Genomic DNA, 72,089 nt, shown 5'->3' with positions numbered 1-72,089 from the left:
TAATAAACCAGGATACAACGACCCCCCTTCCCACCTACCACCCCAATCCCAAAATGCTGACAAGCTCGCACGGGTCTAGGTCATAAGTACTAGTGCTCTGAGCGACTTTAGAGGCAATGTCACCATCTACCTTTGGTATCATGGCAAACATTGTGATCTCTCAGTTTGGCAAACAGATAATAGTAAAGTTCGACAATGAGACATACCAGGTACCCCAAACCCTATGCTGAAAACTCGTACGCGTACGGGTCTAGAGCATCAATACTACGAGCCCCTTTAGAGGCAATGTATACCTCCACATCTGGTATCATGGTTGCGTGAACAATCTCTTAGTTTGATAGTTAAATTGGACTATGTGATATTCCAGGTTCCCCCCTTTTTACTCTATGCTGACAAACTCGAACAGGTCTAGGACATGAGTGCAACAAGCTATTTAAGAAGTAATATCTACCACTACCTATGGTACCATGGCTAACTTGGAGAATCTCTGTTTGGCCAGGCGGCTATAGTTAAGTCTGACTATGAGATATAACAAGTTCGCAAGTTAACATACCAGGTACACCCCCTCACCCTTCACCCCATGCTGACAAGCTCGTATGGGTCAAGGGCATAAGTACTCAGGGCCATTTTAGAGGCAATATCTTCTTCTACATCTTGTATCATGGCCACTGTGGAGAATCTCTTATTATGCCAAGCCGGTAATAGTTAAGTCGTGTATGTGAAATGCAAGAACCCCAAACCCTATTCTGACAAACTTATACGGGTCTAGGGCGTAAGTGCTAAGAGCCATTTAGAGGCAATATCTACTTCTTCCTTTGGTACAATGGCTAACGTGGATAATCCCTTAGTTTGGCTAGCAGGCAATAGTTAAGTCACACTATGTGACATACTAGGTACAACGCCTCCCCCTGTTCACCAAATGCTGCCAAGCTCGTTTAGGTCGAGGGCATAAGTGCTAAAGGCCATTTTAGAGGCAATGCCTCTACCTTTTGTATCATGGCCAACATGTAAAATCTTTTAGTTTGGCCATCCGGCAATAGTTAAGTCGGACTATGTTACATACCAAGTTCCCCCACCCGATGCTTACAAACTCGTACGGGTCAAGGGCATAAGTGGTAAAGGACATTTTAGAGGCAATGTCTTCTACCTCTTGTATCACGGACAACGTGGAGAATTTCTTAGTTTGGCCAACAGGCAATGGGTAAGTTAGACTATGTGACATACCAGCTACATGTACCCCCCACCCTATGCTGACACACTTGTATGGGTCTAGGGCATAAGTGTTATAGACCATTTTTGAGGCAATGTCACCATCTACCTCTGGTAGTATTGATTTTAGAGAATAAATTATTGTATGGTACCATGGCCAACGTGGAGTATCTTTTAGATTGGCCATCCGCCAATAGTTAAATCGGACTATGAGATTTAACAAGTTCGCCCCATCCGATGCTGACAAACTCATACAGGTTTAGGGCATTAGTGATCAGAACCATTTTAGAGGCAATGTCTACCTATATCTCTAGTACCATAGCCAACGTGGAGAATTTCTTGTTTTGGCCAGCCGGCAATAGTTAAGTTGGTCTATGTGATATATGGCAGGTAACCCCCGCCACCCCCACCCCCCCCCCCCCTTTTCACGATATGCTTGTAAATTGTATGGTCATAGTGCTTCAGTGCTATGAGCCATTTAAGAAGCACTGTCTTCTTCTTCCTCTGATATCATGGCCAACGAAGTGAATCTCTTAGTTTGGCCACCCGGCACTAGTTTACTCGGAATATGTGACATACATGGTACCCTAATTCACCTCATCCCTCACCTTATGCTGACAGGCTCGTATGGGTTATTATTTAGGGGCATAAGTGCTAAAAGCCAATTTAGAGGCAATTTCTACTTCTACGTCTGGTTCCATTGCCAACGTGTCTTGGCCATCCCGAAATAGTTAAGTTTGACTACGTGACATACCAGTATCCCCCTCATAACCATATGCTGACAAAATCGTTCGGGTCTAGGGCATAAGTGCTATTGGCCATATTAGAGGCAATGTATGACTCTACTTCTAGTACCATGGCCAAAGTGGAGAATCTTTTATTTTTGCCAGCTGGCTCACTCTAGTTTGTTGACAAACTCATACGGGTCTAAGACATAAGTGGGAAGGGCCATTTTAGAGGCAATGTCTACCTGTACCTCTGGTACAAAGGCCAACTTGGAGAATTTCTTAGTTTGGTCGGCCTTCGATAGTCAAGATGGACTATGTGTTATATAGCAGGTACCCCCTCTTTTTTCACCAGATGCTGATAAAAGTGTTCGGGTATAGGGCATCAGTGTTATGAGCCTTTTTTGAGGCAATGTCTTCTTCTACCTCTGGTATCATTACCAACTTAGAGAATATCGTAGTTTGGCCAGCCGGTCATAGACAAGTCGGACTATGTGACATACCAGGTACCCCCAACCCTATGCTAACAAGCTTGTACGGGTCTAGAGCATAAGTGCTATAGACCATCTAAGAAGCAATGTCACCCTTTGCCTTTTGCAGTATTGAATTTTAGATAAAACAGTATTGAATGATACAATGGCCAACGTGGAGAATCTTTTAGTTTGGCCTTCTTGCAATACTTAAGTTAGACTGTGTGACATTTCTTGTACCTCCCTTTTACCTGATGCTGACAAACTCGTATATGTCTAGGGAATAAGTGCTTAAGGGCATTTAAGAGGCAATGTCTACCTATACCTCTTCCACTTCCTTTGGTATCATGGCCAACGTGGTGAATTTCTTAGTTTAGCATACTGAAAATAGTTATTTTTAACTATGTGACATATTAGGTACCCACAGCCCTATGCTGACAAACTCGTACGGGACTAGATCATACGTGCTAAAGACGATTTTAGAGGCAATATCTCGTTCTACCTTTGATACCATTGCCAACGTGGAGAATGTCTAAGTTTGGCCAGTCGCAATAGTTATTTGGAATATGTGACACACCAGGTACTCCTCACCCTATGGTGACAAATTCGTACGGGTCTAGGGCAGAAGTGCTATTGACCATTTTAGAGGCAATGCCTACCTCTATCTCTGGTACTATGGGAAATGTGGAGAATGTCTTAGATTGGCAAGCCGGCTCATTTTTTCCAGACTTGGGAACTTAGTAAAGTTTTCAGCAAATTGAAAGAGGGTACAAGTTTTGTGTAATTATCTCGTCCTACAATTTTCAAGCTAGTCTCCTGAAACTTTGCAGGACGTTTGTACATATATTGAAGCTATTATTGATTTTTTTGGGGATTTTTCTCTCATTTTTCAAGACATTGGAAATCATTCATTTTTCAGCAACATTTAGTCAAAAAGACTGTGACCTATTTTTACGGGGTAAATTTAGGGTGGTTAGGGGGTTATTTATGTCAGACATTGACCTATGTAGAAGACTTTCCGTTGGTTGTACCACCCGGGATTTTTCGGCAAGGATGCCTTTGGCCTCGTGCAGATAATGAATTGCCGTAGAGAAATAAAAGGGAAGAGGCACAATGTCAGATCCCGATATAGGACCTCATTAGGTCACTGACTTTTATTTGTACATAGTGCGAAACAAGAATTGCTATAGGGAACGATTCAAATTTAGGCCAAGTGCAGTTTGTCTGTAATGTCAGACCCCGATATTGGACATTCCTGGATTGTCCAAACTAGGCCTATGTATGGTGTAGACCTTTTCCGTGAGTTGTTTGGGCATTTTGAATCAGGAAATAAAAGTTTACTGCCTTTGATTGGAATCTAGTGCATATAAAATAATTTCAGAGGTTTTTTCCAAATTAAATTTAGGGCGAGTGACGGGGGTCAGTAATGTAAGACCCCGATATTGGGCATGTGGTGAAGACCTTCGGTGAGTTTTCTTACCTGGGCCTTTGTCCAGGAAACCTTAGGCCTCTCGTTTGCATTTATACCTTGTGGAGATCAAATAAAAGTATGGTCATAAGGATTTGTTTATGAGTTAGATTTAGGTTGGATAAGTCATACCTTGATATTGGACCTATGGTATAGACCTTCTGTGAATTGTCACCCTTGAGCCTTTTGGTCCAGGAAATATAGGGCTATTGGATTGTATTTGAACATTATAGTGCAGATAAAAGCATTGTCGTATTGATTCTTCTTTTACGAATGAAAATATGGTTGATAGGGTCAGTTATGTAATTCCGATATCCTATGTTCTATATATTATATATGGTTAAGGTTTAGACATTCCGTGAAGTATCCTATCTGGGCATCTTGATTAAATAATCAATAAACCACTGCCTTTCATTTGCATCTAAGGTGTAAAAGGTATCCCACTAGAAAATTTGATCTAGAAAACTATAGGCCACTAGCTTTTATTTGTATCTTTTGTGAATAAAAAGCCTTATAGGATCGATTTTTTTAGGGGGGGGGGGGGGTAAAAATTAGGGTAGGTATGGGGTCAGGTATTTCATACCACGGTTTGGAACCACTGCTGTAGACCTTCCTTGAGTTGTCTCGCCTGGGCCTTTTAGTCCAATAAATATTTGGCCTCTGTCTTTCATATGCGCCTAGTGCAAATAAAATTATCGACATAGGAATCTTTTCACAGATTAAATTCAGGCTGTGAAAAAAACTTATCATAGATACCATGATTAGAATTTTGTACGCCAGACCCGCGTTTCGTCTACAAAAGACTCGTTAGTGACGCTCAAAATCAAAAAGTTTAAAATGGTAAATTAAAGTACAAAGTTGAAGAGCTTTGAGGACCAAACAATTCCGAAAGGTTTTGCAAATACAGCTAATTTATAAGGTAGCCTATTCCTGAGGTAGAAAATCCTTTTTTATAAAAGTTTAAAGTTTGTTAATTTATAATTATGACCATAATTGTCAATGATAATTCATATCAACCTACAGAGGTCAGTAACGTCAGAACTCGATAATAGAAATGTGTTGTTGACCTTCCAAGAGTTGTGTCAAAATGTGCAATTTGACTCAAGAAACCGTAGGTCACTGGTTTGATTTTGTTACTAGTGTGGATAAAGGCATTGGCGTATGGAGTTAGATTTAGAGTAGCTAAGGGGTCTGTTATATCAGACCCCCATATTCAACATATAAGGTAATCCTTGCGTGAGTCCTCATACCGGGACATTTTAGTCTAGGAAACCTGAAGTCATTGCCTTTAGGTGTCAGACCTAAAATTCACTCACTCCAATCTAGAACGTAAAAGTAGCCCATTTCTTGACTAAAAATAGTGCTTTTGATGTCATTGTTTACTTAAACTGACCAAAAAATTTGCAGAAATAATACTGTTGATGAAAGAAAAATATATATTGAGCCAAAATTTACTCGTCCATAAGCTTGCATTAAAAATTGGGGATTAATGCGGTCCATAGTACACTTATTCAAGATGTCCTGAAAACCAGGGGTTATTGACAGTAGTAGTTACCTTCGGAACGTTGGTATTTTACTACAAGACTTTAAAGAGAGGCGAAAGGGACATTCAAACTCATAAGTCAAAATAAACTGACAACGCCATGGCTAAAAAAGAAAAAGACAAACAGAAGCAACAGTACACAAAACACAACATAGAAAACTAAAGACTAACCAACAAAACCCCACCAAAAACTGGGGGTGATCTCAGGAGCTCCGGAAGGCTAAGCAGATACTGCTCCATATGTGGCACCCGTCGTGTTGCTCATGTTGGTACCCAGTAATAAGTCTAATTCGGTAGATCATATTCGGGAAAAGGGAGGACGGGATTGTAGTTACGACAATCGGAACATATCCGTTATCGGTTATGATCTGTGAATCGGATATTCCATAACGGTCAACCAACACGTGATGGCGTCTGTAAAATTTACGAAGGAATGACTTCAACTTCACCACTTGGAACTCTTGGTTTAGAAGTTTCCTTATGAGCAGCAACCCTCTATCAAGGAAATCATGACAGGAAATACAAGCCCTGGAATATCGTATCAACTTTTAGATATATACGCCGTATGCAGGCGCTGCTGGATGAGTTGAACATGGGTTGAAAATTAGCATGTAGAAAGGTGATACATGTACAATTCAAGATATAACTGGTTTCCATGAAGTTAATCTTGAGGTAAAATATTGCGAAAGCTGTGAAAATGGAAAAAATTGGTTGAATAGATGGGATTTTGAATTGGCATCATGTGCGGATCAAAATATTGTCGTAAGAATCTTTTTAATTAAGTGATGGTAAGGGGTCAGTAATCTCAGACCCCGATTTGTAGCCTATGATGTGGATCTTCTGTTAGTAAACATATCTTGGCCTTATGGTCGGTAAAACCTTATAGTCTATCTTTCATATGCTATAGTCAGGATAAAAGTACTGCAGTTGGGATCTTTTTCGAATTAGATTTAGACCATAGGAAGGAGGTAAGTATTATCAGACCTCGATATTGGATCTGTGGTGAGATCTATCGAGGGTTTTTCCCCCTGGGTATTTTGTTCCAGAAAACATTAGGTCAGTATTATATAATTGACAGTGTGGCTGCACAAAAACATAGCACTGGGTTTTAAAATATAAACCCGAAACATTAACCCTTAACCATTACAAATAATAGTCTAGTTCGAAAGAACAATTGACCTGGCATGAGAATGATAAAAATGAGAAATACAATAAAGACATGGCATTAAAAAATAAAATGGAAAGTGAGGGAGATTGTATTTACACTGATGATCTAAATGAAAACGAATCATTAAGCTATAAAAAGGGAAAAAAAATACCAGAAAATGTGATATTTAATATCACAGGAATTACAGAATTGGATGTAAAAAGTTTTTTATTCTTAGGAATAGAAGAACTGAAAATTAATATAATCTGGGCTTTCACTAGACTAGAAAAAAAAAGAAAATGAATTGATGGGAACCTATGTTAAAAGTAACGGTTTACAAATACACCCTAAATCATAATAGGCTTATTTTCCCTCCTTGTTGATAAGTAACTAGTATCGGGGTAGGGTATAAACAAATTATTAAATAAACTTTGAAATGATAAAAACAATTGTTTAGAAGGATGATAAAAAGATATACAATAGCGAAATGGCATTAAAAAAAGGAGGATGTTGGATGTTGAAATAGTAAAACAGTTATTGCAAGGAATCAACTGCTTGAAAAAATTAAAAGATTAGAAAAAGCTCATATAATTAAACTGATTCAAACAAAACGGACAAAATGGAAAGGTAAGGAAAAGACATACAGGGAACTTTAAAGGTGGACCCGGAAACAGAGAATGAAGGGTGTTAGTGGAATGAAAAAGACTGCTTTGTTAAAAAGTGTTGTGGAGAAACCAGTAGAAACAAGGAACAATCGTAAGAGAAGTAGGAAACCCTAGGAAAAAACCTTGGATGGGTTATTTGCCTCAAGGATAATTAAACTCACAGTCTAGATGGATTATGTGATTTTACATTGTATGATTGAAAAGATGGTTGGTGATAAGAAGGAAGAAGAAGAAGCTTAGTAATTATGCATTGCTAGACAAAGTATTCACAAAGGCTACCAACTTTGAAGATATGTTGAAAACGATGTATAAAAACTTTGGAGAGAAATTTGCCAGTTGGACATATGATATAAATGATGAGGCACTGAAAGAGGTGATTAGTATAAAATTTGATATCGGCAAATATAGATTCATTGCCGGATCTCAATACTACGTCTTACATAATTGGCTGGCAGACAATAAAGCGATCATGGATGGGAAGAACCAGGACGAGCAATGTTTTGGCATCAATACACCACGAATGGTAGACCTTAAAAGAGGGACGAAAGATACCAGAGGGACGAAAGATACCAGAGGGACAGTCAAACTCATAGATCGAAAACAAACTGACAACGCCATGGCCAAAAATAAAACAAACAAACAGACAAATAATAGTACAGATGACACAACATAGAAAACTAAAGACTAAGCAACACGAACCCCACCAAAAACTGGGGTGATCTCGGGTGCTCCGGAAGGGTAAGCAGATCCTGCTCCACATGTGGCACCCGTCGTGTTGCTTATGTTATTACAAATCCGGTAAGTAGTCTAATTCGGTAGGTCACATTCGTGAAAAGGGAAGGGTATTGTAGTTACGACATAAGGAACATATCCGATATCATCTGTGAGACGGTTATTCCATAACGGTCAACCAACTCGTGTTGGCGTCCGTAAAATTTACGAAGGGATGATTTCAACTTCACCATTTGGAACTCTTGGTTTAATAGCTCCCTTGTGAGCAGCAATCCTCTATCAAGGAAATCATGATAGGAAATACAAGCCCGGGAATATCGTATCAATTGGGAGATATATACTCCGTATGCAGGCGCTGCTGGAATGCTGCTACATAGAAATGGAAAGTTCACAATTAGGAAGCTGAAATCATCTCTTTTGTCGTAAAGTTTTGTTTCAACCAACCCTCATTGTCAATTTCTAGATGTAAGTCAAGATATGAGGCAGACTTAACTGTATCTGTATTATCCTTTATCTCTAGTTCGATGGGATAAATTCGTTCAACAAAGTCACCACATTTTGTATTATTTAGTGAGAGAACATCATCTATATAGCGGAACGTAAAGTTAAAGGATATTGCTAACTTTTTATCTTTCTTCCTAAGAAGTTCCTGTATGAAGTCAGCCTCATAATAATAAAGAAACAAGTCGGCAAGAAGAGGGGCACAATTGGTTTCCATTGGAATTCCGACAGTCTGTTGGAAAACACGTCCTTCAAACGTAACAAATATGTTGTCAATCAAGAAATCAAGCATCTTGATAATGTCAGTTTCAGAGAATATTTTGTTTGAATCAGAGTGATTCTTTACAAAGTAGGATTTATCCCTCCCCAAGACAAGATACTTGTATCTACGTTCGCCATTCTTTTTAATGAAACTTAGTAATACCAACTCTTTCAATTTGTCTTTTAGTTTAGAATGGGGAATACTTGTGTAAAGTGTAGAAAAGTCAAACGTTTTAATACTATTGCAAGATGAGAGAGTCTTAGATTGTATGTACTCTAAACGATCTTTGGAATTTTTTAGTATCCACATCTGATTCACGCCACCTCTAGAATATGCAGTTTCACAATAACTTTGGAGCCCAGCTTTGATTGCTGATAAAATAGATGTTAATAATTTTGAAGACCCATCAATATACCGTTGTTTGTAAGGACACTTATGTAGTTTAGGTATCCAATAAAGTGATGGAAAATCCAGTTCTTCATCTTTGGTTGAAATTCCAAAGGAACATAGAACAGACCTATGATTATCCAGGAATTCCTCTTTGGTATGTGTCGTGAGGGTATATGTTGAGTTTCCAAATGAATTGTCAATACCTAATTCATTTATCAAGCAGTTTATGTAATGATATTTACACACAAAAACGATGTTGTTTGGGGCTTTATCTGCGGGGACAACAACATATTTGTCATGGAGGTAGGACATGTGTTTTGCAAGATTTGGGTCTTTAAAAATTGACGTAGCGTGGGTATTGATAGACCCATTTAGTTTCTTAATTCGGATTTGTTTCAACGACCTCACAGCCTTAATCTATTCGGAAAGAGTATCTACGTCTTCTTTCTCGCGTTTAGCCCATTGCCTGGCATAATCCTCGACTGAATCCATCAGTATTTTGAAGTTGTATTTCCAATTGATGGATTTAGGCTCACGATATTACGGGCCTTTGGATAACAAATTTCGCAGGGAAGTGTTATTGACAATGTTGAGGTCTCCGGTAATAACGTGGCCAGCAGGATTATATGTGAATTGGGAACTAGCACAGGTGCAATCAGGAGGTTTAGACTTGGAGTCACGGCCGGGCGAACAAGTACCAGCGATGGGAGATGAGTTAACGTTGAAAGGATTGATTTCCCAGTGAATCTCAAGAACATTACCAAGTTTGAGAAAAACAATCCAAATATATTCATCAACTTGAAGTGTTTAGAAAAGAAAAGGATCTACCCACTGATGATATCGGACACTGCGAAAAGAGAACTGAATGTGGACTTGTTGACGATTTAGAAAGACGGATTGACACATTGCTTTGTGTACTTGTTTTTTATTCGTCGTGCTTTGTTTTTTGCCATGGCATTGACAGTTTGTTTTCGACTTGTGAGTTTAAATGTCTCTTTGGTATCTTTCGCCTCTCTTTTAATCACTTCCAAAGTGACCCTATCCCAGCAAAAAGAGTAAGATAATAACAAGATAACTGTGAATGTAAAGATGCCGGATCAAAGGGCTTAAGAAGATTTTAAAAACCACATAAGAACAATGAAGGTTCCATTATTTCGTAGTGTACACAGAATTTGACTGCTTTCCTGAGTGTCAATAGCGCAAACTACGTTCCTCTTTTATTGTACTTTCGTTTGTCGACGTCGGTACGTCAATGATGTCGGCTTGGGCAGAAGTCGAAATAAGATGTTATCAAATGGTAAACTTGAACGACTGTATATTTTTCATGGCTCCTACCGCCACTGCATTTTGGTGCCGTGACTGTTGGAAATAATGGATTCGAAGTTGAAAGCAGTACGGGCAGGACACAGAGGACAAGTGACACGGTAACTAAAGAAATTCGAGGACATTGAAAGAATTCGGACTTAGACAAAATAAGTCGAAATAAGATGTTATCAAATGGTAAACTTGAACGACTGTATATTTCACATGTCTCCTACCGCCACTGCATTTTGGTGCCGTGACTGTTGGAAATAATGGATTCGAAGTTGAAAGCAGTACGGGCAGGACACAGAGGACAAGTGACACGGTAACTAAAGAAATTCGAGGACATTGAAAGAATTCGGACTTAGACAAAATTCGAAAAAAACTGTCACACACTGATTCCCTGTCTCAAAATGTAAGAGTCGCATCAACGTCTTTAGATCCAAATGCAAACAGTTTTACGCCAACTTACCCGACGAATTCATCGCTTATCAATGACAATGTCATACACAGCAATGGAAATGGAATAAATGTACAACAAACACATTTTGATGATTTCCGCTCCATGCTAAATACCCATCATGACTTGCAGTCTACAAGTAATTTGTACAACCAAGGCTTTTCTTCGGTATCAAATAGCAGTCAAAACCACAGATTATCGAAACTAGATTTACCGCACTTTGATGGGGACATTTTACAATGGCAAACCTTTTAGGATTCGTATTAATCAACTATCCATTTAAACAGTAATTTGACCGAGATACAGAAATTTAGTTACCAGAAGGCCCGACTCCATGGTCACGTCGCCCAAACAATTGAAGGTTTCGCACTGACAAATGCAAATTACACCACAGCAATCAATTTACTCAAAGAGAGTTTTGGACAGCCCCATAAGATAATTCATACCTACATGATAGCGTTAATGGAAATGCCGATTCCTAACAACAGTTCACAATGCCTGACAAATTATGGAGACAATCTTGAAGCGTATGTTCGGGGGCTAGAATCAAAAGGCCAGGAACAAGAGATGTACGGAGCCCTGTACATGGAAAACTTCCACCTGAAATTCGCAAAAATATCGCACGAGAACATGGCAGCGACAATATTTCTTTGATTGAATTCCGCAAATCGATTGTAAAAAAAATCAGCATTCTAGAAGTAGGCCAGACTACAGATTACAGAGTTAATAGCATGACAGCTACTTGTTTTTCTGGAGCGAAGTCGAGACAACAATCTCATTATGACCATAAACAGGCAAAAATGACAAAAGAGACACATGTTTGCGTATTTTGTGACGGAACACACCATTCTAATGATTCTAATGATTGTATAAAGGTAAAAGACCCCAGCGCCAGAGTTGCCGTAGTAAAACGTAAGAAGCTATGTTTTTATTGCCTTGGATCGCTTCTCGCCAAAGAATGTAATTCACAGAATAAATGCCGAAAATGCAACAAGAAGCATACAATCCTGTGTGAAGGTCGATTTGTAACTGGACAGAAGTCACAGTCAGTAAAGACGGAAGGTCAAAACGGAGAGAAAGCCGTATCAGTTGTAATGCACACGTCATCTAAAGTTAAACTACACTCGAATGTTTTGTTGAAAACCGCAATAGCACCAGTACATTTTGAACACATTTACGCAGAAACAAACATTTTATTTCACGAGGGTGCTCATCGTTCCTTCATAACTGAGAGTTTAGCCAGGAAAGTGAATGTTAACGCCACAGGAAAAGAAACAGTTCAACTTGCTGTATTTGGAGATGTGAGTAACAATGTACGTCAACTTGAATCTGCAACCATTGATATACAGACCGATTCTGGAGAGAATATACCAATTCACGCACTGATTGTTCCAACCATATACGTTCCTATGCAGACCAACATGACACGTAACGTGAGAAATCTGCCGTATTTGAGAAGTCTTAAATTTGCGTATCCACTGACTTCACATGAACAGTTTGAAATTTCGTTGCTGATAGGAGCAGACTTTTACTGTAAGATAGTATAGATTAAGGTGATAAGAGGTGATTGACTCACAGCAATTAGCTCCAAAATTGGTTTTTTATTGTAAGGACCAGTTAGCGATAACAGGACTTCATCAATTTTTCCCGTCCTTTTGAACATCATCAAGTCATCATATGGAGGAGAAAAGAATTGAAAACAGTCTTAAATGATTTGAAAACGAACAGTACCAGGCCAAATTGCCATGGAAACATGAACACCTTGACTTTCCATCAAACTTTTATATCGTTAAATCGGGAACAGAGAGCCCAATCAGAAGACTTTGTCGGGAACTAGAGTTACTACACAGATATGGGGATATTATTAAAGAGCAGGAGAAAAGAGGATTCATCGAAAAGGTAAATTAAGACACAATTCCAGTCAAAACTCATCACATTCCACACCATGCTGTAAGAAAGGAATCAGCTACCACACCCATTAGAATAGTATACGATTGAAGCTGCAAACAATCGCAAAACCATGCCAGCTTAAACGACTTACTTAATGATCTAACAAAAGACTCAACAAAATTGGAGTGAGCACAGATATTGAGAACGCCTTTCTACATGTTGGCCTAGACAACAGTGACAGAGATGTAACACGCTTCATATGGATCTGAATAATCAAACTAGCCAGCTGACTACTTACAGGTTTAAATCTGTATTATATGGCACCAAATGCTCTCCATTTATCTTAAATGCAGCATTACTGAAGCACTTAGATGAATACAAAACGGAAACTGTGTTTACCATGAAGAAGGATTTGTTTGTTGATAACATTTTGTCAAGCCTTAAAAATGAGATGAAAGCTCTTAAATACTTCCGTGAAGCAAGATCGTTAATGTCAGAAGCTGGGTTTAATCTTCGCTCATGGACATCAAGTAGTAACCATCTCCCGAAAACTTGCACAAGCTGAAAATGTACTGGACAAAGACACCAAAACGAAAATACTTGGACTACGTTGGGATACAACAACAGACAAACTAGTCCGGAAGTAAAATTGAACCAGGAAATAGGGAATATCACAAAGCGGGAGATTCTTAGCCAGTCTTCAGGGATTTACGATCCGTTAAGTCCTATTACTGTGTGAGCCAAACTACTAATGCAAGATTTATGGAGACAAACCTCTACCGTGGGAACTACAACATCTATGGATAAAACTTGCTAAATATTTAAAGATCACAACAACTGCAGAACTGAGACACTATTTCACAAGCTCGTCAGTCAACATGGACCACAATGAACTACATGTTTTCGTCGATGCAAGTATGGGCGCATATTGAGCAGTAGTATATATTCGTGATGAAAGTAATTTAGCAGTAGTAATGGCGAAGAATCGCGTAGCACCACTAAAAAAGTTGACTCTTCCGCAACTAGAACTAATGGAAGCACTTATCGGCGCTCGCCTCGCTAGCCACATCAGGACTACCCTACCTAGCAACAAAGTGGTATTTTGGTCGACAGCCAAATTGTTCTACACTGGTTGAATACGTCGAGACAGTTAAAACGATTCGTTCAGAAAAGAATTGATGAGATAAAAAATTTGACTGCACAGGATGAATGGAGATATTGTCCAACTAAAGAGAATCCAGCAGACTTACTGACTCAAGGACTGACTGCGGAACAGTTTTTATAGAACACACTCTTGTTTAACGGACCCGAATGGCTAACAGATGAGAAAAAATGGCCGACATGGAACTCACAAGTAGTACCGTATAATCATCCTTCGTAGAACACGACAACAAGGACAACACACCAACAGAAGAAAGGAACAGTCTAAAGGAAACAGGAATTGATATTATTATGAACATTACTCGGTATAGCACCTTATACAAAACGATCCGAGTGACCGCCTTTATTCTGAGATTTGTAGACAACTGTAAAATTCCAAAATCACAGAGAAAAACCGACCAGCTGCTTGATACTAGTGAATTACAACAAATTGAAGTCACAGACCAGCAAAAGATTGTCACTCGTGAAACAGTTAAGACTATTTTTTGATTTAAATGGAACTATTCGTTGCGGTGGGAGGATTCACAACGAACCACTGACAGGGACTGCTAGATTCCCTTATTTATTACCTATAGATCCCCCACTTACTCCATTGGTTGTACTGGATGTACATGAAACATTGAAACATTCTGGAGTACTAGCTACAGTAACTCAGATAAGACAAACATATTGGGATCCATTTATTCGCCAGTACGCGAAGAAGGTTCTACACAAACGTATAACTTCCCGAAAAGTTAGCGGGAAACCACACAGAGAAACTGACCAGCCACCATTGCCGAAAATCAGATTGACAGAAGCATCAGTACGAGCGAATGAAAGAATTTACAAGTGGATACACGGACAATAATTTGTTAAATTCAGTGAAATCTAGTATTGACTGTTTAAAGTTAATTTCACTTTCTGCCGTAACCATGGACATGTTTTGAGAATTATTTGATTTAAAGTCATTAATTGGTAACTGGAAACATTTTTTTTTTTAAATAATTTATTTCTTTGCGTGCCCGGATAATGTCGCGAAAATAGCGCGAACTACGTTCCTCTTTTATTGTACTTTCGTTTGTCGACGTCGGTACGTCGTCTTGGGCGGAAGTCAAAATAAGATGTTATTAAATGGGTCACTTGAACGGCTGTATATTTTATATGTCTTCATCGCCACTACACTGAAGACGTCAAGTCAAAAAATTGTGAGGGATCGAAGAGAAATCAAGCCAAAGACTGTAAAATAGATCAATGAACAGAAAGAGATCTCAGCCGCAGAAATCATGAGTCACTGGTGCCGAATGAATGACTGCAAACCAGACATCAAACCCTTCCAGAAGCACACACCGCCCGGAATTTGCTATATCATTAAGTGCTATGACGACAGGGTGTTAACTAGAGAACCACTTTGTTATACACATTGTACAATGCAGTGGCCAAGATCTTTGTGAATAAACTTGAATAAGATTTTTGAGCGCTGTACCAGTAAGATAAATATCAAAAATCCAATGATAGATCGAAGGAGAATAAACAACGGGTCTAGAGTATAAGTGCTAAAGTTCATTTAGAGGTAATGTCTCCCTCTACCTCTGGTACTATGGCCAACAAGGAGAATATCTAAGTTTGGACAATCGGCAATAGTTATTGGACTACTAGTATGTGACACACCAGGTACCCCTCACACTAATGTGACAAGTTCGTACGGGTGTAGGTATAAGTGCTATTGGCCATTTTAGAGGCAATATCTACCTTTATCTCTGGTACAATGGGCAACGTGGAGAATATCTTAGATTGGCCAGCCGGCTCGTTAAAGATTCCAAGAACTTTCTTATTGACCTTAGTCTAAACTTTAGATTTATGGTCAGTCGGTTAATTGGAGATCTCGTACCACTGAGCACATGTTTATATATGTATTTGTAAATGTCTGTGGTCTGAATGTTGCAAACGAGACTTAGTATTGTGTGATAAGCAGATCATGGCTCGCGTTTCGTATTTGTTTTTTAGGTAGTCTTATTCATAATCAGTCATAAGTGTTTTTAGCAGGTCCAAAATCTCCAGACGTAGGGAGATTGGTTTGTCAAATACCAGCTTGGTTCGTGTCCTGTGGATTACAGGCAATAAATCATTAAATATAGTCCGTTTCTTGAATTTGGGGATGATTGCTAGTTTTAAAGCTTTTGTGTTGTTACGGATACCAACACGGCTCCGGATATTTTCAATGCTTTTGCAAACACTTTGAATTCATCATCCTATTGAATTCTTTTTTAAATTTTGTCATATGTTCGGCTTGGAGTTTCGTTTTCTTGTCAATGTAAGGTTTCAACCGTGGGCTTTGGTTAAACATGATAACTTTATGTAGATTCTTAAGTTTCAACCCCGTGGCCAGATATCTCTTTAAGTGCCATGATGCACCACATATGTTGTCTTGTTCTGAAGATTAGCTACTGGTTCTTGATTTGACTCCGTTCATTTACAAAGCTTGTGGAGCCAGTGGACAATCATTAGGTAACCCTTCTTTTGCTATCATATCTCCATCGATTTCCTTAACAGGAAACGTGATGTCACAATCAATTACTTTTTACTTTCTGGGAACACCATTGATTAATCAAGGCAGTCTGTTGCGTGATATATATTCTTTGCGAAAAAATTAATCCATCGAACACAAAAGATTGTACGTTTATCCAAACCTCAGCCGAGGTATGTAGTTTTCGACAAATTAAAGGCCAGTAAAATTTGGTGACCATTCTTTGTGTAAATCTCATACATGTGGTCTTAGTAAATTAAAGTGTGTGTCTAATTTTTCCAGCTTATACTTTGCAATCCGAGTTTTACCGCAGTCTAGTATCATAAGAAAAACCCTTCTACTGCAAGTAACGCAATACACATTTATCATTGAGGCTGGCTAGGTAGTCACGTATTCATGTTTACTGGGTAGTCGTGTCTACTGTAATTCGTTTGATATAGCAAGCCCTAAGTTGGAATTCATCCGGATCAAGGGAAAATTTCTCTGAACACTTTCTGTACACTATGATTGGTACTTTCATTTATCTCATATGTTTTTTAAAATCTTGGTAGGTTCCTTGATCCGGCACCGTTACATTCGCAGTAATCTTTTTTTATTACAGTATTCTCTTTGCTAGGTTAGGGTCTGCTCAATTTGTGATTAACAGAGGCGAAAGATGCCAAAAAGGATATTTTTAAAGGGTAAGCAAATCCTGCTGCACATGTGACACCCGTCGTGTTACTCCTATAAAATATGTTCATTAACTATATATCAAAATGAAAAAATGATTTATGAGCTTGCTGAAAGCATGTTCTCTATGGGCAAAAAAAAACCAAATACCTCGACAGGGTGATTGTTCAGTTGAAACATACGACTGAATCTGAGCGATCACGTAAAACCGACGATGACAAAAAAGTGGTTAACCTCATCAAAGTCCTTTTTCCCATACTAGGTACATACGAAAGTTGGGGAACTAAGGTTTGCTTGAGAAAGAATATCCAGGGTGTAGTATCTTTTTTTTTAATAGGTTCAAAGTTGGGGTCCGACCCCCTACCCCACCCTAACTTTAAAAGTTAATAAAAAATTTCCTACGGCAATACTTTTTTCCACACTAGGTGCAAATGAAAGTTGGGACCCTTAGGCATGCTTGACTAAAAAATCCAGGTGGGGTATAGCACGGATTTTTTTTTAAATTGGTCCAAAGTTGGGGTCCGACCCCCTACCCCACCCTAACTTTAAAAGTTAATAAAAAATTTCCTACGGCAATACTTTTTTCCACACTAGGTGCAAATGAAAGTTGGGACCCTTAGGCATGCTTGACTAAAAAATCCAGGTGGGGTATAGCACGGATTTTTTTTAAAATTGGTCCAAAGTTGGGGTCCGACCCCCTACCCCACCCTAACTTTAAAAGTTAATAAAAAATTTCCTACGGCAATACGTTTTTCCACACTAGGTGCAAATGAAAGTTGGGACCCTTAGGCATGCTTGACTAAAAAATCCAGGTGGGGTATAGCACGGATTTTTTTTAAAATTGGTCCAAAGTTGGGGTCCGACCCCCTACCCCACCCTAACTTTAAAAGTTAATAAAAAATTTCCTACGGCAATACTTTTTTCCACACTAGGTGCAAATGAAAGTTGGGACCCTTAGGCATGCTTGACTAAAAAATCCAGGTGGGGTATAGCACGGATTTTTTTTAATATTGGTAAATTAGCTAATTAGTACTATCCCTGCACACCATACTTTGATTACTAAAAATAAACCCTGCGTGCCATCAAAACTGCGCGAAACCCATTGCTATAGTAAGAGAATGATTCGCTAAAACAGATTGGGCTAACATGAAAGTATTAAAGTACGAACGCAACTATGAATTCTTGTAGCGTAGAAATATTGTTACTTTTTATGAACTATTTTACAGGATGCCGAGAATATGGAAAGCTATTTCACACAATATCGAACAAAAATTTTCTGATGGAAAAGTAAGAAAATTTGGCCAATATTTAAATAATTTCATTTTGTCAGTGTTGACAGTTGAAGTCTTAAAGCGTGCAGCACGATGTTGAAAGCACATAATACTGTTTTTAAAATATTGAACAGGAAATGAAATTTCAAAATTCATTGAATTATGTTTTCGACTGCTAAATTCAAGTTAAAACATGTATTGTTGTGGTTATATAAAACAAAAACGTTTTAGTAAGTTTGAATCTTATGCAACTTTTGGGTTTATAGACATATCTGAAAACTGGCTGCTAGCGGAGTGGCTGCTAGCGAGTGGCTGCTAGCTTGAGTCTAGCCATTTTTACCTACATTGTATTAGATCTATTTGTTTTGCTTACACAATGTTGTCAATATGATGAAATTCTATGCGACTGTCATACAAGTGAGAGGTTTAGCTAGCTATAAAACCAGGTTTCATCCACCATTTTCTACATAAGGAAATGCATGCACCAAGTCAGGAATATGACAATTGTTTTCCATTCGTTTGATGGGTTTGAGTTTTTGATTTCGCCATTTGATAAAGGACTTTCCGTTTTAAATTTTCTTGGAGTTCGGTATTTTTGTTATTTAATTTTTCAATAGGATCATTGTTTAAAGGGACTTGTGACGTGATAACATTGAAAAATCGAAATTATTTGAACGCTCACAACTAACGTTTATAAGACGAAACGTATGGAGAATATATTAAAAAGTATATTGATAAAAATGAAACCCCTTTTGCATGGTAGTTTAGGCTCCAATTATGCGGGAAATGTTTATTTTTCTTACATTTTCTTTAAAGATTTTAACTGTTATTTCGTTTTATGGAATAGAAAATATATGATGCACTAATCAATCCATGACGCAAAGTCCCAACAAGCGCTAGGAAAAAAACAAAGAAAGGGAACGGCGCGCTACAAATGCATGCATTACTGTTTTTCATCTGAAATTCACAACAAGGCCATTAACACGGAGTAAAACCTCAAACCTCACTTTAAGACCACCCCTACCAACGATATCAGAGGAATTATAAATATGATAAATGTCGATGAAACTTAGTTTGTTCATTGAAGAGATTACATATATGTGACTGTGTATTTAAAATCCCGCATAGACGCACCTGCAGTTCAGATCTTACTGCAAAACAGCATAAAAAAGTAGTTTTATTTTAAACCATTCTACGATTTTATTGACTGCTTTTAAACATCATTGTTCATAGATGATAGAGATGATGATATGTTGATTGTTATTTGCTTTACGTCCAGTGGAAAATATGTCATGCAATTTCAGGACGAGACCCTATTAACAATTGGTATGGACAGAAATTTAGCATGGCTACAGCCCACCTACGGACCCCTCAAATAAATGTTTCAAGGGTTCATTAGGTGCAACGTGATAATATTTCTAGAAGAGGCATCGAATTGAACGTTTTCTGACCGGATGTGGCTGTGAATTTGTAAATCCCGTACAGTACAAGATGACGCCACTCTTTGGCAAGACGTTCACAGCCGGTCGACAGAACACGAAGGGATGACCGTATTTCTATACCCCAGTCAACCCTAGGGGTCGGCGTGATGTGTCGTGATTAAAATCCACAAATTGTTCGTTTTACATAAATATAGAGTGAATCATTACAGCAATCTATCCGTTGAAACATTTTGTTTTTATAGCATAGCCCATCTGTTATGTTTTACTACATAAATACATGTGTACGTATGTATAAGTTTATGCAACATGTAATTATTTTTTTGAAGTTTGAAATAATTTTTGTATCCTGAAAAGGGTCAATATCTTTTGGAAATTTGTAACGCTTTATTTTTGGAATTAAAGATTGCACACATTAAATTACACAAGTTGGAGAGCATCAGATATCTGAAAAGAATTTAATGGTCGAAAATGAATGAAAATTATGTTATTTTTTTTTGTAATCAGATGTTTATCAAAAATAAATATCAGTCGGTGTTTATTTTTCATTTTAAAAGAAAATAAACGAATTTGCACATTTTGTACATTTACATTACTTTATATATATGTGTACAGGTTCACAAAAGCACTCATAGGATTAGATACTTTCATTCTTATATAGTAAATAGTCTTCTACGTTATTTGGTGTCTGGTGGAAAGTTGTCTCATTGGTAATCACATTACATAATCATTCTTTATTTTAGTCTTGTCAAATCATTTTGTCAAACGCAAGGACTTAATCTTCTATAAAAAATAATCCTTGTAGAATACAGTATTAAAACAAAAATTAGATTCACTACAGCCAAGCATAATGCATGTTTATATATATATAAAAGTCTAAATTGAAAACAACGTTCAAACCTATGATTGCGTTGGATAAAAACCGCAATTTTTATACGTGTGCATGCAAAACAAATTTCTTGTTAGAGGGGTCTAAATACAGCACAAACAACATTTTCCAAAAGACCAAAAAAGTGAAAAAGTATATTTTAACAAAACGCATTTGACTAACAGGTCGAATAACAAATGTTCTTAAACCCTGCTGACTGCCATTGGCGATTGCCAAATAAACGGATCACCGATGTAATAAATGGATCTTAAATATAAATTTAATACTAAACAGAAAACAATAAACTTGCGGAAAAGATGTTATACCGCAAACAAAAGGTGCAAAGGTTTTTGTACACCATATCCGGATTTCGACAATTAATGTCTCTTCAGTGATGTTAGGAATCGAAACGGTATTTGGAAAGCCATACAATTTACCTCAATTTTGGATAGACTTCTGAATTTTGAGGAGTCAAAATAGGATGAACGGATCATATAAACCCGAAGGCACATATAATACAAGCCCAAACGAAAAAATATAAACAAGTCTAAATTGAAAACAACGTTCAAACCTATGATTGAGTTGGATAAAAACTGCAATTTTTATACGTGTGCATGCAAAACAAATTTCTTGTTAGAGGGGTCTAAATACAGCACAAACAACATTTTCCAAAAGACCAAAAAAGTGAAAAAGTATATTTTAACAAAACGCATTTGACTAACAGGTCGAATAACAAATGTTCTTAAACCCTGCTGACTGCCATTGGCGATTGCCAAATAAACGGATCACCGATGTAATAAATGGATCTTAAATATAAATTTAATACTAAACAGAAAACAATAAACTTGCGGAAAAGATGTTATACCGCAAACAAAAGGTGCAAAGGTTTTTGTACACCATATCCGGATTTCGACAATTAATGTCTCTTCAGTGATGTTAGGAATCGAAACGGTATTTGGAAAGCCATACAATTTACCTCAATTTAGGATAGACTCCTGAATTTTGAGGAGTCAAAATAGGATGAACGGATCATATAAACCCGAAGGCACATATAATACAAGCCCAAACGAAAAAATATAAACAAGTCTAAATTGAAAACAACGTTCAAACCTATGATTGAGTTGGATAAAAACTGCAATTTTTATACGTGTGCATGCAAAACAAATTTCTTGTTAGAGGGGTCTAAATACAGCACAAACAACATTTTCCAAAAGACCAAAAAAGTGAAAAAGTATATTTTAACAAAACGCATTTGACTAACAGGTCGAATAACAAATGTTCTTAAACCCTGCTGACTGCCATTGGCGATTGCCAAATAAACGGATCACCGATGTAATAAATGGATCTTAAATATAAATTTAATACTAAACAGAAAACAATAAACTTGCGGAAAAGATGTTATACCGCAAACAAAAGGTGCAAAGGTTTTTGTACACCATATCCGGATTTCGACAATTAATGTCTCTTCAGTGATGTTAGGAATCGAAACGGTATTTGGAAAGCCATACAATTTACCTCAATTTAGGATAGACTCCTGAATTTTGAGGAGTCAAAATAGGATGAACGGATCATATAAACCCGAAGGCACATATATATATATATATATATATATATATATATATATACTCACAAAAGGCACATTGGCTGTACGGTGGTACAAACGTAGATAAAGTGGACTTTTTAAAATCTCAATTTTTTTATTGTGTAGACTAGATAGGCAATCCATATTAAGTATTTTTCAGTATATTTATTCTAAGAACTGAATAGAAAATTTTATTTTTTAAATAATTTATTTTTGGGAGAGATAGGTTTCTGAATCCTTATTTGGTATTGTCAAAAAGCCACCTTAACTTTGACCTAAATTTAGAAAGCCACTTTACTAGAATTCATTCTTGAACCTACAATTGGGATATAAGGTGGATTGTTGTCACGTGATCAGAGAGGTACAATAGTAGATAAGGTGTACAGAGATATACAGATTATGTGACGTCATTGAAATATATTGGTAGATAAAGTGGACATCGTGGTTACAACGGGAGTTAAAGTGGCTGATATTCGAAAATATATATATAATCGTGGAAATTCCAATACGTCACAAAGCAATATGGCGATTGTTTACATCAATGAGATGACATGTTAAAACATGAAAAGGAACATTTTTAATAACATTCTAATGTGAATAAACTGCATGTAAACGTAAGTGAAACTATATATCAAATATGTTACTTACATATGTAGCATAGAATGATAAGTATTCTAAGAGGCTTACCTATCCTTTACAAAAAAGTCTTTGAAATTGAAATGGAATAAACTTAAATTCGGCAATTTATCAAATAGTTTGAGGGACAGTATACCAAAGCTAATGTATTTTAACGTACAATGAAAAAGAATATTAATTGTGGTAAATGTAACTAATATGTGTTGCATGAATATAAATATTTGAAACTTTAATATTTTCACAACCGTAAAAAATGTTGTGATTTTTCTTTTAAATATTTGGAATTGTATTTTAGAACCAGAATTTGCGTAATAATATTCGTATTCTTGAACAGGTAAAAGAAATCACAAAAAAAATCGTACAGTACAAAGGACAAAAAAATCCAACATCAACACCCAACTCCTCAAAATTTTTCAGGACAATTTTAACTTCATTAAGTATCACAATAAGCAGGTTTGCCACTACTGTATTTGGTTATAATACTGTAATATATATACCGACAAAAGATGTAGTTCTGATTCCTGCCTTCGCTACCTTCTCAATATTGTGATGCCTACCCTAACAAATGTTATAAGCCTTTTTAGTCAAATACTGTTTAAGTCCATATATTTTTGGTGAAGCAGTGTAAAACTCAAAACTTGTTACTTCATAAATAAAAATTTAAATAATAAAGTAGTATAATGTATTTGTGCTGTATTAATTAAAAACTCTTCAATTTGTTAAACGATTTTTTACTAGATAGAATTGTGTATTAGCATTGAAAATTGTGCATTAATATTTCCCTTTTAAAAAAATGTAAAGGTCACAACAAAAAGACTTAAGGGTGTTCAGATTGAACCGTAGGAACTACAGAAAGGTCCTGGGGAATTGCACACCTCAATGTTTGGATTGTTATAAGGTTAGAACAACTTGTAAAACAATGGGTGCTTTTTTGCTGGAATCATTATTTTATATGATTACAATGTGTGTACTCAGTGTAAATAAAAGAAAACAAAACAAGTCTTAGAAATAAAAATTATAACAAAATGAACACATCTTCCTATACCTATAGGAACTTTACATAATTCTGCATTTTCAACCCTTTTTTTAATTCTCCCAATAAAGCCTTATATTATGGTAGTATAATATCTGTACATTTGTATCGACATAGAAATTCAAAGTATCAGGTCCATTGGCACTCATAACACGTTCGAATGCTACACATTTGCAATCCACACAATCGCGCCCTATTTTTGCAAATATAGGTTACATTGTTAGATGCTTTTAAGATGTATTTATCAAAATATTTCTATTATCATAAAAAAAAAATGTTTAAATGATTTTTTTTTTTATAATTAGATAATTAATAATTTAATGTTTATTATTTTAGATAATTAATAATTATATGTTTATTATTTATGATCACTGTTAATTGGTCATGTTGGTATTTGCAAAACTAATTTTGTATATGTGTTATGTGTTTGAAAAACATGATTCAAGTTATAACTCACTTTGGTTTACATATCTTAAAAATTCTAGAGATCTTTTTGATTTGGAAAGGACCGTGCATGATTTTAATGATTATGACAATTTGTATCATCATGACACTATTCATTATTCATTTCGTAAAAATAATAATAATAAAAAAACACTTAACTACTCTAAACTGGGACTATTACACATAATGTACAAATACTAGTTTTAACACAGTAAAAAAAAAACATTATCTTTATTATTTAGCAATACAATAACAAAAACATGATTAAAAAAATTATTCAATACAAAACCTTTAAAAAGGATGCAAAAGTGAAAGAGGTCGAACATGAATGGGAGCAAACGTGATTTTTGGTGAAAAGATCCGGTTTCGAAATTCAAACATATTGTTGCGCTGCCAAAAGCAAAGTGATGGAAGCTGACAGAGGAAAAGTTTTATTTGTAACAAACTGCTATAGCTGACTATGCTGTATGGGCTTTGCTCATTGTTGAAGGCCATACGGTGACCTATAGTAATCAATTTCTGTGTCATTTGGTCTCTTGTGAAGAGTTGTCTCATTGGCAGTCATACCACATCTTCTTTTTTATATGCAACGATTTATCAAGATTTTCCTGCCTTAATACCTTCAATGTATAGCCATACTTTATGAACATTAAAAGAATAAAATAAGAAAAATAATTGCGATAAAAATTTATTAACTTTATTAAAAGACACAGTATATGGAACAGACAAATAAAAAACTACCTTGGATCCATGAACTACTATACCAGTACAAAAAATAAAAACAAATTAAATATAAAATCATAAAAAAATATATAAATTTGTCAAAAAAAATGGTTTAGGCATGAAATTATCCTCTTTGCCATGTCATTATCAATTTGTTTTTGACTTATGAATTTGAATATCCCATTGATGTCTTTCGCCTAAATTAGCCTAAAATTGTTATCGTCATTTGCAAAATTTTATTCTTGACCTACAATTAGCTTAAACCGTATGTCAATCGTCAACTAATTGCAACATAAATCAAACTATTATTCTTCAAATTATTTACCGTAGACTTTAAATCTTTAAAATGTATATCGTTGTAATTCACCTTATTCATGTAGTTTCTGAATTCCTGTACGAACTGTGACGCCCGTATATGACACGGAAACCAGACGTAAAAATCATACTTTATCCGGGCGTCATTGCAGTGTTTAAGGAATGCATGTCCAGGCGTCAACCAGGCGTAAACCAGGCGGAAACCAAGCGTAACTGAGGCGGAAACCAGGCGTAAAATTAGGCGTAATATTTAAATGAGTACGCCTGGTCCAGAGAAAACCAGGCGTAATATGCAAATGAGTACGCCTGGTCAATAAATAAACCAGGCGTAATATCCTTACATAATACTACACTTATTTCAAATCAGTGTATTACCCTAGCTGTGTTCTTTTGTGTATTCAATACAAACTTCTGTACTGTTGCTTTAATTTCTCATTGTTTGACATAAAACTGGAAATATTAACCATTGAAGAAGCTAATATAGAAATAAATACATTTTAGACAGACACTGCCACTGGCTCAAATAAGTTTAAAGTTTAAATAAGAATTATGACAATTAATTTTTCTTGAAATAAAACTTAAGCATTTTAATTAACTAAGTTTTTTATAAATTAATATCCTTTAAAATATAATGATAATACTGCAATTTAACTTCATGTAAAAGATTTTAATGTTATTATCCAAGGTTAAAGGTTTTGGGATTTCAAAATTACTGTTAGAACTTAAAACTTAATAACTTAGGTTATACTCACATAATTATTATTTACCATGTTTTACTTTCCATTTTTTCACAATTTTTATTAATCAATTTGATTCCATATTTCCAATTTCAAATTCTTTCAAAAAGCACAAAACAAGCTAATTATCCCTGAACATATGAAGCTGCCATAAGTCCAACTCTTGCAAACTAAAACCAAAGAGCCAAATTTTGAAAAAAATTCCCATGATCCTTTAAACAAAGCATTATGGGTATTATGACTTACGCCATACTAACAGTTTTACGCCCGTAAGAAAATTTACGCCTTGCTTATTTCAATTTACGCCAGGTTTACCACTTTTTTCTACGCCCGTAAGGACTAGAAATTTACGTTTCCTGCTCCCTTACGCCTGGATCTAGACACGTAAGTACCACTTACGCCTGGTTTACGCCTTATTTCCAGGCGTAATACGCCTTATAATTTCATACGGGTTCAATTAATCACAATATTTCTTGTTTTTTTTTTATTGGGGGACTAACATATTTGATATCCTAGTTAAGCGGGGAATTTTTCTGGATCGGTCATTTATTTTCATATGTTGCTATGCATGGTTATATTTTTGTGCGGCTGTGCTGCATGAAAATTTACTTCACTTTTGTACACATTTGATTCCAGCTTTACTAAATCCTAACATATGCACTATAAATTTATAGTTTAAGACAGATATATTCTATTTTTGGTTAACTCCTCTACAGCTGATATCATACTGACTTAATTTACTCCCTTTCTTTTTGTTTTTGTTTTAATTAACTTTATTTATATCTTTTAATTTTTTATATATTTTAATTTTTTTAACTTTTTAAACATATGATATAAACATCCCTCTGTCTCAAAGAAACTCAAATGTTATTTTTAATCCTAAATCCTAACCTAGGTAGATCTATAAATGATGCAAACAAATCATAATTTTAAATACTTTTTTTAAATCCACAGTTATCACATGTATATAAAACTTTTAAACTTAAACACCCCACCACACTATGTAAATATCTTTGTAAATATCTATTAAGTGTTAAACCTATATCCTAAGTGAGGGTGCTCCGATATATAACGGAGGAAAATACCTGCACAGAACAGTTGAGAGCTGGTACCTTTCAACCTAAAGACTCGAATGCGTAGTTGAATTTGCCCAGTCTGGTTACCAGATCTATTTTCTGGTTTCTGGTTCTAGTACATGTCTGCGTCGCGAGGCAATCCAGGCTAGTTCCTTCACTTGAACGGGACCAGCTTATTTCATAAACGACAAACAAAGTAAATGCAATATATTATATGTAAGTATTGTAGAAAATCCAGACAATTTTCAATCAGCCAGAGCACATCAGCATGTACTTGCATTTGGGTGTTTGTGCTACGAAAAAAACAACAAAAGTATTGTGAGTTCGCAAAATCACTGATGTCAAAACACCAAATATAAAAATTGGCAACTACAATGTCAATGTATACTGTACTTACTGGATGGCTTTAATACTGTGTGATATAACACAAGAACATAAAACACCTCAAATTCTTTTTCCCAAACTAGCATGTAGACCCTGTAGTCCTTATGTAGTACAAAGGTACACATGTAGGAATCGAGGATGCTTCAAATATCAAGAACAATTTGTTCTAAATCAGACCCCATTCATAGTCCAAATTACTGCAACAGGAAGGTGTCAAAGCAAAAAATTGAAAAAGCTTTTCAAGACGTCATAATTTGGGTTGCCCGATATTCCGACACCCCACTATTCCGATGCCCCATTGGTCCGACACCCCATTAGTCCGACACCCCATTGGTCCGACACTTCATTAGTCCGACACCCCATTGGTTTGACACCCAATTAGTCCGACACCCCAATAGTCCAACAATGGAAGGTACATTACTGCCTTAATAGAAAAATTATTTCATAGAATCGTTTTTGGCGTGGTATTTGAACTACTCTTTCTTATAAGTATGTCAAAGAAACAGAAACAGATAATACCATATCTCCAATCTGGTATTTAAGAAATACCATTACAATATGCATATAAAGCAATCGAGAACCTTGCAAGTTTTGGTTAACAGTGTGATCTATGGGAAAAACACTCCACTAAAAAGAAAATGTAAAGAACAGTCCTCAGTAGAGTGCAGTCTCTCATCCTTCACATAATTTAGTCTCGGAAACTGTCAATACCGAAAAAGTATCATTTGACCATGGGAAGCGAATATTGTTTTCAAGGAAAATGATTTCTGTTCATCTACACTGTCATGACTGTACACTAACTTATAGATCGAAAACTTTTAAAACTGAAAGTTGTCCAGTTGTTAATTGATAATACATGTAATATAATCGAAAATAAGTGAGTTTAAAAGTTTGTTCGAAACATCGATAGTAAAATTGTTCAATCACTATATATGAAGACTGTATTGAGGTTGAAACTTCGATAAAACGGATGAAATTTGCTGTCAGAATGAAATTGTATTATAAATACATGAAACATTTGCCACTGGACATTAAAACAAAGAATCATGTACAAATAGCCATGGGAATGTACATTTAATATCAGCAATTAGATTTATAATCGCATATTCATAAAACAAACTCTTTTTATGTACATTGTTATTTCCATTCCAGTTTAATTTTTCCTCTTTAAAAACTAATGGGTTGTCTTTTCTTTCCACTTTACAAATGATCGATCACCGGTCAAAATTTAAATCGATTGCACAGCAAAAGCAAACACGTTGCGTGAAAATAACTCGAGCAACCCACAAAACTTCTCTGACATTGAGACAGGAATGCAATGAGAGTTAGGATGCAAGAACCCCTCAAGAATAACAACTTTTAATAAAAAACAAGACTTTACATGTTCCAATCTATTATGTATCTTTTTATAAAAAGGAGGGAAAACATGAAACCACCTTGCCCTTCTATACGACAAGATTATTATGTCTCCATGCTTTGCTTTATCACAAAGTAAAATCTAAAAACACTTTGACCAGAGTATAAGGAAAATTTTGTTTAATTTCTTGACAAAAAGATTGTGTCTCTGTCAGAGCTGTATGGGTCAATTCCTATACAAATCACTTCAAATTATATTCTTGATATTGTTTTATATATATGTTTTTAAAACAGGCCTGTTAATTAAATTTATTTTTCATTTTTTTTTCTCCAAAAATGTCTATTAACAGTTATTATCCATATTATCATTTAGTTGATATAGGTGTTTTTCTGAATTTGAAGCTGACTTAATTTCTTACCGATTCTCTCCAAATAATCACAGTTTTTTTTAGGATTGATATTCAGTTAACAAACTATTTTCCTGTTTGAATTGTTTTACACTGGTCATTTTGGAGCCCTTTATACATGTAGCTTGCTGTTAGGTGTGAGCCAAGGCTCTGTGTTGAAGGCCTTACTTTGACCTATAATTGTTAACTTTTTATACATTGATTGTGACTTGGATGGAGAGTTGTCTCATTTGCACTCATACTGCATCTTCTTATTTATATAAAAGAAAATATGAGATTTTTTAGTGGCGGTTTAACGTCAAACATCAAATATTTCACTAATATTCAGGGCAACAACATATTGACACGAAGACACCAATTTGAGATTGGCCTGACCTGGGACATGATATAGTATACTATTCTAAGGTCTGACGGCCCAACAAATCCTTAAAAGGCCGTCAGATGTCAGAACAATATGGAACTGGAACATATATCCTGCGTTATACAGACCGACATGCTAAGTGGGATATTAAGGTGCATTTTCTTTGCTTCGTATCGTTTTTATACGAACGCCAAAATATTTTTGTGGGCGTATATTGGTATGACGTTGGCGTCGTCGTCGTCTTTCGAAGACACATTAGTTTTCGCACTCTAACTTTAGTTTAAGTGAATGGATCTCTATGAAATTTTACCATAAGGTTCAATACCACAAAAGGAAAGTGGGGATTGATTTTGGGGGTTATGGTACCAACAGTTAAGGAATTAGGGGCCAAAAATAAGCATTTTTGTAACTTCCAGACATAACTTGTGTGTAAGTGTATAGATCTCTCTGACATTGTACCATAAGGTTCCATATCACAAAGGGAATGCTGGGATTGATTTTGGGGGTAATTGCCTCCAAATTTTAGGAATTAGGGGCCAAAAAGGGGCAAAAAAAAGCATTTTTCTAGTTTCATGACAATAACTTGTGTGTAAGTGTATGGATCTCTCTGACATTGTATCACAAGGATCCATATCACAAAGGGAATGCTGGGATTGATTTTGGGGGTAATTGCTTCCAAATTTTCGGAATTAGGGGCAAAAAAGGGGCAAAAAACAAGCATTTTTCTAGTTTCATGACAATAACTTGTGTGTAAGTGTATGGATCTTTATGAAATTGTACTACAAGGTTCCATATCACAACGGGAAAGCTGGAATTGAGTTTGGGGGTAATTGCCCTAAAAGTATAGGAAAAAGGGGCCAAAAATAAGCATTTTTCTAGTTTCTAGACAATTACTTGTGTTCAGGTGTATGGATCTCTCTGAAATTGTACTGCAAGGTACCATACCACGAAGGGAAGGCTGGGATTGATTTTGGGGGTAATTCCCTCAAAATTTTCGGAATTAGGGGCCATAAAAGGGCCAAAAAACAAGCATTTTTCTAGTTTCAGGACAATAACTTGTGTGTAAGTGTATGGATCTTTATGAAATTGTACTGCAAGGTTCCATATCACAAAGGGAAAGCTGGGTTTGAGTTTGGGGGTAATTGCCCTAAACGTTTAGGAATTTGGGGCCAAAAAACAAGCATTTTTCTAGTTTCCAGACAATAACTTGTGTTCAAGTGTATGGATCTCTCTGAAATTGTACTGCAAAGTACCATACCACAAAGGGAAGGCTGGGATTGAGTTTGGGGGTGATGAATCATAAGGGGGTTCAAAAAATTTGGGGGGGATTTTTTTTTCATTTTTTTTCTTTAAAATTTTCCATTTTAAATTGGTTATTTCTGATTTATATATAAAAGCAAATAATAATGATATGGTTTGAATAGGTAAATTAAAAAATTTTAAGTTTTTAGACCACTTTCATTCTGTGTGAGAAACCTATGCTGTGTCAAATATTTAATTACAATCCAAATTCAGTGCTGTATCAAGCTTGAATGTTGTGTCCATACTTGCCCCAACTGTTCAGGGTTAGACGTCTGCGGTCGTATCAAGCTGCGCCCCAGAGGAGCATTTTATTTTTTTTTGAGCCTGCGACTTTTGTCGCAAAAGCCAGACATAGCGAATCTACATTGCGTCGGCGGTGTCCACAAATATTCACTCTGTCATGTCTGTGGTTAAAGTTTTTGAAATTTTAATAACTTTCTTAAACTATCCTGGATTTCTACCAAACTTAAACAGAAACTTGTTTATGATCAAAAGATAGTATCCAGAAGTAAATTTTGTAAAAAAATAAATCCTGTTCATCCGTATTTTACTTATAAATGGACTTAGTTTTTCTGCCAGTTAACATTACATACACTCTGTGGTTTAAGTTTTTAAAATTATAATAACTTTCTTAAAATATCCAGGATTTCTACCAAACTTGGACAGAAGCTTGTTTATGATCGTAAGATAGTATCCAGAAGTAAATTTTGTAAAAAAAAGATCCTGTTTATCTGTATTTTACTTATAAATTGACTTAGTTTTTCTGCCAGTTAACATTACATTCACTCTGTAGTTAAAGTTTTAAAATTTTTAATTACTTTCTTAAAATATCCTGGATTTGTACCAAACTTGGACAGAAGCTTGTTTATGATAAAAAGCTAGTGTCTAGAAGGAAATTTTTTAAAAATTTATTTCCTGTTTTTCCGTATATTCACTGATATTACTTATAAATGGACTTAGTTTTTCTTCCAGTTAACATTACATACAGTCTGCAGTTAAAATTTTTAAAACATTTATTAGATTCATAAACCATCCCTGATTTATACCAAACTTGGACAGAAGCTTCTTACAATCAAAAGATAGTATCTAGAGGAAAATTTTTAATAATTTTTTCCCCATTTTTGTTGAGCCTGTGACTTTTGTCACAAAAGCTAGACATAGCGATCCTACATTCCGTCGTCATCTGAATTAAGGGATAAATCATCAAGCAATGTAAAAATTATCTTCTTTATCATTTGTTCATTCAATAAAGTTATGTTTCAACTCTTTTATAAATCTATAGATTTGATTGTATACTGTATTCATTTTTTACAAGCATAACTTTTTTCATACATTTCAAACGTTTTATTTCATTAACTGTAAATCTATTATGTGCATTCCCCTATCACACTGAAAACATGGACAACAGCAAAAGTAGGCGAGACACTGGGTTCCGCGAAACCCTTACAAATTATTTTATAATAAGAATAGAATAATACAGTTATTTACATTTTGTACTTGTCTCAACTTGGCAGGAAATAATGTATGATTGATTGATTACGTCACTATGTACATGGTTTATATTCGTGATATTCGGGAGTATCAGGACGGCAACAGAATATGTCAATTATGATTATGCAAAATAGGTCTTCAAATATAAATAGCCTATTTAAACAGAGGACCGTGACAAAGATAGGGCAAAAAAGGTGGGAGAGTGAAGTAGTGCTAGTACATGTAATACAGGAAGTGTAACAGGTTGTTATGACATAGCTAAAAATACTAAATAAAATTGAGAATGGAAATGGGGAATGTGTCAAAGAGACAACAACCCGACCATAGATCAGACAACAGCCGAAGGCCACCAATGGGTCTTCAATGCAGCTAGAAACTCCCGCACCCGGGGGCGTCCTTCAGCTGGCCCCTAAACAAATATGTATACAAGTTCAGTGATAATGGACGCCATACTAAACTCCAAATTATACACAAGAAACTAAAATTAAAAATGATACAAGACTAACAAAGGCCAAAGTATACATCTCGTGCATGAGACAGTCAGGGGTACTACTTGTACAAGTAATTTTTATTTACTTGAAGAAGTAAATATTAATATACTTATATAAGTAAATTTGTAGGATACTTATACAAGTGTATTTTATTTACTTGTATAGGTAAATTATTTTTTAGCTTAGTTATGTCCCTTAGACATTCAGATTTTTTTACTTATACAAGTAAAAAATTCATCCTATCTTCTTTTATTGAATTCTTAGGACTTCTTTGCTCTAATAGAATTTTAAATTGTCTGTCCTTTGCAGATGTCTTAACTTATCATTTAAGTGTAATTTCATGGACAATGAAAATCTCATTTGTCTGTTATCTTCGGAACACTGCTCATTTACAAGCCCCCAAGGAGCAATTTTTTAAGGCCTTGCGCAAAAACTTAAGATCTTTGCGCAATCAGTTTCTTTGTTGAATTAATGAGATGACACATTGAACTCTAATAAAAAATTATGAGCTCACCTGGGAAAAATAAATGGCATGTTTTTACATCTCAAAACTTGAGAATGTTTGTGGGATTGTAAAAAAATTTTACTTATACAAGTGAATTTTTTATAAAATTAAGGGGAGATTATTCAAACATTATAATTAACTTATACAAGTATATTTTTTTTACTTCTTCAAGTAAATAAAGATTACTTGTACAAGTAGTACCCCTGAATGTGAGAAAACAGTTTATGGACTCCATATTCTTGACATAGCACTCGCGACAAAATTTGTTAATATCATTAAAATAATATATTTATGTGGCATAGAAGTATAAAAGGGGATAGATAATATGTATGGACCTTGTAAATGCAGGCTAAACAAAATCTGGTAGAAATTTGTTGTTACATGTATGAGTAAGCATGGTGAGAGCAAGCTTAAGGACAGGTTTGATACAAATCAGAATAATGTATATTACCTAGTGCTCCATATATATGATGTCTTTTAGTGAGATTTTACATGTACCTTGTGAGCTTGCAAGTTGCAGAAGGTAGAACTGCTTTTAATTGTGTAGAATCAAGTATTGTTTACTTGTGGCTGCTAAAATGGCTTAGATAAAAATCTGGCACATCATATCAGTCTTGTTCTATACAAGCATTGTATAGTATCACTATGGGTAGTACCAGGACAACTACTTAATATTCTGGTTGATAATTTTGGCATGATTATCTATTTTCATCAAGTTGTATGAACAATAATTTACGTTATCTTTTTTTATAACACATATTAATTTTATTGCACCTTTAATCAGTTAATATAAAAATAAGGAGATGTGGTATGATTGCCAATGAAACAACTATCCGTCAAAGTATAAACATGTTAAATGAAGTGAATGTAAGCATTAACAAGTTTGAGCTTTTTAAAAAGCTGTGGACTGCTTCGCTTTACCCTAATTTATGGTAATATGTGTGCATGTGGTTGTTGAATTAGTATTCTGGAGGTGTGCCTATATTGGCAGAAGTTATAAAATACAGATAATGCATTTTTATACGACCGCAAAAAATTTTGGGGTCGTATATTGGTATGACGTTGGCGTCGTCGTCGTCGTCGTCGTCGTCCGAAGACACATTAGTTTTCGCACTCTAACTTTAGTTTAAGTGAATGGATCTTAATGAAATTTTACCATAAGGTTCAATACCACAAAAGGAAGGTGGGGATTGATTTTGGGGGTTATGGTACTAACAGTTAAGGAATTAGGGGCCAAAAATAAGCATTTTTGTAACTTCCAGACATAACTTGTGTGTAAGTGTATGGATCTCTCTGACATTGTACCACAAGGTTCCATATCACAAAGGGAATGCTGGGATTGATTTTGGGGGTAATTGCCTCCAAATTTTAGGAATTAGGGGCCAAAAAGGGGCAAAAAACAAGCATTTTTCTAGTTTCATGACAATAACTTGTTTGTAAGTGTATGGATCTTTATGAAATTGTACTACAAGGTTCCATATCACAAAGGGAAAGCTGGAATTGATTTTTGGGGTAATTTCCTCCAAATTTTAGGAATTAGGGGCCAAAAAGGGGCAAAAAACAAGCATTTTTCTAGTTTCATGACAATAACTTGTTTGTAAGTGTATGGATCTTTATGAAATTGTACTACAAGGTTCCATATCACAAAGGGAAGGCTGGGATTGATTTTGGGGGTTTTCCCTCAAAATTTTAGTAAGTAGGGGCCATAAAAGGGCAAAAAAAACATGTATTTTTCTAGTTTCAGGACAATAACTTGTGTGTAAGTGTATGGATCTTTATGAAATTGTACTGCAAGGTTCCATATCACAAAGGGAAAGCTGGAATTGAGTTTGGGGGTAATTGCCCTAAACGTTTAGGAATTTGGGGCCAAAAAGGGCCCAAAAAACAAGCATTTTTCTAGTTTCCAGACAATAACTTGTGTTCAAGTGTATGAATCTCTCTGAAATTGTACTGCAAGGTACCATACCATAAAGGGAAAGCTGGGATTGAGTTTGGGGGTGATGAATCATAAGGGGGTTCAAAAAATTGGGGGGGGGGATTTTTTTTTTCCTTTTTTTTCTTTAACATTTTCCATTTTAAATTGGTTATTTCTGATTTATATATAAAAGCAAATAATAATGATATGGTTTGAATAGGCATACATGTGAACCTCCCGATGGGAGTACAATAATCCCGTTTTCAGGGGTCTCCTCCCGACCTCCCGTTGAAGAGGAAAAAATCCCGTGTATGAAATTTTTCATGAATGAAAAATTTCTGCCCAACATATCATCTCAGGCATCTGGTGTAACTGACATTACCTGAAGTTATATTTTACCTGTAAATCAATTAACAGGCATAATTATATGGCTTCACTTGTCAGCTTGGGTGTCAAACATACTGGTAATCAACGATTTTTACCTCAGGCTAACTGCCGTTGTGTAACAAAAACTGTGTATTTATTGGGTTACTTCCCTTGATTTATCCTGTTTTAAGTTACTTTCCTTTTAATAATGAAAATTTTTAAAAGAATATAAATAAAATATAAATTGAACAAATAATCATAAAAGGATGGTTATTAAATGATTTTAAATGTCTTAGGACAAATAAAAAAATAATAATTTGAAAATTATTTGAGGATTCTATACTTCCTTTCAAGGCTTAAATTGAAATTCATATAATAACTATGACCCTAATTTTACAGATTGAATGATTTTCTGAGTTTGCAAATAAAAACTATTTGCAAGAGAAAAAAAAAAAATAAAAACTATTTGCAGATAGCTAAACAAATGTTCTGGTTGCAATGATTGTTTTATAGAATATGAAGTAAAAAATTTAAAGAACATACTGGAAAAAAACAATGTTAGATTGAACATGTAGAATATAAAGATGGAGAAACTTTATAAGTACAAGGGTACTATAAACATAATAAATTGGATGGAAAGTTGAAGAAAACACACTTTAAAAGACCATTTTTACAGCACACGGTTACATTTACAACAAAATTAATGTCGATTAAAAACCTCCTGATCTGAGTCCTAATCTCCTGACCAAAATTTCCCAATCTCCTGATCTGAGTTTCACAGTCCATCACATGTATGAATAGGTAAATTGAAAATTTTTAAGTTCTTAGACCACTTTCATTCTGTGTCAGAAACCTATGCTGTGTCAAATATTTAATTACAATCCAAATTCAGTGCTGTATCAAGCTTGAATGTTGTGTCCATACTTGCCCCAACTGTTCAGGGTTCGACCTCTGCGGTCGTATCAAGCTGCGCCCCAGCGGAGCATTTTATTGTAAACATTGTATAGGAACATTGTTTAGCTAAACAAATCGTGCATATTGCAGATTAACAAAGCAAATAAACACGTATTAATAATTGATATTTCAATATTGAATTTCAGTGTGCAATATATGCATAATAAAACGAACATGAACTAATGACAGTTGATCGGAATACACAGTTAATTTTCCGGCATTTGGTGTCTTATCCTGAGACAAGAAAAGTCTGTAATTCTTTATCTCATTTAAGCCAATAGCTGTTGCTGTATCTCAGCCGCATCATAAAGCAACCAATCAGAATTTATATGTGATTAGTAATTATTTCAAGATGGCTTGTTTATCGACTGAAACTAATAGCTCCGCACTGTGCGAAGCAATTATAGGCACTTGTATGGCCTTCAACAACAGAAAAACACATACTGTATAGTATTGTCTATAAAAGCATGTTTACTGTTAACAATTTACCTATTCTATTTATATAGCTTCAATTAAGTATGCATATACATATGAGTTTTTGAATATTTCGGGAAACTATTCAATAAGGTAGACAAATTTAGATACATTGATCAATGTTGATATTGTAAATTCAGAAATTATTGAGAGGTTTTTATTGTGATTAATGCGACTACGTGAGAAATATAGAATAAAGGACTTTTTGTTTTTGATACTGACTTTATCATGGTAAAATATATTTTACAGTGTTAAAGTCAGTATCTTAAACATGTTAAACAAAAAGTCCTTTATTTTTTTTATCTGTAATTATGAAAAAATGAAAAATACTATAATAAAAAAAGAAAAGAACAAACAATCTACAGTACTTTATTGTGTTGAATCACAGCGAATCACACTTGACGTCACAGGTTGCATTACACCATTTGAAGTTTGTCATAGTCATGACAGTGCATAAAACATGTTGTTCTCTTTCACAAAGTATTGAAAATGAATAATTAATGCATGCGTTCCATTGTTTCTGCTTTAAACATGCCTTAAACAATGCAGAATGTCATGAATGTATTGCAAACATACCGATAAGTCAAATTTCTTTTATCTGTATGATGCAGTAAAGGGCCAAGTGAGCTTTTCTCATCACTTGGCGTCCATCGTCCGTAGTTATCCGTTAACTTTTACAAAAATCTTCTTCTCTGAAACTGCTGGGCCAAATACAACCAAACTTGGCCTAAATCATCCTGAGGGTATCTAGTTAAATGTATCCGATGACCCTGGCCATCAACCAAGATGGCCGCCATGGCTAAAAATAGAACATGGGGGTAAAATGCAGTTTTTATATGACAGCAAAAAATTTATTTGGATAGTATAATGGTATGAAGTCGTAATCGTCGTCTGCGTCGTCATCCGAAGACACATTGGTTTCCAGATAATAATTTTAGTTCAAGTGAATGGATCTCTATGAAATTTTTTAAGAAGGTTCAATACCACAAAAGGAAGGTTGGGATTGATTTTGGGGATGATGGTCTCAACTGTTTAGGAATTAGGGGCCCAAAAATAGTCCAAAACAAGAATTTTTCTAGTTTCAGGATAATAACTTGTGTATAAGTATTTCGATTGCTCTGAAATTGTACCACAATGTTTAATTGAGTTTGGGGTTAATTGCCCAAAACATGTAGGAATTAGGGGCCAAAAAGGGTCAAAAACAAGCATTTTTCTAGTTTCCAGACAATAACTTTTTAAGTGTATGGATCTCTATAAAATTGTACTACAAGGTTCCATACTACAAAGGAAAGGCTGAGATTGAGTAATGGGGTTATTGCTCCAAGTAGGTTTCAAAAAGTTGGGGGGGGATTTTTTTTCCAATTTTTTTAAGGGATTCATATTTTTTTTTCAAAATTTTTCATATTTCGAATTTTTGAAAATTTTCAAGAAGAAATCTTTCATTGCACAGTATTGCGCAATAAATTTGAAAGATATTTGACCACATTTATTTTGTGTCAGAAACCTATATTATGTCAAAAATTTGATCACAATCCAAATTCAGACAGTATCAAGCTTGAATATTGTGTCCAAATTTGCCCCAACTGTTCAGGGTTCGACCTCTGCGGTCATATCAGGCTGCGCTCAGCGAAGCATTTTATTGGCTTATATCTCTGAAACTAAAGCATTTAGAGCAAATCTGATGTGGGTAAAATGTTCATAAGGTCAAGATCTATCTGCCCTGACATTTTCAGACTCATCAGACAACCCGTTGTTGGGTTGCTGCCTATGAATTGGTAATTTTAAGGAAATTTTGCAGTTTTTGGTTATTATCCTGAATATTATAATAGATAGAGATAAACTGTAAACAGCAAAATTGTTCAGCAAAGTAAGATTTACAAATAAGTCAAACATGTCAAAAATTGTCAATTGACCCCATAAAGAGTAATCGCCCTTTAAAGTCAATTTTTTTCACAATTTTTTCTTAATTTTTGTAATCTTTTACAAAGATCTTCTCCTCTGAAACTACTTGGCCAAATCAGACCATAGTTGGCCTAAATCATCCTTAGGGTATTTAGGTTAAAAAGTGTATCCGATGACCCCACCCATCAAGCAAGATAGCCGCCTTGGCTAAAAATAGAACATGGTGGTAAAATGCAGTTTTTGGCTTATATCTCTGAAACTAAAGCATTAAGCATGTTAAGAGCAAATTTGACATGCAGTAAAAATGTTCATCAGGTCAAGATCTATCTGCACTGAAATTATCAGACGCATCAGACAACCCCTTGTTGGGTTGCTGCCCCTGAATTGATAATTTTAAGGAAATTTTGCAGTTTTTGGTTATTATCTTGAATATTATAATAGATAGAGATAAAATGTAAACAGCAAAATTGCTCAGTAAAGTTAGATCTACAAACAAGTCACCATCACCTAAACAGAGAATTTTGTCATGAATTCTTTTCTTGTCTTTAATGTTGTAGAGTGTCCTTTGTTTAATATGCACTGCAGCACATAGACCAAGGTGAATGACACAGGCTCTTTAGAGCCTCTAGTTTTACATACATGTAGCAAAGAAGTTCAGGTAAAATCTGTTATTTACTTGTAAATTATCAGATGGATAATTTCCTTTAAAATCACATCTTATCCTTATACGCTTGGCGTTCAGCCAGAAGACGATCACACTCATTCATGATTTTAGGAAAGCACTCTGAAAGCAGACAATTATTTTTTCAGGTGTGGGCAGCATGTTTGTAGATTATCTGAAAGCTCATGTCTTGTTAACCTCATAATTATTTCAAATATTTCAATGAATGTAACTCGGGCTCAACTTTGGTCTATTATTTAGTTTTCATGTTTTTTTTTCAAGTCATGTCATTTATTTTTCAACCTGGACCGTTGAAATATTGAAGGCCCTACCGTAACCTGTAATTTGTTCACTTATTTGTTTTTCGGTCTATGAATCATCATAAATAACTGTCGATACATTGGCAATAAAATCACATCTCCTTGTCCCATAAAAAAAAGATAAAAAAATGTGTATATTTTATTTTTTTGATTTTAGGGTCCATCCTGTGATTGCGGTACCTTTTTGGTCACCATTTATGTGTTGCGTCTAAATATGAATTGTAACACTTTATAGTGACTGAACAGGTTGAAAAAATCCTCCTCAAGAAACAGAAAAAGAAGACACATTGGAACAGCACCATACTATTTAACATTCAAGCTAAGCTGCTTATAGATAGATCTATAGGGATAGTAAGGTAAGCTATCAATAGATTAAATAATAATGGGGATATATGAGTCATTCCACGGTAGTGGCTAAAAATAGACTTCTCATTTAAAACAAGTAAAAACTAAGTCTTTGGTCTATATTTAAGGTCATTTCGTAATGTCATGCTTTAAATAGCATATCAAAGAAATAAAAGAAGATATAATTTCGGTTGTTAATGTTTTTTTAAATATATTTTGAAACCAGTTTATGATGAAGTAGGGTAAAATAATCGGCCATTTTCTGGGACATCCTTGGTACGGTGTTTTCAATTATACACAAATACGTTATATTTGTATATTTATGTTTTATTGAGTAATCTATGGTGAAGTAGATGGTTTAAACCGTTATTATACGCGATTTTGTTGGAGAAAAATAAACAAAAAAGGTAAAAATATTGTTTTGAAATTAATGTAAACGATCGCTACTGTCGTGTCCACTGTATAACCCAAAACTAATGGTCTCAGGATTTTTAATTGTAGGTGCCATGCATGAGCGATTATGTTTAAATGCACCAATTATGTCTTCTCTGTGTAAAATGTGAAAACAATAACATAAAGACGTTCCGTTGACACGTGATCGTAATTGAAATGCACCGGCTGACATTCGCGTCCAGTTTGTAACGATCATTCATTCACCTATATTTTCTTACTGCGCATCAGCAAAACCTCAATTTTTGTGTTAGTGACATAGCATGTGCACATGAATCATTGACGTGTACAAGCGGGGAACACAAATGGAATATGGCGGAGAATGGGTAGGTAACGTTTTTGTGTCCTGAAATTTAACGATCGACACAAGTAACGATCATTCTCAGTTCTTTATTTATAGTTGAAGTATTGTATAATAATGCAAATATTTACCAGTCCTATGAAGAAGAAATGTATAAAGTCTATCGATATCCACGAACTTTATATTTCCCTTGGTTACAATAAAAAAATGTTTTTATATTATCATGCAAAAAGACACCGTTTTAAGAAACGATTGTTACATACGGACACTTAGATCTTGTGTCTCGGTAACAATCAAGCAAAATTGTGGAAAACACATAATTTTTAAAGCAAATATTAATGGTTAAATATACCACGGACTTTAATGTCACAAGTTTTCATTTGCATACATGCAAATACACTGCAACTATTGTAATGCCTACTAATGACAATACAGTCCCTATTTCTGTGATGATTGTAACATTGAGACACCAAATTATGTAGCGATTGTTACAAATTAGACACAAGAATTCAAAGTGATTGTAACATAGGGACACCAAAATTATGCGTCTCTGTAACAATCATGTTGAATTGCAGAAAAACATGTTTATTTTAGAAAATATTTATGTGCAGTAATGCCATCTTCATTTTAATGGACTTTAATGTCAATTTTTTTCATTTACATACTTGCAAAATGCTCTGTAAATATTGAAGTGACAATATAGTCACTATTTTTGTGATGATTGTAACATGGAGACACCAGAATAAAACACAATTGTTACATTGAGACTCCAAAATTTTAAGTGATAGTTACACAGGGACACTAAAATCTTGAATTGCAGAAATAAACATGTTTATGTTAGACTTAATAAATATTATAATGCCATCTGCATTTCAAATGTCAAAAGTTTATTTTTGCATACTCCCAATGCACTGCCACTATTGTAATGATTATACTGGCATTTCTGTGATGATTGTAACATTGAGACACTAGTACACCTAAAGATTGTTACACATGGACACGAAGATTTTATATTTAAACAAAGATCTTGTTGCATTAAAGAAAATATTATATTTCAGGAAAAATTTATTGAAATAAACTTTGCGCAATAATATCGGATAAGACTAAAATGTAGTGTGATTGCCTGATACCGAAGAAACCACTTTAAATCCGGTATATTATATACGTTTCATATACTATACTTCCACTCTAAGAGTGGGGGCTATATTGCAATCACCTTGTATAAAAATCCGTCTGTTTGTCCATTTGCCTGTTAAATATTTTTGTCAAACACTACTTCAAATTAATGAGCGGAATGACCCATACTTGGCCACCAGCTTAACAGTGATGAGTTGTAATGTGTGAATATAAAAAAGAAGATGTGGTATGATTGCCAATGACACAACTCACCACAAGAGACCAAAATAACTCGAAAATTAACAATTATAGGTAACCGTACGATCTTTAACAATGCGCAAAGCCCATACCGCGTAGTCAGCTTTAAAAGGCCCTGAAATGACAAATGTAAAACAATTCAATCGAAAAAACTAAAGGCCTTATTTATATAAAAAAACCAATATGTAACACATAAACAAACGACAACCACTGAATTACAGGCTCCTGAATTGGGACAATCACATACATACATAATGTGGTGGGGTTAAACATGTTAGCAGGATCCCAACCCTCCCCCTAACCTGGGACAGTGGTATAACAGTACAACATAAGACCGAACTATTAAAATCAGTATATGGATGCCTCATGTTACGAAGTTTCCGTCAGTCACATGTCTAATGTCCTTGACCTCATTTTCATGGTTCAGTGACTACTTGAAAAAAAAGTTAAGATTTTTTGTAATGTTAAATTCTCTTTTATTATAAGTAATAGGATAACTATATTTGGTATGTGCGTACCTTGCAAGGTCCTCATGCCCGTCAGACAGTTTTCACTTTACCTCGACCTCATTTCATGGATCAGTGAACAAGGTTAAGTTTTGGTGGTCAAGTCCATATCTCAGATACTATAAGCAATAGGTCTAGTATATTCGGTGTATGGAAGGACTATAAGGTGTACATGTCCAACTGGCAGGTGTCATCTGACCTTGACCTCATTTTCATGGTTTAGTGGTTATAGTTAAGTTTTTGTGTTTTGGTCTGTTTTTCTTATACTGTATGCAATAGGTCTACTATATTTGGTGTATGGAATGATTGTAAGGTGTACATGTCTAGCTGGCAGGTGTCATCTGACCTTGACCTCATTTTCATGGTTCAGTGGTCAAAGTTAAGTTTTTGAGTTTTGGTCTTTTTTTCTAATACTATATGCAATAGTTCAACTATATTTGGTGTATGGAAATATTTTATGATCTATTTGTCAGTCACGCAGGTTTTTTGGAAAATGACGCTATCAGCGGCATGTTTCCGATACCATTGACCAGAACTAACGGAAGTTGATTATGCCTCCGCCTACCGCACTCGGTTTCATATTTACTATTTTACATACTAACTGGAATCTGCTTGTATTACACTACACTCGAACAAAGTCTTTGTTAAAGTGTTGTAGTCGGACGGGAACCAGTTTACATACGTTATTTTATTTACCAAAAAGATATCTTGACCTGTCTATATGTTTTTTGTTATTAAATGGTATTTGGAGCTATCCCTTTGTTATATTTTTCATATTTATTCGAGCTTTCACTTTTATGCACATGTCTTACAATCGTAAACAATCGGTATGTATACATGATAAATAGATCCGTTTTGTTATGGTGTTGGACTTTTTACCCTCCAATGATCAGCAATCGCTAGACAAAATAGTTCTCCTTAATAATGTCAGCCTTTCATGCCATTTCAACTTTACAATTATTAAAAAAGTAATAATCGGAATCATTTTGATATCCATTGGATAGAAACTGGTCTTTATCAAGATTTACGAAGATTTTAATAATCGGAAATTAGTAATACGGTTATACCCACGCGGTGCGTATGAATCTTTGTTCACAAAGTTATAACAGCAGAGTCTGTAACTGTATCATTATTAATTAACTACACTGTTATTGTACTTAAAATGATGAAAACTGCATATGCAATATAAGATGTCAACTCGGCCAATACAGATTTTTTTTCCGTATTGGCCGAGTTCTGATCCGGCCAAAACAGGATTTCGGAACGTCTCTAGTTTTTAGATCGTAAGTCACGATAAACTCAAACTGAAAGTAAACAGTTGTTTGTACGACGCAGTTTTTATTTACTCACCATAAACAAGCTGAAACGTTCAGTATGGCATATATTTTAGGTTAAAGACGGTCCCATTCATTTGAAAAGCATTTTGAAAGTAGACGATGGAAATATTTCAGGTTCAGGGAACGAGTAAATTATCACAAAGTTCATTTCTTGACGACCTCATAATTTCATCATGTCGATTTTTACTGTTCACTTTCGCTTCTCATGTTTTGTAAACGGTCTTTTATTTTTAAACCCGAACCAGGCATATGCATTCTGTAATTGCGCAAATCTTCGTTCTTTGGTCAATTGGCTTATGGAAAGTTGTATCAATTTCAACTCTTACATTATTTTTTTTTTAAATATATTTGCATTACACATGCAATGGCAGTACCTTTCCAATTACTATTTATGTGTTGTGTCTAAATGAAAGTTGTAACACTTTATAGTGACTGGAAAGGGTAGAAAAATTCATCAGATGAGAAAAGGCTGAAGATGCATGGAAACGGCACCAAATCATTAGATATTGCATCTTATAAAAAGAAACTGAGATTTGGATAGTTCCACTTCAAGGTAAAAATGGTTATCTCTTGTGAAATGAAATAAAAAAATATTGTAACACTGTAGTTAATTAATAAAGATACTATTACATGTATTTCTGTATTGGCCTTATTGTTGGTCCTCGGCCAGCAGTATTGGCCTTCGGCTTCGCCTCAGACCAATACACCAAGACATGGACCAATAACAAGGACAATACAGAAATACTTACGCAATAATAGTATAGAATGACAGTATGGTTCAATAGCGGGAATCAGCCCCTCAACTACTTTTTACATAAATATTAACTTCTGGCTTCAACTCCTTGTTCGTCTTGTCTGGAGATCTTGTTGTAGTTCCAGTTAGGCAAGCATTTTAGAGACGTATCCCGTCCATCCTCTCTTGACTTGTAATTTCTGGTGATAGATTTTGCCGCTTGACGACGTATCTTTTCAAGCTTGTTTTTTTTTTGTGTTACCGTGTAGGGGTCCCATACTATGGCTCCATATTAAATTGTAAGATCCATTCCTAAAGGTCTAGATCATTGTTCTAATCTGACACAAATTTCAATAACTGGAATGCTACCCGAGTTGAATATATGGTGACCTACTAGAACAGCATTATCACTATTGGAATTGTGTTTAATACCATGATTGTTCAATGTCATTAACTTAAATGGAGACAGACATTTGACCTGAAAGGTGGTGTGGGAGTGCAAAATCAAAAACTAACTGACTATGATATATGGTTAAAGAATGAATATCAATTACATGGGTCAACATGGTCAAGGGCAGAGTTGTTATGAAATAACAATATGGCAGAGAAGTGGTTTCAAGTTTCATATAAAGCGACCTGACTGACATGAAATAAAAAATCAAAGGAGTATCCCTATTTGTCTAATCTTCAAGGTGAAATAAAACTAGTAAAACAATATTATACTATTGTCTAAATCTACAGAAATATAATTTGCTTCAAGTAACAGAAATAACTAGGTCACTAGTAACTTATTTAATGAGTATGTGGGGTATAAGAGCTTGATAACAACAGGCTCTTCATAATCATTTGGTTTGAAAAGGATACTAGTAGTCTATATTCTTGATTTAGAAAAATGTAATTGCAAGACAAAAATCACATTACTTAGAATACTTTAGATCATTCAGGTAGTCTTTATTTATATGTACAAAAGAACAGCCAGTAGTCATTGGATATTGTAGATCATTCAAATAGTCTTGACCTATTTATTAGTACAAAAGAACAGCCAGTAGTCATTGGATATTGTAGATCATTGTGGTAGTCTTGACCTATTTATTTATAGAAAAAAACAGCCAGTTGTCATTGGATACTGTAGATCATTCAGGTAGTCTTGACCTATACATTTGTACTAAAAAAACAGCCAGTTGTCATCTTCACATAACACACACATATACGAATATCAATTATATGCTTATGAGACATGTTGGAATGTTAAACTAATTACGGTATGTGAAAATCAAGACTTGCATAAAAAATATCACAATATTAGAGACAGTGGCGTCATTTTTCCTCAGAGCTTTCAGCTCTTTGATTTTTACCTTGACCTCATTTTCAAGGTTCATTGCTCAGTGTTAAGTTTTTATACGACTGCAAACAAATTTTTGTGGTTGTATATTGGTATGACGTTGGCGTCGTCGTCGTCGTCGTCCGAAGACACATTAGTTTTCGCACTCTTACTTTAGTTTAAGTGAATGGATCTCAATGAAATTTTACCATAAGGTTCAATACCACAAAAGGAAGGTTGGGATTGATTTTGGGGGTTATGGTACCAACAGTTAAGGAATTAGGGGCCAAAAAGGGGCCAAAAATAAGCATTTTTGTAATTTCCAGACATAACTTGTGTGTAAGTGTATGGATCTCTCTGACATTGTACCACAAGGTTCATATCACAAAGGGAATGCTGGGATTTATTTTGGGGGTAATTGCCGCCAAATTTTAGGAATTAGGGGCCAAAAAGGGGCAAAAAACAAGCATTTTTCTAGTTTCATGACAATAACTTGTGTGTAAGTCTATGGATCTCTCTGAAATTGTATCACAAGGTTCCATATCACAAAGGGAATGCTGGGATTGATTTTGGGGGTAATTGCCTCCAAATTTTAGAAATTAGGGACCAAAAAGGGGCAAAAAACAAGCATTTTTCTAGTTTCATGACAATAACTTGTGTGTAAGTGTATGGATCTTTATGAAATTGTACTACAAGGTTCCATATCACACAGGGAAAGCTGGAATTGAGTTTCGGGGTAATTGCCCAAAAAGTTTAGGAATTAGGGGCCAAAAATAAGCATTTTTCTAGTTTTCAGACAAAAACTTGTGTTCAAGTGTATGGATCTCTCTGAAATTGTACTGCAAGGTACCATACCACAAAGGGAAGGCTGGGATTGATTTTGGGGGTAATTCCCTCAAAATTTTAGTAATTTGGGGCCATAAAAAGGCAAAAAAACAAGCATTTTTCTAGTTTCAGGACAATTACTTGTGTGTAAGTGTATGGATCTTTATGAAATTGTACTGCAAGGTTCCATATCACAAAGAGAAAGCTGGGTTTGAGTTTGGGGGTAATTGCCCTAAACGTTTAGGAAAAAGGGGCCAAAAAACAAGCATTTTTCTAGTTTCCAGACAATAACTTGTGTTCAAGTGTATGGATCTTTCTGAAATTGTACTGCAAGGTACCATACCACAAAGGGAAGGCTGGGATTTATTTTGGGGGTAATTCTCTCAAAATTTTAGTAATTAAGGGCCATAAAAGGGCAAAAAAAACAAGCATTTTTCTAGTTTCAGGACAATAACTTGTGTGTAAGTGTATGGATCTTTAGGAAATTGTACTGCAAGGTTCCATACCACAAAAGGAAAGCTGGGATTGAGTTTATGGGTGATGAATCATAAGGGGGTTCAAAAAATTTGGGGGGGGGATTTTTTTTCCCTTTTTTTTCTTTAAAATTTACCATTTTAAATTGGTTATTTCTGATTTATATATAAAAAGCAAATAATAATGATATGGTTTGAATAGGTAAATTAAAATTTTTTAAGTTATTAGACCACTTTCATTCTGTGTCAGAAACCTATGCTGTGTCAAATATTTAATTACAATCCAAATTCAGTGCTGCATCAAGCTTGAATGTTGTGTCCATACTTGCCCCAACTGTTCAGGGTTCGACCTCTGCGGTTGTATCAAGCTGCGCCCCAGCGGAGCATTTTATTGTGTTTTGGTCTGTTTTTCTTAAACTATAAGCAATAGGTCAACTAAATTGGTTTTATGGAAGAAATGTTAGCTGTACATGCCTGCCTAGCATGGTTCATCTGACCTTGACCTCATTTTCATGGTTCATTGGTTAACTTAATGTTTAGTTTACTTGGTTAATGTTAAGTTTATGTGACAGTTGTAATAAAGCTTTATATTTAGGACTATCAACATAATATCAATGATTAGTAAAGAAGGCGAGACATTTCAGCGTGTGCACTCTTGTTTATCAGCTCATAGACATAATTTTGTCATGTGATCGTGACGTCATCAACGTTTTTTCATGATTTACTCCGGTTTGAAATGGAATTAAGAATTAAATTATAAGAAATGACTGTAATATTTTTTCTGCCTATTCAAAATAAGATATAAAATGTGGTGCACACTTTAAATAACCCGCTACGCGGGTTATTCAGTGTGCACCACATTTTTTATGTTATTTCTTCATAGACAGAAAAAATATTACAGTCATTCCTTAAATATATTATCCTATGACATGGAATTATTCAATAAATTTTCATCTAATAGGTGTAATACCACCAAATCATAGTACGTCACATCCGGTTGCATACGAAAATAGGTCGAAAAAAAATATTCCCTTGAATTTGACAGTTGTAAGTTATTGATCCTACATTTCATTGCAGTAAAACATTTCTGGGTCATAAATATATATCTTGGGTATTTCAAAGCACCATTATTTTTTTATTTGGGGTTTCTATAGAATATTTTGTTAACTTGAGGTTACATGGTTACTAAAGCTTGTACACAGGTTAAAAAAGGGGGAAAATTTGATTGGTTAACTTCCAGTGATGGTTATTGTCTTATATGCAATGAAATGTTATGTGAATTTTTTTCTATAGTACTGGACAGGATAAAACTTTACTCATGCCAAGTATTTCTTTATTTGAAACAAAGATAAATTCTGCACATTTTTTTGAAAAGTGCAAATTTAACATAGACTAATAGGGGAAAATCAATGGTGGTATAACACCTAATAGCAAGTACATGTAAGGGCGAATAACCCTCAAAATTGACACTTAGCGGTAAATAACCTTTTCAGCCATTTGTTTTTGCACAATTATCTCCCCCATAAAGATTATTTGACATCACATTTTCAGTCATGGTTCATTGACTTTGAAAATTTTTCAATAGTTTTCATGTTTAAATGTTGCTGTTTTAATTTAAACAATTGCATTAAACTATCAAAATTGCATATAGGCGAGACATATCCCTTTGTCAACAGTTTATTACATTATCACATTTCTAAGTATAGTGAACCATAAAAATGAGATCAAAACCTTTATTTAACATACAATTTAGAAAGATCATACTATAAGGAACATGCACATACCAAGTTTGAAGTTGATACGACTTCAACATCATAATAAACAACTTTTACCAAAAACATCTGGGACAGACCAGAAAGCATAATGCCACTGTATTATTTCTTTCAGGTCGTTTTTACGCTTAAAGTTGAGGTCGCAAATGCGGCCACAGATCAGCAATGATGTCCAAACAAATACCATACATTTATCAGAATCTGCATCACAAAAAAAAACTGCTGCACAAAGGTCAAAGAATTACAGGGACAAAATAAAACAAGACCCTGAAAAATATATTGCATACTTAGAAAGAGAAAAAGAACGAAATAGAAAATGGAGGGAAAATTGGTCTTCTGAACAAAAAATCAATCAGAGGGAAAAAACGAGGTTACGAGTACGTAAATGGGGAGAAGAAAGAAAACCAGAGGAAATTGTTAAATTAAAAAAAAAACCTAAACCAAAAACACGTGCACAAGTAAGTTCAGAAAGAGAATACTGGCAGAGAAAAAAAGAAGAACAACGAGCAAAGTACTCAAGCCAAAAGAGAAGAAGAATTAATGAAAAAAGGCGGTTGCAATACAAATTGAATAAATCCAAGAGCACAACTGAAAACCTAATGCCAGCTGAATCAACAGAAACTCACCAAGGGTATTCAACAAAGGAAGCAGAAAGAAAGGCTGTGTACAGAGCCTCGTTGCATCTACCTTCATCACCTGAAAAGTTTGCATCTGTAGTTGGGGGGTTGACTGCTAAGGCAACTCCAAGAAAAAGAGAAGCATTGACCAAACATGGCCTTTTACTGACACCAACAAAAAAAAGACATCTTAGGATAAGCCAAGAAATAATCTGCAAGATGAAAGATGATTTGCATAAAACCAGAAAACATCGCACTAAGGAGGTTTTAAAGAAAAGAAGACTTTTAACTAGCTTCATACTTAAAGATGCTGAAAAGAGAAAGGCTGGCATTTCTTGGAAATTTGCAGTTAAATGTTCAAAACTTAAAGATGTATGGGAAGAAGATTCTGAAACACCAAAAAGAAGTGATGCTTTGACAGAAGATACAATTGACAAGATAGAAAAATTCTACAAAGATTTTGACACTGTATGTCTGCCGGATAAAAAACAGGCATCATTGAAATCTGAAGAACCAAAAAGAATCTTGCAGAGCAGTTTAAGGGACAACTACAATGAATTCCTTAAAGAAAACCAAGAATGTACATTAAATTTTTCCAAGTTCACTGCACTAAGACCCAAGACTGTACAGACTATGAGTAAATCTATTTTTAACAATTGTCTTTGTGAGTATTGTACAAATATTCAATATAAAGTAAAGGCACTAAATATTAAAGGAATTAACACCAGATATGACTTGTTAGCAAGAACTGTATGCCAAAAACCAGAAGGATCTAGATATTACAAAATTGAATGTTTTAAAAGGTTATGCAAATTATGTGGGGTAGATAAGTTTATTTCCCAGTTAGACTTGAACAAAAGGCATATTATACAATGGTATAAATGGGAAACGCAGACGTATATGCATGCAAATGAAAAAAAATCAAAGAAGGTTCTAAGTTTAAAGAAAGAGAGTGAACTTCACTTGAATTCAGACATGTGACACATGATTGGACTGTTTTCTGTAGTGATTTTGCAGAAAATTACACATGTATATACCAGGATGAAGCACAAAGTGCACATTGGTCTCATGACACAGTTACTCTTTTCAGCATTGTTGCCTACATCAGATGCAAATTCTGTAAGTTAGTCGTAACTCAAAGCATGATCTATGTGTCAGAAGACAAAAAACATGACTTTCATTATGTTCAACATTGTATTTCATTGGCAAACGAGTATATACAAAGAGTTTATGAGATTAAATCTAAGAGGCAGATTCACTTCAGTGATGGAGCAGCATCATAGTTCAAGTCGAAAACCCCATTTGCAGATGCTCTTCACAGCAAATCAGACTTTGGTTTTCCTGTTGAGAAACACTTCTTTGGAAGCAGGCATGGTAAAGGACCATGTGATGGTGAATTCGGGGTTATTAAAAGAATTGTAACAAATGCTGTAAAAAACAGAAAAGCCATGGTGAAAAATGCAAGTGAATTCTTTGATTTTGCAGAGGCAAATTTAAGACGGCCAACACTAGACTCGCAGAATGAATGTTGTCATTTTAGAAGAAATTTCTTCATAGTAAAGGAAGGTGATGTCAACAGAAAACGCCAAGAGAGGACCAATGTGAAGGCTGTTCCTGAAACCAGACAACTTCATTCTGTGAGGGCTTCCAATGATTCGGCTTCTCTAGAAAAGCGCACACTTAGCTGTTTTAGCTCAACATGCATACAAGGATCTGGTTCCTGTCATAATGTAGACATGGTAGAAGGTTGGATAAAAGAGACACAAAGAAGACAGTTGAACAAGAAAGACACCTCTAAAAAAAGTAAGAAAGTTGACAAGAAAAATGTCAAAGGTTTGTTTAAGGAAACTCCAAGAAAACAGTTGAGCAAGAAAAACCAAAGAGCAACTCGTTCAAATAGCCACAAAAAAGCAGACTCACAAGAAAGAACACAGGATTTACCAAAACAAAAAGAATTTAACAGACAAGACACAACAGTTGAAGAATTGCACTCTCTTGAAAATACCTCACCACAAATCAATGAACTATCAGTCAATATTGCAAGAGTGCAAGATAATAAGGACACTCTTTTTGAAGTTATATTACAAACTTTGAAGAGCTCTACTACAGTAGATGACATGATGATTAAAGGAACTGAACTCGCAAGTGTAATACCACATCTTAGGTGCAACAAAGATGAAGACATTTCTATTTCTGGAAGTGGGTTACATATTGACAAGGTCGGGATGGAACTGTTGCCGGATGATGTCAAGGAAGAAGGATATTTCCCTGCAAGTGTACTTGGTGATGGAAATTGCTTGCCTAGGTCTGCTAGTGTGATAATGTATGGAACAGAAAACAATCATACGGAACTACGTGCCAGAATTGCATTAGAACTGGCATGCTATTTGCCGCTGTATGTGGACCATACATATTTAAGGAGAGGTGAACAACTATCTGATAAAGAAGCGCTTGTTCTCCCAAAGTCTTACGTTATGTATTCAGAGCTGTATACACCTGGAGATATAATTACTTCATCTTTGATAGAAAGAACACTATTTGAAGAGATTAGGAAAGTATGCAGTGCAAATGAATTCATGGGAATTTGGCAGATTTTTGCACTTGCATCAGTTTTGGGAAGGCCTCTGCAATCAGTTTATCCAAATCGTGGAAATCCAAATGTGAGAAAAGATCTCAATCGATCAATCTTGCCAAGGGAAATGGAAAGCAACACACCTGCATATATCCTCTGGTCATCAAACAGAAATGATGAAATGACATATGCTCATTGGATTCCAAACCATTTCTGTCCAGTTTTGAAGATGTCCATAAATGATGATGTCCTTGAATACAGTACTGACACTCTTGGAGATATAGACCTGGAAAACATCAGCGGGTTGTCTGAGCAGCTGGCTTCATGGGTCATGGATTTACTTGATGACAGTGATTCAGACGTCAGCAATAACCAATATAATATGGTAAATATTTCTATAATGTTAGATGTGTTCATGATCATACAGTAATGGACAATGATGGAGCAACTTTTTTTTAATAAGTTGTTTACTTTATTTAGCCTTTTTAACTTTATTGGATTCCAGCGTCACTGATGAGTCTTTTGTAGACGAAACGCGTGTCTGGCTAGATACAAAATTAATCCTTGTATCTATGATGAGATTTTTAAACAGTTAATGTATTGCTTTCACTTGGTACGTGGATTTGTTTTCACTTGATTATCACAGTGTGTAAGAATTATATGAATTATATGCTATTACATGCATTACAATTTCATGCTGTTTTTCAGGATGAGACCACAGCTGATCAACACTCCTCATTGGATAAACTGACAGATAACCAGTCCTCGATGACAGTTAAACCCATGGATGTCCAAACTTTTGCTTCAGTTCAACCGGAAGAGGCTCTGATGTCCAACTTGCAGGACAACAGTGAACAGAGCAACAATAGTATTGTTGTGTCTAAGGTATCTATATTTGTTATGTAAATTGCAGACCCAGACTTTGGGCATGATCATACAGTTATAATGGACAATGATGGAGCCACCCATTAAAAAAAATTTTAAATAAGCTGTTTTAGACCCATTAATGTATTGCTTTCATTTGGTACGTGGATCTTTTTTGTCTTGATGATGAAAGGTGTGCAAGAATTTTATGCCATTACATGCATTACAATTTCATGCTGTTTTTCAGGATGAGACCACAGCTGATCAACACTCCTTATTGGATAAACTGACAGATAACCAGTCCTCGATGACAGTTAAACCCATGGATGTCCAACCTTTTGCTTCAGTTCAACCGGAAGAGGCTCTGATGTCCAACTTGCAGGATAACAGTGAACAGAGCAACAATAGTATTGTTGTGTCTAAGGTATCTATATTTATTATGTAAATTGCAGACCCAGACTTTGGGCATGATCATACAGTTATAATGGACAATGATGGAGCCACCCATTAAAAAAAATTAAATAAGCTGTTTTAGACCCATTAATGTATTGCTTTCATTTGGTACGTGGAACTTTTTTGTCTTGATGATGAAAGGTGTGCAAGAATTTTATGCCATTTCATGCATTACAATTTCATGCTGTTTTTCAGGATGAGACCACAGCTGATCAACACTCCTTATTGGATAAACTGACAGATAACCAGTCCTCGATGACAGTTAAACCCATGGATGTCCAACCTTTTGCTTCAGTTCAACCGGAAGAGGCTCTGATGTCCAACTTGCAGGATAACAGTGAACAGAGCAACAATAGTATTGTTGTGTCTAAGGTATCTATATTTATTATGTAAATTGCAGACCCAGACTTTGGGCATGATCATACAGTTATAATGGACAATGATGGAGCCACCCATTAAAAAAAAATTAAATAAGCTGTTTTAGACCCATTAATGTATTGCTTTCATTTGGTACGTGGAACTTTTTTGTCTTGATGATGAAAGGTGTGCAAGAATTTTATGCCATTACATGCATTACAATTTCATGCTGTTTTTCAGGATGAGACCACCACTGATCAACACTCCTTATTGGATAAACTGACAGATAACCAGTCCTTGATGACAGTTAAACCCATGGATGTCCAACCTTTTGCTTCAGTTCAACCGGAAGAGGCTCTGATGTCCAACTTGCAGGATAACAGTGAACAGAGGGACAATAGTATTGTACTGTTCCAAGAGAAGCCCTTATATGACCAGCTCTTAGTCTCTGAGCACTACACTAAAAGATGTAATGAGCAACAGAGGTAAGGAAAATATTAGTGATGAATAGACTTATTGTTTTAATGTACATAAGACAATAACATTCAAAATCAAGGAGTAAACAACAGACATTTACAAACAGTTAAAGTAAGTAAGTAACAACACGAACTCCACTTAAAACTGGCAGTGAAATCAGGTGCTCTGGAAGGGTAGGCATTTCCTGCACCGTATAAGGCACCTGTTGTGTTATTTCTTTGTCCAGTCCTTTAATGATGGAAGGCTACTTGTGACTGAGGAAGAATACTAGATACAATTTCTGACACACTTTTGTCATAATGGCAGATCAGCTCATGATGGCTATGATAAAATTTCATGAGTGCTGACTGTAATTCCTGTCCAAGTAATGTTTCTACATATGTCTGATAACCATGTATGCAACTGTTCATAAATTATTGAAGTTGACTTCAGATATCAGTGTAATTATTTGTTCATAATTCAGCTTCCAAATTTACTCAACTTTATATTTACATTGTATTAGTTATATGAGTGGCAATATTTGCTTATTGCCCAAGGGACAGAAACATACCCTGCTGTTGTAAGTATTGCAGTTTTGTTCAGTTTAAGTTAAAGTTTTATTATGTTTTACTGTTATATTTTCTAGGATTGTTTTGCAGAAACTTCTAAATGTCTAATTAACCACTATTTTGTATCATACTTTTGTAAAAATTTTGAATTTCCAGAATTTTAATAAAGGGTTCTTGTATTCTAGATTGATCTTTAGTTCAAATAATTAGATATTATACATGTAGTAGGTTTTATAATTTCTATATAATTACATAAATTTCTAAAATGTAACTTTAAATTACACAATTTTAGAGGGATAAATAGTTAGTTTACACATATCATAATTATTTGTGATTGGGGTTTGCAACAACATCAGCCTACAGTTGTAATAAGCAGTTTCTTTAACTTTTTGCTGATCTGATGAAATTGAACTGTATGGTATCGATATATAAGTGGTTGTTATTTTTTATACCTTTTTGAACAATAAAAAAATCAATACTGTGTTGTTTTAGGTTGATGTGTGGCCCTATGTTTACTTCTATACCCACAAGAAGGAGGACTTGTGGATAAGTGCATCGATACGCCATTCCATAATATCATCAGAGGTGGTCAAACCAATAGACCCGCCAGATGTCTGTTTGATTGGAACTAGACGATTTATGTACAAATTCAAAGGTAGATATGAGATTATTTATTAAACATAGTTTACATTATCCAAAGATATAGATATAAAAAAAATACAGTGTTTAAACTCAGATCACCCTTTTACAAAGTAATTCAAGTCCGATGTTTGTGAGTGATAGGCCAAGTCCACACATACAAATAGAATAAGTCATAAATTATAATTCCAAAAAATGTTCAGTGATGATTCTGAATTATACCCTAAACTAAATTCAAGATGATCTATAACACATACATTGACATATATATTGAATGTGTAAATTTGTGTCCTGGCTGATACCAATTGAAACAAATACCTCAATTGAATGTAAATTTTTCGAGCCATTTGTTCACCAAGTATGTGGAAATTCATGTACATAATACATGTACATGTAGATAAAGTTATAAATCTTTCCAAGAACAACCAAGAAATATATACATTGTTTGTACTGTACAATGAAGGAATACATGTACCTTAACAGTTCAGATGTTCACACACACAGAGCAATGTTATTTTATTCATATAAATTTATTAATTTGGTTAAAATAGATATTTTGCCACACATGTATCATAGCAAAATGTAATATATATATATATGAATACTATAATGAAAAGTTCAGTTAATATCAAAAGTTAATGCTGTACCATTTTCCTCTTTTTCAGATCTTTGAACTTCAGGAATCTGTGCCAGAGAGTGTTCCAAGTTTTATGTCAAATAAAATATTTGGTTAACGTTTTTATGCTTGAGTTTTACTACTGAAAATTTATTCTTGATTCCCTGTGTTTACATCTCTTCATGGCTTTACTTAGTACTTATAATGTACATGTGTTCTGGGTAGCCCTTTAAAAATCAATTTTAAAACTGTATTAAAGATTCCATTTCACCGAAACTCCCTCCCAGCGGTTCCATGTTATTGACCAATGCGGAACAAGCAAATCACTGCCCACCTTAAATATATATGTTATTAACAATTAAGAAATTATGAACTGACATTTCATAAGAATCTAGACAACCAAAGCATGAGTAAAAAAGGGCAATCAATGGACAAAAGACATAACCAGGTGCAGGTCTGTGGTTTTCTCTGGGCACTCCGGCTTCCTCCAATAAAGACTGGCAGCAACAAAAAAGCCTAAATGCAGTGGTTAAAAGTGGTGTTAAAACACAAAAAAACAATCAATCAATATAGCAAAAGAGATATTCTAGATAGATCTAGACATTAAAAAACTCAACACAGAAAAAAACAGACCCCCAATAGTGTATTGATCACTAAATTTACCCCTATGGTGTTTCAATGTATTAATTACTAAATTTATTCTTATGGTGTTTCAATGTGTAACAGACATTTGGTTCGCTCAAAATTTGTCCACATAACCTAGATTTAGACCGAAAAGAAAGATTTTTTGATGAGTTCTACACATTTATAGGTCAGTGGATGCTTTCTACAAAACTCAAATGACTATTTGAACATACAACAGGTTCTATAATTGTACGGGGGCTGTTACATTCTGTGACGATTGTTACATGGAATATTTAGACTTGTATTGAATTTCAACATCCTCTTGTTTAGTAGATGTTATATCTATTCTTTGTATAACTATTTTGATGGAGTTTCTATAAAATTCATTATCAAAATATAAGAAAACTTGACGCTTATTTTTTTTATTAGGATATTAGTTTTTGACACAATTTTTGGTGTCCATTGTAATGATCGTTACATTTTTTACAAATTTTCTTATTTTTCTATTCCATACTCATAAAAAAATAACTTTTCGTATATTTTTCACTAAAACTATCTCTTTAAATTGTTTTCAAAAGGCAGTTTATATTGTGTTGTCTCTGTGTTAATTTATAATAGGTTAAACATGAATAAGGATGTTTCGTGAGGCTTGGTCAAAACTGTAGAGAGTCAAACATCCAGAAAAAATAGTATTGAGACACTTAACAGAGAAAATGTGCATTAGGTTCAATGGAATGAACTGAAAATGCAAAAACTTAATAGTCACTATTACAAAATATGTGTATTTAAATCATTTTACTGGACACCAATGTAACCTACGTCACTTTCCCACAGTCATTTTTCAGAAGCACATTTTGACATTTTATCTGCTTAATTTTATCTTTTTATTATCAATATCATGTAGTTAAACGTTTAAACTCTCTGTTATATCCAGTTATGGCATGATACTATCACTTTAAAAAAAAAAAACACTGTCCCACTTTTTGAAACCACTATTGTGGAATGACTCTAATAACGAACTTTTTCAGTTCAAATTTTTAACGCAATTTAGACAAAACTGTTCAAATAAGCTAAACAAACTTTATTTAAGTCAATATATGAACAGCGTTGTAGGGTGACCAGAGGTAACCAACGTCAATATATGTGTTTTGTGACCAGAAGTAACGAAAGTGAATGATTGTGTTATCTGAGCATTATTGTAAGGTGACCAGAGGTCAACATAGTGAATATATGAACAAGGTGGCCAGAGGTAACCAAATTAAATGAGCGTGTAATGTGACCAGAGCATCATTGTACGTGGACCAGAGGTAAACATAGTCAATATGTGTCTAAGGTGACCAGAGGTAACCTAAGTCAATATATGAACAGCAGTGTAAGGTGACCAGAGGTAACCATAGTCAATATATATGTTTGGTGACCAGAAGTAACCAAAGTGAATGATTGTGTTATGTGAGCATTATTGTAAGGTGACCAGAGGTAACCAACATCAATATATGTGTTTGGTGACTAGAAGTAACCAAAGTGAATAATTGTGTTATGTGAGCATTATTGTAAGGTGACCAGAGGTCAACATAGTGAATATATGTACAAGGTGACCACAGGTAACCAAATTAAATGAGTGTTTAATGTGACCAGAGCATAATTGTAACTGGAACAGAGGTAAACATAGTCAATGTGTGTCCAAGGTGAACAGAGGTAACCTAAGTTAATTTATGAACAGCGGTGTAAGGTGACCAGAGGTAACCAACGTTAATATACATGTTTGGTGACCAGAAGTAACCAAAGTGAATGATTGTGTTATGTGACCAGAGGTCAATATACTGAATATATGTGTTTGGTGACCAGAAGTAACCGAAGTGAATGATTGTGTTATGTGAGCATTATTGTAAGGTGACCAGAGATCAACATAGTGAATATATGTACAAAGTGACCAGAGGTAACCAAATTAAATGAGTGTGTAATGTGACCAGAGCATCATTGTAACTGGACCAGAGGTTTGCATAGTCAATATGTGTCCAAGGTGATCAGAGGTAACCTAAGTAAATATATGAACAGCGGTGTAAGATGACCAGAGGTTACCATAGTAAATATATGTGTTTGGTGACCAGAGGTAACCATATTAAATGAGTGTGTAATGTGACCAGAGCATCATTGTACGTGGACCAGAGGTACACATAGTCAATATGTGTCCAGGGTGACCAGCGGTAACCAACGTAAATATATGAACAGCGGTGTAAGGTGACCTGAGGTTACCAACATCAATATATGTGTTTAATGACCAGAAGTAACCAAAGTGAATGATGTGTTATGTGAGTATTATTGTAAGATGACCAGAGGTCAACATAGTGAATATATGTAGAAGTTGACCAGAGGTAACTTAATTAAATGATTTTGTACTGTGACCAGAGCATCATTGTAACTGGTCCAGATGTTAACATAGTCAATATGTGTCCAAGGTGACCAGAGGTAACCCAAGTCAATATATGAACAGCAGTGTAGGGTGACCAGAAGTAACCATAGTCAATATTGGTCCTGGAACAGAGTTATCGTCCCTTCAATTCGGTGTCTACGAATATAGTCCCTAGTGTGAACAGTGTGTTTCTTGCTATTTTTTTTTATACCCTTTCCACATTTATTTCTTCATGTTTCATGCCTCACATAGCAATTAGGGGAATGAAACTACACTGTAAAAAAATTAGGTCATGGATTTTAGAGTAAAGAAGTGATTTGGTCCAAGTAAAAATGGTTAAAAGTTAGTATCTCGGAAGCTGTCAAAAGAATTCAAGACCCCTTTAACATAAAATTGTCCATATTTTGAGTTTTCTATAATTTTGCTATAATTTGTCCCAAAAGTAGTACACCATACTGTAAAAATATTATTGAGAAAGCGCAGGTGGGATTTTTTTAATTTCCATTTATTGTCTAAAAGAAATGCACTTCGAAATAACTGTGTTCTCCGGCCTTTAGTTGAAATGACCCGAGGTAACCAACGTCAATATATGTGTTTGATGACCAGAAGTAACCAAAGTGAATGATTGTGTTATGTGAGCATTATTGTAAGGTGACCAGAGGTCAAAATAGTGTATATTTGTACAAGGTGACCACAGGTAACCAAATTATATGAGTGTGTAATGTGACCAGAACATCATTGTAACTAGACCAGAGGTAAACATAGTCAATATGTGTCCAAGGTGACCAGAAGTAACCTAAGTTAATAAATGCACAGCGGTGTAGGGTGACCAGAGGTAACTAACGTCAATATATGTGTTCGGTGACCAGAAGTAACCAAAGTGAATGATTGTGTTATGTGAGCATTATTGTAAGGTGACCAGAGGTTACAAACGTCAATATATGTGTTTGGTGATCAGACGTAACTAAAGTGAATGATTGTGTTATGTGAGCATTATTGTAAGGTGACCACAGGTCAACATAGTCAATATGTAACTAAGGTGACCAGAGGTAACCTAAGTCAATATATATGTTTGGTGACCAGAAGTAACCAAAGTGAATGATTGTGTTATGTGAGCATTATTGTAAGTTGACCAGAGGTTACCCAACGTCAATATATGTGTTTGGTGACCAGAAGTAACCAAAGTGAATGATGTGTTATGTGAGTATTATTGTAAGATGACCAGAGGTCAACATAGTGAATATATGTAGAAGTTGACCAGAGGTAACTTAATTAAATGAATTTGTACTGTGACCAGAGCATCATTGTAACTGGACCAGATGTTAACATAGTCAATATGTGTCCAAGGTGACCAGAGGTAACCTAAGTCAATATATGAACAGCAGTGTAGGGTGACCAGAAGTAACCATAGTCAATATTGGTCCTGGAACAGAGTTATCGTCCCTTCAATTCGGTGTCTACGAATATAGTCCCTAGTGTGAACAGTGTGTTTCTTGCTATTTTTTTTATACCCTTTCCACATTTATTTCTTCATGTTTCATGCCTCACATAGCAATTAGGGGAATGAAACTACACTGTAAAAAAATTAGGTCATGGATTTTAGAGTAAAGAAGTGATTTGGTCCAAGTAAAAATGGTTAAAAATTAGTATCTCGGAAGCTGTCAAAAGAATTCAAGACCCCTTTAACATAAAATTGTCCATATTTTGAGTTTTCTAAAATTTTGCTATAATTTGTCCCAAAAGTAGTACACCATACTGTAAGAATATTATTGAGAAAGCGCAGGTGGGATTTTTTTAATTTCCATTTATTGTCTAAAAGAAATGCACTTCGAAATAACTGTGTTCTCCGGCCTTTAGTTGAAATGACCCGAGGTAACCAACGTCAATATATGTGTTTGATGACCAGAAGTAACCAAAGTGAATGATTGTGTTATGTGAGCATTATTGTAAGGTGACCAGAGGTCAAAATAGTGTATATTTGTACAAGGTGACCACAGGTAACCAAATTATATGAGTGTGTAATGTGACCAGAACATCATTGTAACTAGACCAGAGGTAAACATAGTCAATATGTGTCCAAGGTGACCAGAAGTAACCTAAGTTAATATATGAACAGCGGTGTAGGGTGACCAGAGGTAACTAACGTCAATATATGTGTTCGGTGACCAGAAGTAACCAAAGTGAATGATTGTGTTATGTGAGCATTATTGTAAGGTGACCAGAGGTTACAAACGTCAATATATGTGTTTGGTGATCAGAAGTAACTAAAGTGAATGATTGTGTTATGTGAGCATTATTGTAAGGTGACCACAGGTCAACATAGTGAATATATGTCCAAGGTGACCAGAGGTAACCTAAGTCAATATATATGTTTGGTGACCAGAAGTAACCAAAGTGAATGATTGTGTTATGTGAGCATTATTGTAAGTTGACCAGAGGTTACCCAACGTCAATATATGTGTTTGGTGACCAGAAGTAACCAAAGTGAATGATTGTGTTATGTAAGCATATTGTAAGGAAGCATTATTGTAAGGTGTAATTAAATGAGTGTGTAATGTTATTTACACTGCTGAATGTACAGCGCTTAGAGTAATTTTAATTTTTTATATAGGGCGCTATATAAATTTTCATTATTATTATTAGTATTATTAATGTGACCAGAGCATCATTGTTACTTGACCAGAGGTAAACATAGTCAATATGTGTCCAAGGTGACCAGAGGTAACCTAAATAAATATATACGAACAGCGGTATAAGGTGACCATAGGTAACCAACGTCAATATATATGTTTGGTGATTAGAAGTAACCAAAGTGAATGATTGTGTTATGTGAGCATTATTGTAAGGTGACCAGAGGTCAACATAGTGAATATGTGTACAAGGTTACCAGAGGTAACCAAATTAAATGAGTGTGTAAGGTGACCAGAGCATCATTGTAACTGGGCCAGATGTTAACATAGTCAATATGTGTCCAAGGTGAACATAGGTAACCTAAGTCAATATATGAACAGCGGTGTAAGATGACCAGAGGAAATCATAGTAAATATATGTGTTTGGTGACCAGAGGTAACCAAAGTGAATGATTGTGTTATGTGAGCATTATTGTAAGGTGACCAGAGGTCAACATAGTGAAGATATGAACAAGGTGGCCAGAAGTGACCAAATTAAATGAGTGTGTAATGTGACCAGAGCATCATTGTACGTGGACCAGAGGTAAACATAGTCAAAATGTGTCCAGGGTGACCAAAGGTAACCAACGTCAATATATGAACAGCGGCGTAAGGCTACCAGAGGTAACCAACGTCAATATATGTGTTTAATGACCAGAAGTAACCGAAGTGAATGATTGTGTTATGTGACCATTATTGTAAGGTGACCAGAGGTCAACATAGTGAATATATGTACAAGGTGACCAGTGGTAACCAAATTAAATGAGTGTGTAATATGACCAGAGCATCATTGTAACTGAACCAGAGGTTAACATAGTCAATATGTATCCAAGGTGACCAGAGGTAACCTAAGTCGATATATGAACAGCGGTGTGAGGTGACCAGAGGTGACCATTGTCAATATATGTGTTTGGTGACCAGAAGTAACCAAACTGAATGATTGTGTTATGTAAGCATTATTGTAAGGTGACCAGAGGTCAACACAGTGAATATATGTACAAGGTGACCAGAGGTCACCAAATTAAATGAGTCTGTAATGTGACCAGAAGATCATTCAAACTGGACCAGCGGTAAACATAGTCAATATGTGTCAAAGGTGACCAGAGGTAACCTAAGTTGATATATGAACAGCTGTGTTAGGTGACCAGAGGAAACCAACGTCAATATATATGTTTGGTGACCAGAATAACCAAAGTGAATGATTGTGTTATGTGAGCATTATTGTAAGGTGACCAGAGGTCACTATAGCGAATATATGTGTTTGGTGACCAGAAGTAACCCACGTGAATGATTGTGTTATGTGAGCATTATTCTAAGGTGACCAGAGGTCAACATAGTGAATATATGTTCAAGGTGACCAGAGGTAACCAAATTAATCGAGTGTGTACTGTGACCAGAGCATCATTGTAACTGGACTAGAGGTTTACATAGTCAATATGTATCCAAGGTGAACCAGAGGTAACCTAAGTCAATATATGATCAGCGGTGTAAGATGACCAGAGGTAACCATAGTAAATATATGTGTTTGGTGACCAGAAGTAACCAAAGTGAATGATTTTGTTATGTGAGCATTATTGTAAGGTGACCAGAGGTCAACATAGTGAATATATGTGTTTGGTGACAAGAGGTAACCAAATGAAATGAGTGTCTTATATGACCAGAGCGTCATTGTAACTCGACCAGAGGTAAACATGGTCAATATGTATCCAGAGGTAACCTTAGTCAATATATGACCAGTGGTGTTAGGTAACCAGAGGTAACCAGCGTCAATATATGTGTTTGGTGACCAGAAGTAACCAAAGTGAATGACTGTGTTATGTCAGCATTATTGTAAGGTGACCAGAGGTCAACATAGTGAATATATGTACAAGGTGACCAGAGGTAACCAAATTAAATGAGTGTGTAATGTGACCAGAGCATCACTGTAACTGGATCAGAGGTAAACATAGTCAATATGTGTCCAAAGTGACCAGAGGTAACCTAAGTCAATATATGAACAGCAGTGTAAGGTGACCAGAGGTAACCAACTTCAATATACATGTATGTGTTTGGCGACCAGAAGTATTCAAAGTGAAATTATGTTATGTGAGCATTATTGTAAGGTGACCAGAGGTCAACATAGTGAACATATGTACAAGGTGACCAGAGGAAATCACATCAAATCAGTGTGTAATATGACCAGAGCATCATTGTAACTGGAACAGAGGTAAACATAGTCAATATGTGTCCAAGGTGATCAGAGGTAACCTTAGTCAATATATGAACAGCGGTTTAAGGGGATTAGAGGTAACCATTGTCAATATATGTGTTTGGTGACCAGAAGTAACCAAAGTGAATGATTGTGTTATTTGAGCATTATTGTAAGGTGACCAAAGGTCAACATAGTGAATATATGTACAAGGTGACCAGAGGTAACCAAATTAAATGAGTGTGTAATGTGACCAGATCATCATTGTAACCGGACCTGAGGTAAACATAGTCAACATGTGTCTAAGGTGACCAGAGGTAACCTAAGTCAATAAATGAACAGCGGTGTTAGTTGACCAGAGGTAACCAACTTAAATATATGTGTTTGGCGACCAGAAGTAACTAAAGTGAAATTATGTTATGTGAGCATTATTGTAAGGTGACCAGAGGTCAATATTGTGAATATATGTACAAGGTGACCAGAGGTAACCAAATGAAATGAGTGTGAAATGTGACCAGAGCGTCATTGTAACTGGACCAGAGCTAAACATCGTCAATATGTTTACAGGGTGACTAGAGGTAACCTAAGTCAATATACGAACAGCGGTGTTAGGTGAATAGAGGTAACCAACTTCAATATATGTGTATGGCGACCAGAAGTAATGAAAGGGAAATTATGTTATGTGAGCATTATTGTAAGGTGACCAGAGGTCAACATAGTAAACATACGTACAAGGTGACCAGAGGAAACCACATCAAATGAGTGTGTATTGTGACTAGAGCATCATTGTAACTGGACCAGAGGTAAACATCGTCAATATGTTTTCAGGGTGATCAGAGGTAACCTTGGTCAATATATGAACAGCGGTTTAAGGGGATTAGAGGTAAACAACGTCAATATATGTGTTTTGTAACCATAAGTAACCAAAGTGAATGATTGTGTTATTTGTGCATTATTGTAAGGTGACCAAAGGTCAACATAGTGAATATATGTACAAGGTGACCAGAGGTTACCAAATTAAATGAGTGTGTAATGTGACCAGATCATCATTGTAACCGGACCAGAGGTAACCTAAGTCAATATATGAACAGCGGTGTTAGTTGACCAGAGGTAACCAACGTAAATATATGTGTTTGGCGACCAGAAGTAACCAAAGTGAAATTATGTTATGTGAGCATTGTTGTAAGGTGACCAGAGGTCAACATAGTGAATATATGTACAAGGTGACCAGAGGTAACCAAATTAGTCGAGTGTGTAATGTGACCAGAGAATCATTGTAACTGGACCAGAGGTAAACATAGTCAATATGTAACCAAGGTGGCCAGAGGTAACCTAGGTCAATATATGAACAGCGGTGTAAGGTAACAAGAGGTAACCAACGTCAATATAAGTGTTTGGTGACCAGAAGTAACCAAAGTGAATGACTGTGTTATGTGAGCATTATTGTAAGGTCACCAGAGGTAAAGATAGCGAATATTTGGACATGGTGACCAAAGGTAACCAAATCAAATGAGTGTGTAATGTGACCAGAGCGTTATTGTTACAGGATCAGAGGTAAACATAGTCAATATATGTCCAAGGTGACCAGATGTTACCTAGATCAATATATGAACAGCGGTTTAAGGGGATTGGAGGTAACCATTGTCAATATATGTGTTTGGTGACCAGAAGTTCCCAAAGTGAATGATTTTGTTATGTGAACATTATTGTAAGGTGGCCAAAGGTCAACATAGTGAAAGTATGTAAAAGGTGACCAGAGGTAAATAAATGAAATGGGTGTGTAATGTGACCAGAGCGTCATTGTAACTGAACCAGAGATGAACATAGTCAATTTGTGTCCAGGGTGACCAGAGGTAACCTTGGTCTATATTTGAACAGCGGTGTAAGATGACCAGAGGTAACCAACGTCAATATATGTGTTTGGTGACCAGAAGTAACCAAAATGAATGATTGTGTTATGTGAGCATTATTGTAAGGTGACCAGAGGTCAACATAGTGAATATATGTACAAGGTGACCACAGGTAACCAAATTAAATGAGTGTGTAATGTGACCAGAGCATCATTGTAACCGGACCAGAGGTAAACATAGTCAATATGTATCCAAGGTGACCAGAGGTAACCTAAGTCAATATATGAACAACGGTATAAGATGAGATGAGGTAACCATAGTAAATATATGTGTTTAATGACCAGAAGTAACCAAAGTGAATGATTGTGTTATGTGAGCATTATTGTAAGATGACCAGAGGTCAATATGGTGAATATATGTGTTTGGTGACCAGAGGTAACGTAATTAAATGAGTTTGTACTGTGATCAGAGCATCATTGTAACTGGACCAGATGTTAACATAGTCAATATGTGCCCAAGGTGACCAGAGGTAACCTTAGTCAATATATGAACAGCAGTGTAGGGTGACCAGAGGTAACAATAGCCAATATTGGTCCGGGAACACAGTTATCGTCCCTTGATTTTCGGTGTCTACGAATATAGTCACAAGTGTGAACAGTGTGTTTCTTGCTACTTTTTTATACCCTTTCCACATTTATTTCTTCATGTTTTATGCCTCACATAGCAAATAGGGGGATGAAACTACACTGTAAAAGAAATTGGGTCATGGATTTTAAAGTAAAGTAGTGATTTGGTCGAACTAAAAATGGTTAAAAATTAGTATCTCGGAAGCTGTCAAAAGAATTCAAGACCCCTTTAACGTAAAATTGTCCATATTTTGAGTTTTTCTATAATTTTGCTATAATTTGTCCCAAAGGTAGTACACAACACTGTAAAAATATTATTGAGAAAGTGCAGGTGGGATTTTTTTAATGTCCATTTATTGTCTAAAAGAAATGCACTTCGAAATAACTGTGTTCTCTGGCCTATTAGTTGAAATGTCCCGAGGTAACCAACGTCAATATATGTGTTTGGTGACCAGAAGTAACCAAAGTGAATGATTTTGTTATGTGAGCATTATTGTAAGATGACCAGAGGTCAACATAATGAATATATGTACTAGCACTACAAACTGCTCCAGTCTGAAAAGACCAGTTTTTGTGCTCGACCAGTAAAGTTGAGCACACATTTTACTCGACTAGTTTCGTTATTGTCTCGACAGTACTTAACTGTACTTAATTGTTCTCGACTAGGTCTCGACTTTACTTAATTAGTCTGATTCAGTACTTGATGATCTTGGTGTAGTCTGAAATGGTCTCGACCAAGGCTCGATCAGTCTAGACCTGTCTCAACCAGTCTCGACCTGTCTAGACTAGTCTGGACCTTCAAATTTAGTCTTCACTGGTGTAAATCAGCTCATCTAACTAAATTATATATAGATCTTACAAAATACCAGTCTATTTGGTAGTTTGATTCATTGCTGTGAAATGAAAGAATTTAATTAATAGGTAAAAAAAAAGATTAAATTCAGATAGGCATCTTTAATTTTTTTTATAACTTTTTCAAATCAACTTGGATTTTCATCAAACTATGAAGCTATCTTAGCAATATATTGATCTTACTTAATCCCAGGTCATTATGTAGTTTGATGTATTACTGTCAAATTTAAGATTTAAATTAATCTAGGTAAAAAAAGTTAGGATTTGCAGTTTGGACAAAATTCAGACAGTACACTTAAATTTTTTTTATAACTTTTTCAAATCAACTTGGATTTTCATCAAACTATACAGCTACCTTGGAAATATATTGATCTTACTGAATCACAGGTCGTTATGTAGTTTGGTGTATTGCTGTCAAATTTAAGAATTAAATTAATCTAGGTAAAAAAGCTAGAATTTGCAGTTAGGACTATATTCAGATAGTACACTTTAATTCTTTTAATAACTTTTTCAAATCAACCTGGATTTTCATCAAACTATACAGCTACCTTAGTAATATATTGATCTTACTAAATCCAAGGTTGTTATGTAGTTTGGTGTATTGCTGTAAATTAAAGATTCAAATTAACCTAGGTAAAAAAAAGCTAGGATTTGCAATTTCGGACAAAATTCAGATAGTACACTTTAATTTTTTTTATAACTTTTTCAAATCAACTTGAATTTTCATCAAACTATACAGCTATCTTAATAATATATTGATCTTACTGAATCATAGGTTGCTATGTAGTTTGGTTATTGCTGTTAAATTAAAGATTCAAATTAACCAAGGTAAAAAAAGCTAGGATTTGCAATTTTGGACAAAATTCAGATAGTACACTTTAATTTTTTTTATAACTTTTTCAAATCAACTTGGATTTTCATCAAACTATACAGCTACCTTAGTAATATATTGATCTTACTGAATCACAGGTTGTTATGTAGTTTGGTGTATAAGTGTCAAATTTAAGAATTAAATTAATCTAGGTAAAAAAGCTAAAATTTGCAGTTAGGACTATATTCAGATAGTACACTTAAATTCTTTTAATAACTTTTTCAAATCAACCTGGATTTTCATCAAACTATACAACTATCTTAGTAATATATTGATCTTACTTAATCCAAGGTTGTTATGTAGTTTGGTGTATTGCTGTAAATTAAAGATTCAAATTAACCTAGGTAAAAAAAAGCTAGGATTTGCAATTTCGGACAAAATTCAGATAGTACACTTTAATTTTTTTTATAACTTTTTCAAATCAACTTGGATTTTCATCAAACTATACAGCTATCTTAGTAATATATTGATCTTACTAAATCATAGGTCATTATGTAGTTTGGTGTTTTGCTGTCAAATTTAAGGATTAAATTAATCTAGGTAAAAAAGCTAGAATTTGGAGTTAGGACTATATTCAGACAGTACACTTTAATTCTTTAAAAACTTTTTCAAATCAACTTGGATTTTCATCAAACTATACAACTATTTCAGTAATATAATGATCTTACTGAATCCCAGGTTGTTATGTAGTTTGGTGTATTGCTGTTAAATTTAAGATTCAAATTAACCTAGGTAAAAAAAACTAGGATTTGCAATTTTGGACAAAATTCAGATAGTACACTTTAATTTTTTTTTATAACTTTTTCAAATCAACTTGGATTTTCATCAAACTATACAGCTACCTTAGTAATATATTGATCTTACTGAATCACAGGTTGTTATGTAGTTTGGTGTATTGCTGTCAAATTTAAGAATTAAATTAATCTAGGTAAAAAAGCTAAAATTTGCAGTTAGGACTATATTCAGATAGTACACTTTAATTCTTTTAATAACTTTTTCAAATCAATTGGATTTTCATCAAACTATACAACTATCTTAGTAACATATTGATCTTACTGAATCCCATGTTGCTATGTAGTTTGGTTATTGCTGTTAAATTTTAGATTCAAATTAATCTAGGTAAAAAAAAGCAAGGATTTGCAATTTTGGACAAAATTCAGATAGTACACTTTATTTTTTTTTTATAACTTTTTCAAATCAACTTGTTTTTTCATCAAACTATACAGCTATCTTAGTAATATATTGATCTTACTGAAACCCAGGTCATTGTGTGGATTGGTGTATTGCTGTCAAAGTTAAGAATTTAATTAATCTAGATAAAAAAAGCTAGGATATTTGAAATATATCTTTTATTATAATTTGGGATAAAGTATATATGATATAGTTATATAATTTCTTAAATGTTTTATCCCTTTTTTATATATTTAATATGAATATATCAAAAAGGGATCAAACTTTAAAGAAATTGTTAAAATATTTCTTCTGATTAGTGGTGATGTATAAAGCAATACCTCCTGCTTGGGGAAACTTATTAAAAAGATCACACCTACCAGAGAGTTTTAAATTCTAAATAACATTCATTCAAAATTGCAACATCCTGTTAAACTTAAATCGCTGAGTTTTTTTAATTCACTAGAAAAGTAATACACGAGTTTAAGAAAAGTAGGGCTTTCGTTTTACCTGTAAAACTCACTTAATTAAACCATATTAAAGTGGTTCTTGTATGCCATGTCTTTAAATTTGACAAAAATTATTTTTAGATATGATTAGAATACATTTTTACTGTAACTTTGGAACACATTTTCTTTTTTAAAAGGTTATCAAGGATTGTTATCAATATATGTGTTTGGTGACCAGAAGTAACCAAAGTGAATAATTGTGTAATGTCTGCATTATTGTAAGGTGACCAGAGGTCAACATAGTGAATATATGTACAAGGTGACCAGAGGTAAACAAATTGATCGAATGTGTAATGTGACAAGAGCATCATTGTAACTGGACCAGATGTAAACATAGTCAATATGTGTCCAGGGTGACCAGAGGTTTAAGGGGACAAGAGGTTACCAACGTCAATATATGTGTTTGGTGACCAGAAGTAACAAAATTGAATGATTGTTCTATGTGAGCATTTTTGTAAGGTGACCAGAGGTCAACATAGTGAATATATGTACATGGTGACCAAAGGTAACCAAATAAAATGAGTGTGTAATGTGACCAGAGCATCATTGTAACTGGACCAGAGGTAAACATAGTCAATATGTTTTCTACGTGACCAGAGGTAACCGAAGTTAAAATATGAACAGCGGTGTAAGGTGACCAGAGGTAACCCACGTCAATATATAGGTTTGGTGACCAGAAGTAACCAAAGTGAATGATTGTGTTATGTGAGCATTATTGTAAGGTGACTAGAGGTCAACTAAGTGAATATATGTACAAGGTGACCAGAGGTAACCAAACTTGTCGAGTGTGTAATGTGACCAGAGCATCATTGCAACCGGACCAGAGGTAAACATAGTCAATATGTGTCCAGCGTCATCAGAGATAACCTAAGTCAATATATGTACAGCGTTGTAAGGTGACAAGAGGTAACCAACGTCATTATATGTGTTTGGTGACCAGAAGTAACCAAAATGAATGATTATGTTATGTGAGCATTATTGTAAAGTGAACAGAGGTCAACATAGTGAATACATGTACAAGGTGACCAGAGGTAACTAAATGAAATGAGTGTGTAATGTGACCAGAGCATCATTGTAACTGGACCAGAGGTACACATGGTCAATATGTAACCAAGATGACCAGTTGTAACCTAAGTCAAGATATGAACAGCGGTGTAAGGTGACCAGAGGTAACCAACGTCAATATATGTGTTTGGCGACCAGAAATAACCAAAGTGAAATTATGTTATGTGAGCATTATTGTAAGGTGACCAGAGGTCAACATAGTGAATATATGTACATGGTGCCCAGATGTAACCAAATCAAATTAGTGTGTAATGTGACCAGAGTGTTATTGCAACTCGACCAGAGGTAAACATAGTCAATATGTGTCCAGGGTGACCAGATGTAACCTAGATCTATATATGAACAGCGGTTTAAGGGGATTAAAGGTAACCAACGTCAATATATGTGTTTGGTGACCAGAGGTGACCAAAGTGAATGATTGTGTTATGTGAGCATTATTGTAAGGTGACAAGAAGTCAATATAGTGAATATATGTACAAGGTGACCAGAGGTAACTTAATTAAATGAGTTTGTACTGTGACCAGAGCATCATTGTAACTGGACCAGAGGTAAACATAGTCAATAT

At 35.0% G+C, this 72,089-nt stretch overlaps 2 protein-coding genes across 5 annotated transcripts; both read left to right on the top strand.

Moving 5' to 3' along the window:
- Positions 1 to 41,191: 41,191 nt before the first annotated feature.
- LOC127711890 (uncharacterized) lies at positions 41,192 to 51,145 on the top strand. Its single transcript, XM_052218051.1, has 2 exons — positions 41,192 to 41,231; positions 49,663 to 51,145. The coding sequence occupies exons 1-2, from the start codon at positions 41,218 to 41,220 to the stop codon at positions 51,143 to 51,145; spliced, it is 1,497 nt and encodes a 498-aa protein (XP_052074011.1). The 5' UTR covers positions 41,192 to 41,217.
- Positions 51,146 to 52,966: 1,821 nt separating this feature from the next.
- On the top strand, positions 52,967 to 56,811 carry LOC127710792 (uncharacterized). Of its 4 annotated transcripts, XM_052216749.1 has the most exons (7): positions 52,967 to 53,121; positions 53,445 to 53,621; positions 53,848 to 54,024; positions 54,249 to 54,425; positions 54,651 to 54,895; positions 55,928 to 56,090; positions 56,740 to 56,811. In XM_052216749.1, the coding sequence occupies exons 1-6, from the start codon at positions 53,068 to 53,070 to the stop codon at positions 55,983 to 55,985; spliced, it is 888 nt and encodes a 295-aa protein (XP_052072709.1). In that variant the 5' UTR covers positions 52,967 to 53,067; the 3' UTR covers positions 55,986 to 56,090; positions 56,740 to 56,811. The 4 variants fall into 4 exon arrangements, with proteins under 4 accessions (XP_052072709.1, XP_052072712.1, XP_052072710.1 ...); XM_052216752.1 differs by lacking the exon at positions 53,445 to 53,621; XM_052216750.1 differs by lacking the exon at positions 53,848 to 54,024.
- The last annotated feature ends 15,278 nt before the right edge of the window (positions 56,812 to 72,089 follow it).

The sequence above is a fragment of the Mytilus californianus genome, unplaced genomic scaffold (genome assembly GCF_021869535.1).
Source record: "Mytilus californianus isolate M0D057914Y unplaced genomic scaffold, xbMytCali1.0.p SCAF_8, whole genome shotgun sequence".
Lineage (NCBI taxonomy): Eukaryota > Metazoa > Mollusca > Bivalvia > Mytilida > Mytilidae > Mytilus > Mytilus californianus.
This window is presented reverse-complemented; position numbering and strand designations above follow the sequence as displayed.

Excerpts from the sequence above, each read along its gene's own strand:
- LOC127710792 (XM_052216749.1), top strand. The coding sequence starts at position 53,068 with ATGGATTTACTTGATGACAGTGATTCAGACGTCAGCAATAACCAATAT. Across the intron at positions 53,122-53,444 it reads GCAATAACCAATATAATATG|GATGAGACCACAGCTGATCA; the intron begins GTAAATATTTCT and ends GCTGTTTTTCAG. Across the intron at positions 53,622-53,847 it reads ATAGTATTGTTGTGTCTAAG|GATGAGACCACAGCTGATCA; the intron begins GTATCTATATTT and ends GCTGTTTTTCAG.